The following is a 72089-nucleotide window of genomic DNA, read 5'->3' on the forward strand; positions in this document are numbered from 1 at the left end:
GGTCGATTTATGGAACAATGCAATGACTAGGGCAGTGGATTCTATCGCTCCCGAGCGTCCCCTTGTGTGTCTTCGGGCCAGATCAGCTCTGTGGTTTTCCAGTGAACTGATGACTATGAAGCACAGTTGTAGGGGTCTAGAGCAACGCTGGCGGAAAACTCGGAGCTTATCTAATAGACTTTGTGTTAAGGAATTCTCAAAGATCTATGCGGCAGCCAGACACGCCGCACAAAGAACTTTTTTTTCGGTCTCTATTTCTTCAGCTGACAATCAGCCAGCTGAACTCTACCGGGTGGTCAGAGGGCTGCTTAATCCTGACCACCACGAGTCTATTGAAGGCCATTCACTCATTCGCTGCCAAGAATTTGCCTTACACTTTGAGAACAAAGTCGCTCAGATTCGTTCCGACTTAGACGCCAATATTCATGCAGTCTCTGGGGATGTACCTCTGGATTCTGTTTGTCCTATTACTTTGGATTCTTTTCAGCTTGTTCACCCCGAGGATATAGATAAGCTTCTTGGTGAAATGAGATCTACCACCTGTCTACTCGATCCTTGTCCTTCTTGTATCATAAAGCAGGCCAGAGGGGGATTGGCTAATTGGGTTTGGGGTGTAATTAATGCCTCTCTCCAACAAGGCTACCTTCCTGGACGTCTAAAAGAGGCCATAGTAAGACCATTATTAAAGAAACTCTCTTTAGATCCCCTCTGTCTAGACAATTTCCGCCCAGTTTCTAATCTTCCATTCTTAGGTAAAATTGTTGAACGAGTAGTTGCCACCCAACTCCAACACTCTTTGGATGCAACTGATTATTATGATCCATTCCAATCTGGTTTCAGGCCGGGCCATGGGATGGAAACGGCTTTGGTTGCCTTAGTAGATGACCTTCGTAGGGAACTAGACAGGGGGAGTGTGTCCCTGTTGGTTCTCCTTGATCTCTCAGCGGCTTTCGATACCATTGACCATGGTATCCTCCTGGACCGTCTCTCCGGGATGGGGCTTTGAGGTACTGTTTTGCAGTGGCTCCACTCCTTCCTGGAGGGTAGGACTCAGAAGGTTTTACTCGGGGACTTCTGCTCAGACCCCTGGCCTCTAACATGTGGGGTCCCTCAGGGTTCGGTGTTGTCCCCGATGTTATTTAATATCTATATGAAGCCGTTGGGCGAGGTCATCCAGAGGTTTGGAGTGCGATACCATCAATATGCTGATGATACTCAGCTTTATTTCTCCTTTTCCCCAGACACTAGGGAAGCCGTCCACCCTTTGAACCAATGCCTGACTTCAGTGATGGACTGGATGAAGGTGAATAAGCTGAAACTAAATCCAGACAAAACAGAAGTGCTCCTCGTTAGTCGTAGGACTGATCTGGACATTGGGAATTTACCTATGTTGGACAGGGTTGCACTCCCCCTGAAGACCCAGGTTCGCAGTTTGGGTGTGCTTCTGGATTCGGCTCTGAACCTGAAGGCCCAGGTCTTGGCAGTATCCAGGAGCGCTTTTGCCCAGTTAAGACTGGTCCGCCAACTGCGCCCATTTCTGGAGATATCCGACTTGACAAAGGTAACACATGCCTTAGTTACATCCCGATTAGACGACTGCAACACACTCTACGTGGGGCTGCCTCTGAAAACAGCTCGGAAGCTGAAATTAATTCAGAGAGCGGCAGCTAGAATGTTAACAGGAGCCAGCCTACGGCCCCATACAACTCCCCTTTTACAACAACTACACTGGCTGCCGATCTGCTTCTGAGCTCAATTCAAAGTGCTGGTTTTAACCTTTAAAGCCCTACACGGCTTGGGCCCTCTCTATTTGTCTGGGCGTATATCTTCCTATGAACCCTCCCGGCCCTTGAGGTCCTCCGCTGACCCTTCTCTTGTGATTCCCCCAACCTCTCAAGTACATCTAATGGGAACCAGAACTAAGGCCTTTTCTGTTATTGCCCCCAAACTTTGGAATTCTTTACCGATAGAGGTGCGGTTATCTCCTTCTCTTGTTATATTCCGTCGCCAGGTCAAGACGTTCCTTTTTCGTCAAGCATTTAATTTGAGCGATGTATAGGATGTTTTTATTGCTTGACAGGCTCTTGCTGCTGATATGCTTAGTTAATATTGTTTTTGTTATGCTAATTTTAATCTTTATATGGGATTGTTCTTTGCTTGTTGTTCGCCGCTCTGAGTCCTCGGAGATAGAGCGGGTTATAAATGTTTTAAATAAATAAATAAATACATAAATTAAAGGTTTATGTACTTCTAGCATACAAAGCCATCTGTGAGTGGGAGCTCAGGATGGCACATCTTTACATATGGATGGAGAACAAAGGAGAAGGGTGGTCTAAGAAAAAGGAGAAAGAGGCCTTATTGAGGGGAAATCCAGCTTAATGGTGTGATGCTGGAGAACATTCTCCTATCTTTGCAGCCATCTCTCTGTAAAAGCTGACATCGATGCTGAATTTCAATATTGTCTGAGCTCTGCAAGTGCCGCATTCTCCGGAATGAAGCATAGAGTGTTAGAGGATTGGGATATTTACAGGGAGACCAAAATGCTTATTTACAAAGCCATTGTACTACCGACCTTACTGTACTCCTGTGAAACATGGACCATTTATAAAGGCCACTCCCAACTTCTTGAAAGATTCCACCAATGCTGCCTCTGGAAAACTCTGCAAATTACTTGGGAAGACAGACGGACTAAAGTTAGCATTTTGGAAGAAGCAAAGACTACCAATGCTGAAACAATGATCCTTCAACACCAACTTCGCTGGACTGGCCATGCTGTTCAAAAGCAGCTGCTTTACTCCCAACTTAAGGATGGAAAATGGAATATTGGTGGACAGCAAAAGAGGTTTGAAGACGTTCTTAAAACGAATCTAAAAAAATGTAACATGAGCATCGAGAACTGGGAAGTCTTGGCCCATGAACGTCCCAAATGGAGGTCGGCTATTATCAAAGGTGCTATGGACTTTGAAGAAGCAGGAATACAGCGCAAACGGGACAAACAAGCTAAGCAGAAGGCATGTCAAACAAATCCTCATCATGACTGTCTTCCATCTGGAAACCTATGTCCTCACTGTGGGAGGCTACGTGGATCGAGAATTGGCCTCCACAGTCACTTATGGACCCACTGTTAAAGACCTTATCTTGGAAGACAATCTTACTCGGCCACGAGTGATCGCCAATGAATGAAATGAATGAATGACTTTAGGATACAATACTTTGTTAAGTGCATACCCTGAGATAAAATAAATATTTGACTACACATATTTTGTGCAGCTTTTTTAAGATTAACATGGAAATGTGATGGAATGAATTTACAAATAAAACTAATAGGGCCCAGAAACAGACTGATACATTCATTCTTACTGTGGTAAGCAATCCAAATCCCAGTGGTAAATTTTTCAAAGTACTTCCTGCACAATATGTGGTGGAGGCTTCACATTGCTGCTCCATTTTCCTGGAAGTCACGCAGTGGGGTGGGGGCACAAAGACTCATAACATAAGAAGTCTCATAGTTTACACTTGATAATATGACCACTAAGACAAGGATCACTTGCTATGGAGAAGCTGCACTTTTGTTTAACTTTGAAAATTAAATCTCTCCATACTATCAGACCTTTCCACTTTTTGATGTAAAAGTACTTGTCTGTTGTGTTTTTGTTCCAGATCACTTCTGTTCAATTTGTACTTTTATTATTTTTTAATGAATAAAAACTTACATAGCTGCACTGCTGTCAATAAGTTGTAATTTCAGCTCGTAAGGAGCCAGTCTTTAGTAGTCACCATCTGCATTCACCAGCACTTTTCCAGACTTTGTAGAATGAAATGGTAAACTTTAGTATGCTTGTTGTTGGCCAGAAAGTGATGCCTTTCACAGTCATCATGTAAGAAGTCGGGATCTTGGCTTACAATTCCTATGGCAAAACTGCTACATTAACACTTATAAGTGTGACTTTTCCTCGCCTCGCCTCCCATAGAGACAAACAGCATTATTGACCCAACAGCATATACCGTGCAACTGTATTGATTTCCTAATACAGTACTTTATTCCTGGTTCCTGTACTGGTTTTCTGTGGACAACTGATATGTACCAAATTGCAATGCCGTGCAGCCTTCCTTATGGGACAGAATGGCATTTTGTAATACAGCTGACCTACTCAGCACAGTAAAATATAGTTCAGCTTCTTTGCAAATGAATTAGCACTTTGCAATAGGCCTCCATTTGTTTGCATGTGTGCAAAAGAATTAATCTGCAGAAGAACTTTGCTGTGTTACTTTGAAAGTTTGCAAAAAGGGCTGCAGTGTTTAATCAAGGACACCTTCATAATACAAATCTTTCATCTATTTTTTAAAAAAACCTTGAGAGTTCAAGGTGACAATTGTCAAATTCAGTTAAAATATAAGTAAAAGAAATTACAAAATCTAAAAAGTCAAATTAGCAAATAAAATCTCACCCAGAATTTAAGAATAAAATCTCATCCACAACCGGAGCACTGCAAAAACAATATCAAGAACCTCTTCTCAGTAGAAAATACATTAGCATTAAATAGGCCATTAACAGTACAAATTGAAACAGTGTTGTCACACTGTATTTATTAATTAATCCATGGTATTTTCAATTTTAATTAACAATTAATTCACTGTGTTCCCATGGTGTGATATGTCAGACACCACCAAAACTAGAACCAGGGGTCCTCAAAACTGTATGTAGCTGCCCCATATGGTAAGCCACAGTACTACAGATTGGATCACCTTACCTTGGTAGTGTATTCACCCTGCCCACTGAGGCTGACCATTGAGACACCCTAGAAAGGAAGGCCTGTCAAAGGTTTCCTGTTTGAGCTGGGCCTTTGCCAAAGGATCAGTACTCTTCCCATCTCTTGTGTGCTTCTCTGCGTCTTTGACTCTGAATCTCTAGCAAAACTGCTAGCTCCCATCTGGCAGCTGTGTATGACTCAACCCTGACAATCCCACACATCTGTGATATGTTTGTGAATATGGATGGGGTCAATTACATAGATTTCAACCACATGATTGCCAGCCTGGCAGGCTGCTGATCAGGTAGGGAAGACTCCTCATATGATTGGCCCTGCCTGTATGGGTCCCTACAGGTGTTCACAAGTTTCATTCAATTACTGTACAATCTGTGTACTGGTGTACACAAATAGTTAAACTGTTCAACGAGAATATAGTCAGCCTACCTATTAGGGTTGCCAGGTCGGAAGCATCCCAAAACCTGAGATGTCATGGGGCGGGCCCTAGTGATGTCATGGGGTGGGCCCTAGTGATGTCATGGGGTGGGCCCTAGTGACATCATAAAGCATGATACATTAAGTATCAACCACAGTTGCTTGGAGCATACCATTCAAACAAAAAAAATGCCTTTCCTGTCCACCTTCTCGACTTCTGTGCAAGAACCCAGTAAATTATTTGCAAACTTCAAGAGATGGACACCTAGGGATATTGGGAGGGGTGTGTGGAGAGAGAGAGAGAGAGAGAGAGAGAGAGAGAGAGAGGTTCTCTCAAGGACAGATCTGTCCTGTTTACTTGCCGCCCTGGGCTCCTGCTGTGAGGAAGGGCAGGATATAATAATAATAATAAATAATAATAATAATAATAATAAATGAATATTAACACTAGCTCTACCAAATAATATAAATTAATGAATTATTTAAATCACTCATTGCATCTTAGAGGAATACAGGAGCATGAAATATGGTCTATCCAGATAATAAATCCAATCTCTTGCACAAATACCTAGAAGTTCAGATTTGATGAAGATCAAAGTACTGCAGGAATTATTTTAGGTAACTGTGATAATCCTTAGGAGAAATAGTTTTCCACTATACACACCACGTTGTACATTCCTATTACGCTGTGCTTAAGTGAATAACATTTTTCTAAATCCTATGATGTTAAAATCTAAAGCTCTCCTATAAAATTTTACATTTTATAAATGATATATTATAGATTAATTACAGAATTTCTGAAATATGTTTTCCTTATGCTGGAAGCACTAGTTAGTCTCATTTAAAAATCCCTCCACTTTTTACATTTTCTAGGTTTATTCACTCTCCCACACATGCTTCTTATTTTAAAATGTGTTGTCCTGGAGTGCTCCAAGCACTAGAGGCCTAAACCCAAGAATGGAACACATCTCTTCTAGTCTAGCACCGGAAAGCACACCAGGGCAGTTGTTCCACAGAGTCTACAAACCTATAATAATTATAGATATGCCATGCATTAATTAGTGCATGGTGTGTGCACATCACCAGCGGCATCTTAAGAAGGAGGGGCCATGTACCTGAGCCTCAGTGTATGAGGTGCAGTCAATGAAGGTGGGGCATAGGGAGCTGCCTGCCACCAAGTCAAACCATTGGGTACATCTATCTCTGTACTGCCTACACTGACTGGCAGCAGCTCTCCTGTGTTTCAGGCAGGGAGTCTTCCCAAGCCCCACCTGGAGATGAACCTGGGACCTTCTACATGCGAAGCAAGTGCTCTGCCCACTCAGCCACAGTCCTTCCCCAGGGAGTGTGGGGAGTTCCAGAGGGGAGAGAGGATACCAGGGGTGACTCAAGGCAAGTTTGAGGGAGAAGGGAAACTGGGGAAGGGGGGCTCTTTTGGCAGGAGCCCAAACTGAAGTCAACCTGCAAGAAGGTGTGGCATGAGGGGGTGCCCACCTGCATTGACCCAAGTGTGCGAGGAGGGTTTGGTTCAGTTTTGTTTTTTGGGATGGGGGGCAGGAGACTATTAGAGGGTGGTTAATCCAGGCAGTGTCCTATCAGTCCTGGGGAGGGAGCAGCACCAGGGATCAAGGGTGGCTCTCTAGCCCTCATGGAGGATGGTGGGTTAAGAACCTAAGAAGAGCCCTGCAGTGCTGGATCAGGCCAACGTGGGCTCATCCAGTCCAGGCAGCACATCCTCTTCTCACAGTGGCTGACCAGCTGTGGGGGCCCTGCGCTTCCCTTCAACAATCCATGGCAGGATAGCAGGGCAGAAGCTTCAGAGCCGCCCACCATTCTCCCGCTTCACCTAACTTTCTCTCTGCTGTTTTTTGCAGCATGCACAGGTTTGCCATCAATCAAGATGGCGGCCGAGGTTTCCCTAAGGGGCTGAAGCCTCTGCCGCCATCTTGGTTGATGGCAGCAATACGAGTGTGTAGCACACATGCATGCCATCAACCAAGATGGTGGCAGAGGCTTCAGCCCCTTAGGGAAACCTCGGCCACCATCTTGATTGATGGCAAACCTGTGCGTGCTGCAAAAAACAGCAAAGAGAAAGGTAAGTAGAGTGGGGGAATGGTGGGGGGCTTGGGATCTCCTGCCCTGCGGCCAGCCCTGCTGGGTGGCCATGCCACACCATGCCAAAAACTGGAGATCCAGGGACAGGGTGTGTGGTCTGGCCGGGGAGCCAGAAAACACCCTCGAAGCTGGAGACTCTGGCCGAAAACCAGAGATCTGGTAACTCTACTACCTATATACATAATAGTACACTATTTCATGCATACAGCTATACATGTGTAGAGACAGCTTGTGTCTGTCCTCAGTGTAATATGTGAACAAGCCTAGAGAAAAGCCTGATCACAGTTCTGCTTTTTGAAAGCTTAGGTCAACATTATTTTTTAGTGGATTTGCATGTGTTGGACCACTCTTGTTAATAATTGTGTATGTGTCCAGAATGTGGTTGACATGAATTGTCCTGAGAAAGAGCTTCAAAAAGTAGGCTGAACTGGCCTTATTCTTATGGACCCTAACCTTGAAATGTTGGGAAATTTTCCTTGTTGAATATGGTATCAATGCAAAAAGACAATACCTCTAGTTAAAAAGAGAGAAAGACCTCAATGGATGACTGAAGAAACTCTTCAAATGGTTAAAGAGAGAAGGAAAGCAAAAGCAAAAAGAGATAGAAACACAGTCAGGACCCGAAATGCAACAATACAGCAACTAGTACATAAGGACAGAGAGAACTATTACAATAGTTATTGTATAGAAATAGAAGAGGACAACAACAAAAAGGGTAGAACAAGAGCCCTATTCCAAAAGATTGGAGAAATTAAAGGGCAATTTAAACCAAGAGTAGGGATGTTGAATAATCAACAAGGAAACACACTGACTGACTGAGATAAAATAAAAGGAAGAAGCAAGCAATACACTGAAGAACTCTATAAAAGAGATGCCAGGATGACAGATGCATTCACAGAGGAACTGTATGATGAAGAACCAGAAATTTTAGAATGTGAGGTGAAAGCTGCTCTTAAAATACTTGGAAGAAACAAATCACCAGGAACAGATGGCATGCCAATAGAATTGCTACAAGCTACTGAGACTGAAACTGTCCAAATTTTGACAAAAATCTGTCAAGAAATATGGAAAACTAAACAATGGCCCACAGACTGGAAGAGGGGATCCCAGGGAATGCAGTAATTATTGAACTATTGCTTTAATATCCCATGCAAGTCAAGTAATGCTCAAGATTCTACAACAAAGGCTCTTACCATATATGGAGCGAGAAGTGCCAGATGTCCAAGCTGGATTTAGAAAGGGAAGAGGCACCAGAGATCATATCGCAAACATATGTTGGATAATGGAATGGACCAAGGAATTTCAGAAGAAAACCACCCTGTGCTTTATAGATTACAGCAAAGCCTTTCGTTGTGTAGATCACGAAAAACTATGGAATGCTTGAAAAGCAATGGGGGTGCCACAGCATCTGATTGTCATGATGCACAACCTATACTCTGGACAAGAGGCTTCTGTAAGGACAGAATAAGGAGAAACCGATTGATTTCCCAAGTGGAAAGGGTGTGAGACAGAGGTGTATTTTATCACCCTATTTGTTTAACCTATACACAGAACATATCATACAGAAAGCGTAACTGGACCAAGATGAAGGAGGTGTGAAAATTGGAGGGAGAAATATGAATAATTTAAGATATGCAGATGATACCATACTACTAGCAGAAACCAGTAATGATTTGAAGCGAATGGTGATGAAAGTTAAAGAGGAAATCACAAAAGCAGGACTACAGCTGAATGTCAAGAAGTGTCCTGCCCAGAGCCCAGGACGGAGGCAAGGCTTGGTTCAATTAATGTTTTATTATGGTGATGGTTACATCTAAAGCAGTGTGCTTCATAAACCTGTCTACTCTAGCTCACTACTTTCCCTAGCTAAGCTACCTAAACAGTCTCTGCAGCGTGTGGGGAGAGTTGAATCAGCACTAGAGCCTGGGCGGGCACCTGCTTAAGTAGGGAAGGTCTTCGCCCATAAACGATGGCTCCTCCGAAGTTCCACCCTTTCAAGTTCCGTCTCGTGCGGGATGAGGGGGGGGACCAGCCTCCAACGGCACATCTGACAGTGGGGCTTTGCTAGGTGACAGCATGGCTTCAGGTAGCAGGAAGCTGGTTGGCGGGGAAGCATTTGAAGTGCCAGGTGGGGATTCCTGTGGGGGCGTGGTTGGTGTGCACGAGGGGTCACTTCCCAACGGCTCAGGTGGGGGGCTCACAGGCAAACCGGGAACTGCCTTGATGGGGGGCTGGCTGAGGGAGTCTGTGGGCCTGACTGAACTCCCCCTTCCTTCAGTGCTCCCAGGGACCTCGTCCTCATCTTACTCCTCTCCCTGAGCTAACTCTTCTTGCACCTGGGGTGCAACAAGAAGACTAAAGTAATGACAACAGAAGGTTTATGTAAGTTGACACTGAGGACATTGAATTTGTCAAGGATTATCAATACCTTGGCACAGTCATTAACCAAAATGGAGACAAGAAATCAGAAAAAGGCTAGGACTGGGGAGGGCAGCTATGAGAGAACTAGAAAACGTCCTCAAATGCAAAGATGTATCACTGAACACTGAAGTCAGGATCATTCAGACCATGGTATTCCCGATCTCTATGTATGGATGTGGAAGTTGGACAATTAAAAAAGCAGATAAGAGAAATATCAACTCATTTGAAATGTGGTGTTGGAGGAGAACTTTGCGCATACCATGGACTGTGAAAAAGACAAATAATTGGGTGTTAGAATAAATTAATCCAGAACTATCACTAGAAGCTAAAATGATGAAACTGAGGTTATCATACTTTGGACAGATAATGAGAAGACATGATTCACTAGAAAAGCCAATAATGCTGGGAAAAGCAGAAGGGAGTAGAAAAAGAGGAAGTCCAGACAAGAGATGGATTGATTCCATAAAGGAAGCCACAGACCTAAACTTACAAGATCTGAACAGGGTGGTTTATAACGATGCTCTTGGAGGTCACTGATTCATAGGGTCGCCATAAGTCATAATCGACTTGAAGGCACATAACAACAACAAACTTTACAGATGCAGATTGCTTTTGAGTACTTATGCCATTTATTATGTAAACACAACTAACTTTTTTCAAAATCAAATGATTAAAAACTGTGTGCTGCAAAGAGATTTAGTAAGTACCACTCTGGAAGACAGTACTGGAAAGCAAAATCTTATTTTTGGCAAGGCTTTCAGTTGAATTTAGTCTCTAAACGCTTCTAAGATGCTTGTTATGGCTTTAAATGGAATCTGTTGCTAATAGCAACTGTTTCAGTAATTGTAAAATCCATAAAACTGAGAAGGCTATTTAAGACGGTTAAAATTTATAGCTTAGTAGATTTAATTAATGTATTGAAATGTGAGAAAGCATTAATTATTTAAAATCTAAATCAACTGTTTCCCCTATATATTTATTTTTTAAAATTAAAAATAATTTATACAGTTCTCTGAGTAGTTCTAGAGTGGTGCTGTATTTATTTACCTGGGCAAATCAAGATTCTAGCTGGCTTCAAGTAGGTCACAAAGCGAATTAATGTGGACAGTTTCTCCAATTCCCAGTTGACAGGTGATGATTAAAGTATATTGGGCATAATTTTACTTTGAGGGATGCTTGCAATATTTGCAGTGGCTGGGTTCCAAAAAGCTACTCTTAGTCTGCTCAAGGGCTGCCCATACCCAGTGGAATCCTGGATTTGGATTTTTGAGCAGACGTTTATTCCATATCACAAATTGCTCCTGAGGCTTCTACCAGATTCAAAAGTGATTTGTCAATTGGGCAAACTTGGTCTGACATTATTGCATTTAACATGCATATTTTAAGAACAGAAATAGCCATGTCGGAGGTCCTCGAACAGGATCAGAAATGGAATCACAGCATACTGGTAGGGAGAGTTAAATTCTTTTCTCCTGATGACACACACATTGCCAGCTCTCGGGAGGTCCTCCCCAGGTCTCTGGGGGATTCACCCCAAACTCTGGGCATGTGAGGGGTTGCAAGGTCGCCATGTGAGATCATGAAAGAGATGGTGGCAGCAGCAATGGCAGCAGCGAGTGAGCCTAGACCACCCCAAAGGTTGAGCAGGAGGGAGGCATGTAAGCATCCAACACAGGGCGCCAATGAAAGAAGGTGGTGAGTGGGGGTGGGGGTAGGAAGGTGCCTGGGAGAGAGACATCACTAGGGCCCTCCCCTGAAATCTCAGAGTTTGGGATGCTTCTGACCTGGCAGTCCTAACATTCTCTCTCTCTCTCTCCCTCTCTCTCTCTCCCTCTCTCTCTTTCTGCCAGAAGATGATGATTGCATTGGGCAGAAAGCTTCTAATTGTTGGGGGTAAGGGAGGAGGAAAAGGGTTAAAAATCTGTTTTGGTTCTAGTCCTCTTCAAGTCCCTCCCATATGCACAGCCATACTGTTGATTTCTATTTTTTTAAGTGCACATCACCTACAATTACACATTTTACGTTATGTCTAGTTTAACTCTCAGCACGGCCAAGCTATATTAGGAAGAAAAGACAAAATAGCTGTCCCTGCAGAAGCAGACAGTCACCGGGGGTGACTTTATTTTCAGCTACCTGTTGAGGAATTAGATGCCACATGCTTTGTACACTGTGATCTTCCACCCGGCAGAATCTATGAAATAACATCTCATAAAATTATCAAAGAATTCGTACAATGGGCTTCATTAAGTCCAATGTGTATCAGCAGCACTTTAAGAAAGCAGAGGGATCCCCCTAAGGCATAACATAGCCCTGTTTCCACCACCACCCTTTCTCTTTAATGCATGAGCAGACATGCAGGCACTGCCCATAAATCCAGAAAGGATAGGTCTGTGCCTACTTCCATCACTCATCATGCCATCTCTCCAGATCTCTGGACTTACATTTTTTGATCTGACAGAGGAAGGATTGGATTCTGGGCTGGCACCAAACTTTGTGGGGCTGTTGACAACCCCCTGGCTGGGTCCCTTGGTCACAAAACAGCATCTTCCCTTCCCCCTGTCTTGGTAGTGGTAGGTGGGTACAGCAGCAGATGAAGCTGGTCTGTAGTATTGCTCCAGTTGTGTTGGGGGTCCAAAGGCATTGTGTAGAATTAAAATGAAAGGAGCACTGAGAAGAGCATGAGGCCCAGGTGGCTGCAGCCAGTTTTGGGGACTGTTGACTGGGTGACCAGTGGGAGCCCGAAGTCTCGGACTATCAGCAATTGCCTGACAGTGCTGATCCCCGATTCCAGACATAGGTGGGTGGGACATGGAAGCACATGCATGCCTCCCAATTCCTGTCATGGCCTGTTACACTGACTGCCAATATGTGCACTGTAGGGAATGAGAGGGAAAACAGTTGTGTAATGCTTGATGGGGATCTCTCTGCAATTACACTTGACTGGATCAACCCCAATCTAAATATCAATAGGTGCCCTTGTAGCTTATGAAGCCACACATTTTCATGTATCTACTATGTAGTACTCCTTAGGCAAAACCCACTGCAAGAGTAGATAGATTTAGATTTGAGAGTCCATGTTAGATAGATAGTCCTTGAAATGACACAAACCCCAGTAAATACTCACCTGCGTAGCACCTAAGGAACAGAATTGCCCTCTTAGGAGGGAAAAATGAAAATGCCACCCACAAAAAAAGCTGGTTCAATATAGAAAGGAAAAGATCTAATACAATGTGACCTTATCCCATTGAGTATATCCTAAAATCTTTCTGATGTACGAGTAAAAAGGAATAAATTCAAGATACATATATGGCCCATAAGATTCAGCAGGGGAAAGAAATACCTTTTCTTTCCACTGACATCTTTTTGAAGGTAGGCAAAGTGCTTCATAGGCTGCTAAGTAAAGAGAAGAGATGGCTGCCAGGAGGCCACCTCCCCACCAGCTACCTCTCCTCAGCTATGACACTAAACCATAAACCAGATTAATATGTACATAAGCTGTGTGGGAATGCACACAATTGGAGCTCTCCCACTTTGCTCCTTCCTTTTTTCCAGTGGGGTGGCTGGCTTAGTGTTATGTCTGATCAAACACTCATGGTTTGTTTTGCTCCAATCAAATCACAATCTGAAACGAAGGTTTGTTCTTGGCTTCTCAATCTTGGTTTGTTTGGGGAGTACAAACCACAGTACCGGGGCAGATGTGATGCTAAGCCAGCTGCACTGTTGTTTGTTTCTCCACTGGAGGAACGGAGGAGCAAAGGAGAAATGTGCAAGCTATGTGCACTAGCATGTACCGCTAAATTGCTTAACTATTGTTATGGCTTAGCATTACATCTGAACATGGCCAAAGACCACTTTTATCCTGAAAATCCCCATACAAGCTCCGAAACATGCAAAGTTTTCATCAAGATTAACATTCACAATCTTCTTGTGTATTAATGCAATTCTGGTGCGGAAGTCAAATGACCACATTATTTGTAAAATGAGAGATTTCTAAATAATTCATTCTTCCTTTTAGCTACATGAAATGTGCTTTGTTTAAATAATGATATGCTAAGTAGTAGAGAATGTTCCCAGTGCAAAATTTTCTAGTTATCTAATCTTTGATTGTTCTGATTGAGAGCAAACTTTTGTGCTTTTCTCATAGCCTGGAGTCTCTGCCTCTTTTTGAGCTTTATTTTTCATTGGAAACATCTAATAGGCAAATTAATAATGTCATTGATTTCAATGGAATGACTCTCATGCTTAAAATTAATCACATACTTCTGTGCACTGCTAGCTTAAGGGCCCAAATATCTGGTGTGGCTTGGCTTTAACTATAATGGAGTATAAGAAATACCTAATGAGAAAGCAGCATATTTATCTTACAAATATTTTCTTGCCATATACATGTGGGAGCCAGGAGCAGGATGCCATGGCCCAGGGTTGCTGCAAAGCCAGCAAGAAGATCAATATCAAAACATGACTATATCTGAGAATGTTAATCAGATGGTCCAGATAGAAAAATAAACGTGGAGCTTGACTGAAATACCAGCTCAGATGTAGCTCAGTGGGGTGGTATTCCACATTCGCAACAGCTAAATGAAACATTGTGAAAATTGCATATCCCACAGTCTTTCCTGGACTGTACCACTGCAGAGTCCTGTACCAGTGGAATCACATGCTTAAATGTTCCTTCATGAAGAAAATTCCTTACATGCAGACTATTCGCATGTCTTTATCACTGATACTAGTTTTCTATAAGCAGGGAGTTTTCATGTGGAGGAACATTAAGACATGCAAATCCTAACCTGTCATCTGAAGATCTACAGTCCCAGAAGGACTAGACCAAGTGCTACTGTTGATTTTTTTAAAAATGTGCCTTTAACTCCTCATTTGTAAAACTGTCATAATGGTAGTACTCATTTTGTTAATTGTAGAGATGACTAAAATAAGGATGAGGCATAAAGTATATGATGCCAGGTTGAGAAGAAAACAAAGTCAGAATGCAGAGATATGTGCAACATTGGGACAGGAATCAGCAATCCAATTAATATGGATTTCATTCTGAATGAGAGACTGCATTGCACAATATATGTCTCCAACTAGATAGAGTTGCAGATAGAGGTGTGCACCAACCACACAATTTGGTTCGCACTCTGATTTTGAGCCTCAGAAAAACTGCCTACTTTGATCTGAAGTGCTTCAGAGGCTCAGGGTCCAAAGTCAAATATGAGAGTTTATAATAATAATAATAATAATAATAAATTTAATTTCTTCGTCGCCTATCTGGCCAATGGCCACTCTAGGTGACTTACAAAATTATTAAAATACAATTAATAAAATACAGTAATACAATAAAAACAATAGATCTGCAACAACAATATTAAAACTGGGTAGGAGGCATTACAATTATATCAATTAACCCTCCCCGGATACCCCGAAGGCCTGCTGAAAAAGCCAGGTCTTTAAGGCTTTCCGAAATACATTTAGGGAAGAGGCATGCCGGAGATCTTGTGGAAGGGAGTTCCAAAGAGTGGGGGCTGCCACTGAGAATGCCCTCTCTCTTGTACCCGCCAATCTGGCTGTTTTTGTTGGCGGGATTGAGAGAAGGCCCTGTGTGGCCGATCTTGTCAGGCAGCATAATTGGTGGCGTTGAAGGCGCTCCGTGAGATAAACTGGGCCGAAACCATATAGGGATTTAAAGGTCAATACCAACACCTTGAATTGGGCTCGGAAAACAACTGGAAGCCAGTGTAGGTCGAACAACACTGGTGTGATGTGATCTCGGCGGCGACTATTCGTAAGTAGTCGAGCCACCGCATTTTGTATCAGTTGTAATTTCCGGACCATTTTCAAGGGTAACCCCACGTAGAGCGCATTACAGTAGTCCAAACGAGAGGTGATCAGGGCGTGTACCACCAGTGGGAGCTGATGAACAGGAAGGTAGGGTTGCAGCCTTCGTATGAGGTGTAGTTGGTACCAGGCTGCCCGGCTCACTGCCGAAATCTGAGCCTCCATGGACAGCCTGGAATCAAGCACAACCCCAAGGCTGCGGACCTGGTCCTTTAGGGGTAAACTCACCCCATTGAACTTCAGGTCAATGTCACCCAACCTTCTCTTGTCCCCCACAAGTAGTACCTCGGTTTTATCAGGGTTCAACTTCAGCTTGTTCCTTCCCATCCATCCACTCACAGATTCCAGGCAGTTGGACAAGGTCTCCACAGCCAACTCTGGTGAAGATTTAAACGAGAGATAGAGCTGAGTGTCATCCGCATATTGATGACACTGCAGCCCAAATCTCCTGATGATTGCTCCCAGCGGCTTCATATAGATGTTAAATAGCATCTAACATGTCTCCCCCATTCACTATTGTGAGGAAATACATTTTTAAAAGTCTATAACTGGTGGGGTTTTTTTAACAATATGATGAACTGCAGACATAATAGTCCAGATTGGATAAAGCCTGCCAAATAACATGTAAATAGATCCAGAGTTGTTGTTTTTTGCTAGGTACCTTTACATTGACAATTATGATTATGATTATACTTGCATAACATCCAGCATTATCTGGAGCCCCACCCCTTTTCCCCACTGCTCAGCTATTGTGGGTTTAATAAGATTAGGCAGTGGGCTAGAAGCCGAAGGGGTGTGTGTATGTGTGTGCAGATTGCACATTTTCAGCTAGAGATAAGAAAAATGGCATGTTTCTTGGAGAGGATCCATACTGATGAGAGAATGTGCACATTGGCTGGAAAATGTACAACATACATTCAAGATATGCACATTCTCCAAGGCCTGTTGAGGACTATGCACAACAGCTGGAGATTTACAAAATGCATCCAATATATGCACATTCCCCAAAGCCAGTTGGGGCTTATGCATATCAGTCAGAGAATATACAAAATGCAGTCAAGATATGCACATTCTCCAAGGATATTATGCATAATGACCAGAAAATCTACAAAATCCCATTGATATATGCACGTCCTCCAAGACCGTTTAGAGATTATGGGTATTATCCAGCAAAGTAGTTCTTTTAGTGTAGGATTTCCAAGTGTTTCCCCCACACCCTCCACAAATCTTATCCAGAGGGATGGGGGAAACCCAGAACAGATTTAGGGAGCATATGGGGAGAGGACAGGGAGAGGGACTTCCATTGTGCAGTCAGAAGTCTTTACACTCATAGAACAACTTCACTGAATACCATCCAATGTATATTGACCAGGAAATGTGCAGAGTTCCCTCTTCATGGATAAATTACATGCACATTCTCCATGGGGCCTGGTGAATGTACATGAGGGCTGGTTATGGTGCACATTAACCCTATAACTTACATTACTCTTAACATTATACACTATAGCACTAACGGAGAGTCGTGTGTGTGAAATAGTCCCCCCCCCATATATACACACTAGGGTTGCCAGGTCTCCAGTTTTCACTTGGAGATTACAGTTTGGGGGGGTACTTTCCAAGTGAGTCACCTCAGTCTCAGGACTCTTAGCTTTCTTTTTATTTTAAAAAATATTAAGTTTCTAGGTGGACTGGTTCAAGTGATATCCACTAAAATGTCAGCCATCTCCCCCCTGTTAAATGAGCTAGTAGCCGACTGCTCGAAACCTCACCTTTTCAGGTTTTTAGCCAATAAGTGAAGTCAGGGTTGTGATTGACAAGGGATTTGTTGACCTCCAGGCAATACCTAGAACCCATTGTAAGTCCTGAAAATAGCTGCCTTTTCCTGCTTGTCCAAGTTTATAGCTTTCAGAAGCAGAAGGTGTGCCTGCAGCAAATGTGCACTTTTTTCTCTGTGTGCAGAAGATCACAGCAGGATCTTGACAGGCATGCACAGTAAATAACTTCAGTTATGATTATAATAAAAGTATACATGCAGCCTTTTTTAATTACTTGCAAAAACAGCATATTATACATTTTATCTTTCAAATAATTTTTGAACAGATTTTTAAATAAGTGTACATGCAGCCAATGATGCTATTAAAATGTGTTATACTTTTCTAATTATAAGGAGTCAAACAAATTTAAATTTTCCTGGGCTGTTCAAGAGGGCAATTTGTCTAGTTTATAGCGTATTTTGAAAACCTTCTCAATATGAAGCTTTAATCTTATTGTCACTTTTCTGGGAGTAAAGCTGCAATGCTAATCCCATATACCTGGGCGTAAACCCCATTGAATTCAAAAAGACTTACTTCTGAGTAGGCATGCTTAGGATTGTGCTGTAAATCAATTAGACTTTTGAGTGAACATAGCAAAGGATTGTGTTGTAAATCTTTCCCCTTTTAATTCTATTTTTTTAAGCAATTAGGCAGGGCTTACTTAGTCCCACTGTATTTGGTAGGAAACTAATACTGATTTTTTTTAAAAAAATGGTCTGCAATAACAATAAACTATTATATGGAGTGTATGTGTTTTTACATCTCCTGTGTGTGTGTGTATGGAGTGTTTCCAACAACCCTGTGAAGTAGAGTTGCCAACTGGAAACCAAGGCAGCTCACAAGAAATAAATCAATTTAAAATACAATAGCCATAAAAACAAGTATAAAAATGTTGCAAAACCATTTAAAGTGGCATGATTCTGAATTTTGGATTGGGTGAGTGAAGTTCCTTATCACTTGAGGTTGCAGTCCTGTGCACATTTCCCTGTTTGAGTAAGCCCCACTGAATACATTGGGACTTGCCTCTGAGTAAACATGCATAGGATTGCACTGTAAATATCTTTATGGGTTGTATAAATGATAAACATCTTTGACTGCCATGCTTATATAAATATTTCTTCATACTATGTCCCAATAAGTATATGATTTCACTATGTTTGTACATTATTATTTCCTCTACATTTTAAGTGTGCCCTTCTTCCTTGGGGTAGTCATGATCCCCATCTGTTTTTTTCACCCTGAGGGACAGTTTAGACTAAGAGATACTGAGTGGCCCATGGTCACCCAGTAAACTTTGTAGGTGATTTCCATTTTTAAAAAATAATTAAAACAATTCGTATGCAGGCAAAGATTATGAAGTAATGTAGATCCACACAATACATTGGAAGTACATCCAACTTGCATTTAAAGTGCATGATTTCCTGCAAAGAATCCTGGGAAGTGTAGTTTCTCCCTCACAGTTATAATTCCTACCACCCTTAACAAACTACAGTTCCCATGGTTCTGTGGTGGGATTCATGTGCTTCAAATGTCTGTTGAATGTCCTTTAAATGTATGGTTTGGTCTTCCCTAGGTATGCCATGCATTCATTAGTGAATTGAAAAGAACAATTTTAAAAGATAATTTTTAAACAGGGGAAGGGCTGTTGCTCAGTGGTAGGGCACATACTTTGCATGCAAAGGTCAAAATTCAGTCTCTGGAAAAGGCTATTGCCTGGAATCCTGGAGAGCCAATGCTAGTCCATGTCATCAGTACTGAGCTAGATAGTGCCAAATGGCCTGAGTCGGTATAAGGCAGATTGCTTTCTTCCTAAAAGAGGAAAGAGACGCGGGGCCACTGTGACTCTGAAATTTATTTATGTATTTTACTTACAACATCTGTATATTGCTTTATTGTATAGATAATGTAGTCATTTCTCCATTGCTATGGTCTGATCATTATTTGATACAATTTAGGCTATCAGCAATGCCTTTCGCTTCTGAGAATCCGACCACCACTAAATTCTATCGTCCCAGAAGACTACTAGATCCAGATACATTTGTATCTCAACTTTATGACTACCCAGTTCCTCATATGGGAGAACCAATTCATATTTTGACGAATACTTGGAACAATATGATGACAAATATAGTGGATGTAATGGCCCCTCTCCGCCCACTGAAAAGGACTAGGTCTAAATCAGCACCCTGGTTTTCAAAAGAACTATTAAAAAGGAAGCGTTCTTATCGATGTCTTGAACGACGTTGGCAAAAGACAAAGAGTTTATCTGACCAAGTTCTCGCCAAGAAATCGGCTAAAACCTACGCCTCTGCTAGACTAGCAGCTCAAAAATCTTTTTATTCGACTGCAATTGCCTCAGCAGGAAATCAATCAAAAGAGCTTTACCGGGTAGTGAATGGTCTTCTGCATTTACCACAACCTATCTCCAGTACGGTCCATTCCCAAGCTCGCTGCCAAGAATTTGCTACATTCTTTGAGGCTAAGGTCGCCCAGATTCGCTCCACCTTAGATGCAGGTGAATTAGCACTCTCTACTGATCGTACGCCCGAATCTGGATGCTTGACTATATATTCCATCTTCCGCCCCATTCAACCAGCTGACATTCCTCAATTATTGAATGGAATGAATCCTACGACCTGCGCACTCGACCCATGTCCATCATGGCTCATAAAATCATCTAGAGCTGAATTAGCTAGTTGGCTTTGCATAATTATTAATTCCTCTCTTCAACAAGGCTGTCTACCAGAACGCCTGAAAGAAGCGATAGTCTCTCCACTATTAAAAAAACCCTCTCTGGATCCCTCTCTGCTAAACAACTTTTGTCCAGTGTCTAATTTGCCTTTCCTGAGCGAAGTCATTGAAAGAGTCGTAGCTATGCAGTTACAAACGTTTATTGATACCACCGACTACTACGACTCCTTCCAATCAGGCTTTAGGCCACACCACGGGACAGAAACAGCTCTAGTTGCATTAATTGACGACCTTCGACTTGAATTAGATAAGGGCAATTTGTCCTTACTAATTCTATTAGATCTATTGGCCACTTTTGACACGATCGACCATACCATTCTTTTGGACCGTCTTTTTGAAATGGGACTCAGAGGTTCGGTTCTACAGTGGCTTCGCTCCTTCTTGAAAGGCAGGTTTCAGAGTTTCGCCCTCAGGGATTATTATTCAGAGCCCTGGACACTATGATATGGCGTTCTGCAGGGTTCTGTTTTATCCCCAATGTTGTTTAATATCTATGTAAGACCTTTAGGCAAGATTATCAGAGAATTTGGTATTTATTATCATCAATATGCGGACGATACTCAAATCTACTGTTCCTTTCCACCGAACACTACAGAGGCTATCCACCTCCTTAATCAATGCCTCGCTGCAGTGCAACACTGGATGAACAGAAACAAATTGAAGTTCAATCCTGAAAAGACAGAAGTTATTTTGATTGGAAAAAACCCTACCCAAGAAGCCAGAAATTTACTTCACTAGATGGAATTCTTCTTCTGCTTAAGACCCAAGTTCGTAGCCTAGGCATAATTTTGGATTCAACTCTGACTTTAAAACCTCAGATTGCGGCTGTTTCTAAAGCGGCTTTTGCTAAACTAAGACTTTTTTGTCAGCTCCAACCGTTTCTTAATATGTCTGATTTAAAAAAAGTGACCCAGGCCTTAGTAACTTCGTGGCTGGACTATTGTAACTCCTTATATGTTGGCCTCCCTGTCAGATTGCTTCGGCCGCTTAAGTTGGTACAAAGAGCAGCAGCCAGAATGATTACGAGAACTGGCCCTCGAGTTCACACTATGCCTCTCCTTTTTCAATTGCACTGGCTTCCTATTGAACTTCGACACCAGTTTAAAATTCTGGTTTTAACTTTTAAAACCTTACATGGATTAGCGCCGTCATATTTGTTAAACCGAATTGCAGAATATAAACCTTATCGGCCTGTGAGATCGATAAATGAACATACTCTTATTGTTCCATCATTCTTTACTGTCCGTCAAATGGCTACCAGGAAGAAAGCTTTTTCAATTGTAGCCCCAACGTTGTGGAATAATTTACCACCTCAGATACGGCTCTCCTCCTCTCTCATTGATTTTCGACGCCAGACTAAAACATTTTTATTTCAGCAAGCTTTTAATACTTAAATAGCACTGATATAGCCGTCCTTAGTGATAATTTATCATCTGTTTTAATTGTTTCATTTTTTATGTTGTTTGGTAATTGGATTATGTGTTAATTGTACGCCGCTCTGAATTCCGAATTTCGGAACTAGGGCGGGATATACATCTGCTAAATAAATAAATAAATAAATATTGTAAGAAATCTCAAAACGGTTCACAGAAGGAATTCAAACCATAAAATGATTGGCAAAAACTATGAAAGGCAGGTATTTAAAAACATTTAAAATAATAAAACCAACAATGAGTTAAAAACAGATTAAAAACATAATAGCTTCTACATACCTGGGTAGGCTTGCCTAAACAAAAAAGTTTTTAGCAGGTGTCCAAAAAAAGTACAATAAAGGCACCTACCTAATGAAAATAGGCAGGGAGTTCCAAAGCATAGGTGCTGCCACACTAAAGGATTGATTCTTACAAGAGCAAAACAAGTACAATGTGGCACTGTAACATGGAAAGCACACCTTGAACTTGGCCTGGTAGCAAATCAGCAACCAGTGCAGATTTCGGAGCAGAGGTATTATGTGCTGATAGGGTCTCACTCATGTCAGCACTCATGCCACAGCTTCTGCACTAACTGCAGCCCCTTGATCAGGTTGTGTTAGATGGGGATTTTTGTAACCTTGGCTGACTGGCTGCCAGGATTCTTTTAGTTTTGGTTTTTGGTTAGGAACCCTGATTGGTTGTAGGATGCTGAGTTTTCTGCCTTACTCATAGGAATCTTGTTGTGGTTGGTATGGTATTGTTAGGATATCATCACTGTCTTTTGTTTTTGTTTTTCTATTTGTATTTTATTTACCTCTGACCTCACTCCCTTACATCCATGGAAGCAACAACAGTGGTTCCATGTGCTCAGCTCAACTCCCTTAAACCCACTGATGATGCACCTTGTTGATTGCATGATGGTTTGCTTCTTGCCCAATAGTGGTAAAAGAGAATGCACACACTGGGAAGTGTGGCTGCTATTGTTCCCAACCTATTGCCTGTGAAGGTAGATCAAACCATGTGTGTTTTATCTCTGACCATTATTACTTGGAATTGGGTTGGCTGTCAAAGTGAGTTTATAGCAGCCCACAGAGTAGGCAAAAAAGGGTAGAGAATCTTCTTACTCTTACTCATTTCTCAAACTGCTCTCTGCAGTAAAGGGTCAAGCCTGTAAAGACATTTGGAGCAGCCATGTTAAAAGGCAGGGACAGGGGATTCCATGTAGTGGGGTGCCAACTCTGCTTTGATATGGATATCTTTGCAGATGATCACTAGTCAAGCCTTACCAACAGCACAGTCTTAACCATATCTACTCAGAAGTAAGTCTTCTTGAGTTCCATGGGGCTTAGTTATTAAGTGTTTTTAGAATGGGCAGGGTGTTTCCAGCTGCCTCACCACCTCCTGCCTTTGGAAGCCTTATAAGAAGCTGCTGCAGGAGTGGGACTCTGAATACCATAATGTGTGGGGTGTTTCCAGCTACCCCACCACCCCCTGACTTTGGAGGGCTTGTAAGAAGCTGCTGCAGGAGTGGGACTGTAATATCATGGGTAGGGTGTTTCTAGAGGCAAAGTTGAAACTGTCTAATTTCCTTTTATTTCTGCTATATTGCCAAATAGTGTAATGTTGCCTGCTAATGGATGAAATACTGTTAAAAGGTATTGTGTTTGTTGTGATATTTGTTATGTTAATATTATTATGAAATTGTTTTTGTGATCATTGTTTATTTTGTTGTAAGCTGCTTTGAGAACAATTTTTTGTGGAAAGGTGGCATACAAACAAAAAGGATGATAATGAACAATGACAGAATTGCAGCTTTCAGGGACATCCATCTTTACTCCTGAGTGCTCTCATCTAACATCTCCACAACACTAGGCTCTCTTCTTCCTACAATATCCTTCTGATAACTGGCCTGGCCTGAGGGCACTTTAACCCTTTTTGCCAGAAGCAAGTAGGCTAGATTAAATGTTTCCTACCCAGGCTCCCTAAGTAGGTAAGAAGGAATTATCTTGTCACTTCAGCTGGACCAAGGAGCACCCTCTTTTAGCTAAGATTTCTATCTTAATTTCCAGTCAGAGAAATGTTTTTGTTTGACTACTATGCTCCAAGCAACTGTGGTTGATGCTTAATGTATTATGCTTAATGACATCAGTAGGGCCCATCCCTGTGACATCATTAGAGCCCACCCCTGAAATCTCAGGGTTTGAGATGCTTCTCACCTGGCAACCCTTAGTCACACGCGCGTGCACACACACAGACAGACAGAAAGAATAGAGACAGACTATGACTGATAAATAAAATTAATCAATTGAGACGGCTAAATGAAAAAGATTAGTGCACACAGTTTTTAAAGGAAGTCAGATCTATGATTCTACTCTAAAGGGAAGAGGTGGGGAATAATCCTTGTTTTAACTAATAAGAACAAATGATACTAACAGATGAAAGGCAAGCAATGGTAATAAATCAAAATAAAGAAAATAAATTGTAACAATAGGAAAGAGAAATAGATTAGGGAGAAAGGTGGGCAAACAGGAGACTGGATATATGGTCTGGAATGAGGTAAAAATGAGGAAGTACTGGTAAATAGGAACACACAAGCAAAACAAAAAAAGCCTCCAGCTAACTCCACTAGAACTCTTTTAATGTTACTGCTCCCAAGAGACAGAACTAGCAAAGAAAAAGGAGTAAAGAAGAATAAAGATATTTACTTCAGCATCCTTCCTCCAAAGCACCGGGATTGAAGATTTCTGGTAAAATCATCCCCTCTGATCGCAAGATTGTTGCCAGCTACAAATACCCCCCCATCATTTTTGTTATGTGGTAAGTTCAGAAACAAAGTTTTGCTTTTAGCACACACAGTGTCTTCCACATATATTGTTAATGTCCAAACCTCTGAAAGCGCTTTGGAGGGCCACACTTTCATTGGAGATGGTTTGGAGGGACTCACTTTGCCTCAGAAAAACCCAAAGTGGCCTGCTTCGGTTAGAGCTTGACCAAACCCACTGCACACCCCTACTTGCAGTCTAAGGTGGATTGCAGCTTGCTGGCAATGGCAGTAATGGCAGGTGGGCTTGGCTTTGAAATCTGAAATAACTCACAGGGTCCTTGTAGGCAGTATCTCCAGAAAATGGATGACCCACATTACTAGGCTGATTCGCATGACTCCTGTGTTTATGCTCATCCACTCTGCGTACTCATCATGAACTTTTTTTACTGAGTAGCATCTGGAAAATTATTACTTGTGATCACTTGCTTCTAGTAGATAGTACAACTAGAGGCTTCTGTGTTTTGCTGCTGTTTGTGATATGTGTTTGGGTGATCAGGCAAATAGGTATGAGCAGTGGAGGCTGGCCCATTGGGGTGACTGGGGCACAGCCGTCCCAAGGAAAATGTCAAGCAATATTTTAAATTCCCCCTCCCCCAATCTCAAAGCACTATTTCCTATCCCACACACATTTCATACTTCTGTTTAAATTCAGAGAAGCTCTGCCAATATTTCTGTCAATCTACTGTACTCGAGCCAATCAAGCCTCTGCGGCATTCAGACAATCCTAATCCAAAAGTATAGCTATGGCTGGGGATGGGCGAGAAATTTGATTTAGTTCACACTTCCAACCAAATCTATCAAATCTGCACTTACCGAAACACAGCCATCCTTTGAAATTCACACCTATTTGAATTTAGCAATGCAGTTCACCAACCAAACCAAAGGATGGTTAAGAGGAGAAATCAATGTGCAGAGTCTTTAAGTAGTACGAGATCATGGATTGCACCCTGCCCTCACATCTCACTCAGGCAAATTTGTCCTAGCATAAGAACATAAGAAAAGCTTGCTGGATCAGGACAGTGGCCCATCTAGTCCAGCATCCGCTTCTTACAGTGGCCAATATGATGCAGACCCAGCCACACACTGTATTTGCCAAAGACATACATATAAAGACCAATGTTTCTAAGCCTGAATAGCCTGGTTGTGGTCCAGATTCTCTTTTCTTTGATTTTTAGTTGAAGCTTTTTTCATGATTCCAAACCTGGGTCCCCTCCTCCAATTCAAAATCCCGAGCAGGCAGGCTGGATTAATTTTTATTTTGTTTATTCCTTATTTATCAATATTATGTTTATATCCATCCCACTGCTCCTACAAGTAGCTCAAGGTGGTATTCAGGGTCTCCTTTATTCCATGTTATCCTCACAGCAACCCTGTGAGGTAGGTAGGTTAGATTGAGAGACAGTGCCTGGCCAAAGGTCACACAATGAGTTTCATTACTGATTTTAACCCTGGTCTCCCTGGTCTTAATATCCCTCTACCTTATTCCACATTCTGGAAAAAAGATGTAGAAGTTAATAAGCTGGGGAAGGGGAATAATATTTTCCCATATGTGTGCATATTTATGGGGGTCTGCATATTTATGTTAGCAGTCTTGTGTGGCACCTTTAAGATTAACCAACTCAGGCTGCAATCCTGTACATACTTAGGGAGCAATCCCCATGGAATCCATTGGGGCTTACATCTGAGTAATGTACAGTTTCTTTGGCATGAACCCACATTAGAAATGACGACAGCAGGGACCCCTTCTGAACCAAGATAAGACACAGGTGCTAAGTATTAAAAAAACTGCAATATTTAAGTGCCCACTGTTCTTTACAAAGGAGGAGGATAGGGAGAGAACCAGAACAAGTGGGAGCCACACAATTTTTCTCCCAGCAGAGAAGCAACTGTGAGAGCAGAGAGCCCTTCTGAACCAAAGTAAGACAGTAAGCGATAACTATTTGTAAAATTGTAATACTTAAATGTGCACAATAGTTTGCGAGGAGGATGGGGAGAAAACCAGAACACCTTGGCCACACCCCTGTGACCATCATTGTCTATGCCCCATGACCTCCTAGAGGCCCTACCAGGTCTAGTGGGCATCAGCCACCACTGGGCATGGGTCAGTTGTGTTTGCGCACGCGCAGTCATGTGCATGTTGTGTGCAGTCAAAAGGAACTGAATGATGAACTGAGGACATTTATTATTGCTTGATGTAATGAATTCCATTGTTGTTGTTTTATTATCTATTTATTAAAACATTGCCCAAGAAATAATATAAAGTATAAATTTAAAGACCAGGAAGCACAATACACATATCAAACCCAAACCTGAACATTACCATTAGTTAACAGAAATCTTTATAGAACTAAAGCTCAAACTGCAGAATTATCACTTATACAATAATCCAGGAGTAGCTAATACGGTGCCCTCCATACGTTGCAACCTTGTCAATTGGCCATGCTGGCTGGGGCTGATGGAAGTTGGAGTCCAACAACATCGGGAGGTCACTAAGTTGACTACCCTTACAATAATCATAGCCCTATTCAGGCATTATCATGATAAGAGGGCGCATGGGTAAAGTGGGGCTGAGAACATTGGTAATGTAGCCCTGCCTCCAAGATCACACTAATTCTCCAGACCCCTGATATGATGAAAGTGAACATCTGCAGGGGGGAACCTGTTACATCTGTGGCTCTCCCAAGGTTCTCAGTCATGCAGAGAGCCTCCATGGATACAAATGGCTAGCCACTAAGAAGGTTCACTTTTATAGTAAAACATCATAACTGTGCCTACTGTGTGACGGTGAGGGCGGCGAAGAAGGGCCACTTCTCTCCCTCCATCACATCCTCAAGTAGCCGTCTGGTGGAGCTTTTCCGTATTATCAGGGTCTGCTGACATCAGCTCCAGGAAATGGAGTCTTAGACCCTTTGGAGGCCCATTGTGAATTGTTTGCCAGGCACTTTGAGGGTAAAGTTGCTCGCCTCCATAGCAGTCTTGATGCCCCATCCACATCTACTGTAATCCCCAATGAGGTGTCCAGTGCAACGGTTGCTGCAACTTCTTGGGAATGGTTTCAGTTGATGCGGCCTGATGATGTGGACAAGGTGCTTGTGATGATGTGGCCAGCAACATGTCATCTAGACTCTTGCCTTTCTTGGCTTATTAAAGCTTGTCAAGGGAGGTTGACTGAGTGGATCCAAGGTGTGGTCAATGCATCATTGCACGAGGGAGTGATTCCAGCCGCCCTGAAAGAAGAGGTGATCAAACCACTCCTGAAAAAGCCCTGGACCCATTGGTCTGCAACAATTACCAACCTGTTGCAAATACCCCCTTTTTTAGGGAAGATGATTGAGAGGGTTGTGGCGCAGCAATTACAAGTACTCTTGGATGAAACAGATTATCTTGACCCATTCCAATCTGGATTCAGGCCTGGTTATGGGACTGAATCGCCCTTGGTCGCCCTGATGGATGACCTTTATCAGGAGGACAGGGGGAGTGAGACCCCGTTACTCTTACTTGATCTCTCAGCGGCTTTTGATACCATTGACCATGGTAACCTTCTGGGCTGACTTGGTGAGATGGGTATCGGAGGAACTGTTTTACAGTGGTTCCGATCCTATCCCCATGGTTGTTTTCAGATAATTGCATTGGGTGATTGTCTTTCTGCCTCCTGGCAGTTGTGCTGTGGGGTGCTGCGGGGTACCACCTTGTTCTCCATGCTGCTTAACATCTATATGAAGCCCTTGGGAGTGGTCATCAGAAGATTTGGGGCAAGGTGTCAGCAGTACGCTGATGATACCCAGCCCTGTTTTTCAGTAACATCTGAATCAGGAGAGGCTGTGCAAGTCCTGGACCGCTGCCTGGACTCAGTGGTGGGCTGGATGAGGGGCTATAAACTGAGTCTGAATTCTAGCAAGGTGGAGGCACTGTGGGTTGGTGGTTCCCAAGTTCAGATAATTGGTCAGTTGCCTGCTTTGGATGGGGTTGTACTCCCTCTGAAAGAGCAGGTCCGTAGTCTGAGGGTGCTCCTAGATCCATCTTTGTCGCTAGAGGCCCAGGTGACCTCAGTGGCTAGGAGTGCCTTTTACCAGCTTTGGCTGGTAAGACAGCTGTGGCCATTTCTGGACCGGTATAGCCTGACCACTGCTGTCCATGCACTGATAACCTCCAGGCTGGATTATTGTAATATGCTCTATGTGGGGCTGCCCTTGAGGCTGGTCTGGAAGCTGTACTGGTAACCTCCAGGCTGGATTACTGTAATACGCTTTATGGGGGGCTACCCTTGAGGTTGGTCTAGAAGATGAAGCTGGAGCAAAATGCGGTGACGACACTGCTCACTGGGGCAGGGTATCACCAACATGTCACCCTGCTCCTGAAAGAATTGCACTGGCTGCCCATATGCTAAAGGGCCAAGTTCAAGGTTGTAGTTTTGATGTACATACAGCTCGGGACCAGGATACCTGAAAGACCATTTTACCCCTTATATATCCAGTTGATCACCACACTCTGCAGGGAGGGCCTCCTGCAGATACCATCTTATCAGGAGCTCCATTCTGCACAACATAGGAAACGGACCTTTAGTGTGGCGGAACGTACCCTGTGGTACTCTCTACCCTTAAATATTAGATAGGCACCATCTTTCAACAAGCCTTTGAAGTTGAGACCTCATTCCAGTCTGTTTCTGTGTTGGAATTGCTTTTTAATATGATTTTAACCTTTTAAAAAAAAAAAAAAATCTTCAAAGCTTTTAAAAATATGTTTTTAAAGTTTATTTTTGTTTTAATGTATTTTAAGGTCTGTCTTTGTGATGTTTTAAAGTGTTTTTAGTGCTTTTGTTTGCCTCCCTGGGCTCCTGCTGAGAGGAAAGGTGGGATATAAATCAAATAATAATAATAAAGCAAGGATCTGGAAGGAGACACAGGGCCTTGAGGATGAAGTTGAATGTGCAACTACGCAGCTCTACTGTACTTGTGTTCCCTCTTAGCTCAATAATGCCTGAAGAGGGCTATTAAGTCCTTCCAGAAAATATCTGTGTTGATTTGAGAAACACTATTATAGAATGATTGACAATATAAGAAATAAATATAAATATTTTATCAGTAAATGAATTTGACTGTGAGCTATGTGAATTTGACAGATGTATTGTAGTGTTTTTGCTTTGGTATATTATTTATTGAGATGTTTATTTTGCAGTGATCTATTGTTGGTGTTTTTATATATATATTTCTTGTTCTGAACCGCCTTGCACCCAATATCTCGGGAAAGGCAGTAAAGGAATAAAGTGACTGTGACTAAGTCCCTGTATTCCTATAAAAATATTACATGAGTTAGAATGAAATTGTCTCTTCTTGGACTGGCAAAGAAAGACCAGGGTCCTAAAATTAAACATTTTCTGGTGTGCTTGTACTGAGATTTCTCATCACACTTCTGTGTCAGTGATGAGCATCCTCATTTGAAATCTGATTCTCATTAACTTACATAATACCAGGTGGTTAAGTAAAACAGCTGGGGGAATAAAACATGTATTACATTTACATTCAGATTTCAGACTGTCATCGGGATGGCAGGAATCCACAGCTCTTCAGGGCTAATTTCTGCAGCAATGCTCACTAAATTCAGTACCAGCTCTGTGAAATTTCCATGACAATTCTAAAGGAGTAAAAGCTGCATTATTCATAACAGCAGGAAACATAATATAGGTACTTTTTTGCATTAAAAACAAAACCTTGTTCTGTTTTTATACTCTTGTGATAAATCAGACACCTTTCACATTTGGTTTTTTAACAGAGGATGCTTCTGATGGCTTTCATTCTGGATTTTCTTTTTATAACTATGTGATTTAGGGGCCATTTTGATCACATCTCCAATGAATGTTCAAGGTGGAAGGGAAAAAGAACTTAGTAGGCTGAACATGGGTTTGTGTAATCAGGGGCGTTTGATATGTTTATGCATATGCATTCTTAATTTACACCAACACATATCTGAAGATACCAGTTTTTAAAAGTGTGTTAGTGAAAGATAAAATGAATAAAGCCCAATGATTCATATTTTATATGATGTAAGAACTGTGTAATGGACTCTGTTATCTTGGTCAACAACTACTTTTTATTTGTTTGTTTGGAAGGTGGTGGATCTACCATAAAAACAAGTTGCTGAAGGGCACCATTGCTCCAGGTATCAGTCGTCCACGGTACTATCTTTGCCTCTGAGTGGACAATTGAATATTAGTGTGGTGTAGTGATTAGTGTTGGACTAGGACCTGGGAGACTATGGTTCAAATCTACACTCAGCCTTGAAGCTCAGGGCCGGTTTTAAAGGGCGGCCAGGTTGGGCACTGGCCCGAGGGCCCCGGACCTATAGGAGCCCCTGAGGGGCCCTCTGCTCCCCTTCCACAATCCATGCCCCCTGATCCCCTGCGCAGCCCCCCTACCTGTCTACAGTAGTCTTTACCATTGCCCTTAATTAAGATGGTGGCAGCAGTTTCCCTAAGGTACTGAAGCCGCTGCCACCATCTTAGTTGAAGGCAAAGATATGTGTGTGTAGCATGCACGTGTGCCATCAACAAAGATGGCGGCAGAGGCTTCATTCCCCTTAGGGAAACTGTGGCTGCCATCTTAATTAAGGGCAATGGTAAAGACTATTGTAGAGAGGTAGGGGGGTCATGCGGGGGTGCGCGTGCGCACATCGACCCACCCACCAGGGGCCCAGGGCAAGCTGATGCCCAAAGGCCCCCGCATGCCTGGAGCCGGCCCTGATGAAGCTGACTGGATGACCCTGGACCAGTCACTGTCGGTCAGCATTACCTATCTCACAGGGTTGCCATGAGGATGAAATGGTAGAAAAAATAGCTTGTTAATGGCTCAGAATGCCCCTTCAATAGGAACTGATGGTTAAGGCAGCTTTTCCCAACCTTCAGGTCCACAGATGTCGCTGGACTATAATCTCCATCATTCCTGACCATTGGCCAGGCTGGCTGGGGCTGATGGGAGTTGTAGTCCTACAACATCTGGAGACCAAAAGGTTGGGAAAAGCTGGATTTAGGCATAACGGGATCATCTCTGGTATGCAAGATCCATTTGGTGACAGTAACTCATTTTCTTGCCCCACACCACCTCATCCAGTTTTGAAGGTCTATGTGAGAGAAACTGCTGTTTGGCAAAAACAGAGAAAGACCAAGAAAAGAAAACCTGAGAGCTCGTTGTGAGTTCTGAAGACATCTTGAAATCTGGGGCTCTGATTTCAAGTAGATTTACTGCATGCTTGCCCCCACCTATTTATTTACTTGAATATTGTAAATAAATCAAATATTAAGTGTCCCCAAAGACCTATTCCCCCCTCCAAAACCCACCCCATTATAAGTCTTCAGTAATCTCTCCTCCAAGAGGAAGCTAAATCTGGAAACTGCCCCTGAAACTTCTCACTGCTTTGGGAGAGCATAATAATGGTCCTTTGTAGTTGCCGTAAAAAGATACATTGACACAAATATTTAGGATCAAGATTTGAGAAATCTCCTCCTCCTCCCAGCTACTAACAGATTAAAATGGTAGTGCTTCTGTCCTGATTTCTAAAATTCCTTTCACACTGCAGTACCTGTTGCATCAATTAACAGTAGCTTTTTCAGCCGATGTACCAGCATTTCATGCAAATGTCTTTCACACGGCTGCAATGAACAACATCTTGTATTCATCCCTCACCCATTATACACATGCACACTGTAGTTCCCCACTGTGTAGGAGGTCTAAGATCTCATCCTGTCGCCATGCAACCTCTCTCCATTTAGCATCTGACATATTTTTTTGTTTAGTTATGTGGGAAATGCTTCTGCTACCCATGCCTACACTGGAATACTAGTACAATTTTCATTAGGCAAAAAAAAATCCTGCATGCCTAAAGGGCGGGAATGCACTGCATGATGGGATGCCTGTCACGTCAGCAGCTGCAGCTAGTGAAAAACTCCCACAATTTTCTGGATTCCCAAGCTTGCAAATGGATTATTTCTGGTATTATTCATAAAAAAGTGCTAAACTTGTACTATATTCCACAAGATTTCCAGAACTACCTTGTACGTTGTGTGAAAGATCAGATATAATGTGCAAATTACCACGTAAGAAATTGTTAGAATAAAGGAATAAAGTGCAGGTGAAAGCAGCCTAGGTATTGGTATTGCCATTAAGAGGGTATTGTAAGTGTTTTTATATTGGATTTTGGGACTGGATTTTTACCAATATTTGTAAGCTGTTAAGAACATAAGAAGAGCCTGCTGGATCAGGCCAGTGGCCCATCTAATCCAGCATCCTGTTGTCATAGTGGCCAACAAGGTGCCTGGGGGAAGCCTGCAAGCAGGACCCGAGTGCAAGAACACTCTCCACTCCTGAGGCTTCCAGCAACTGGTTTTCAGGAGCATGCTGCCTCTGACTAGGGTGGCAAAGCACAGCCATCATGGCTAGTAGCCATTGATAGCCCTGTCCTCCTTGGATTTGTCTAATCTTCTTTTAAAGCCATCCAAGCTGGTGGCCATCACTGCGTCCTGTGGGAGCAAATTCCATAGTTTAACTATGCGCTGAGTAAAGAAGTACTTCCTTTTGTCTGTCCTGAATCTTCCAACATTCAGCTTCTTTGAATGTCCACAAGTTCTAGTATTATGAGAGAGGGAGAAGAACTTTTCTCTATCCACTTTCTCAATGCCATGCATAATTTTATACACTTCTATCATGTCTCCTCTGACCCACCTTTTCTCTAAACTAAAAAGCCCCAAATGCTGCAACCTTTCCTCATAAGGGAGTCACTCCATCCCCTTGATCATTTTGGTTGCCCTCTTCTGAACCTTTTCCAACTCTATAATATCCTTTTTGAGATGAGGCAACCAGAAATGTACACAGTATTCCAAATGTGGCAGCACCATAGATTTATACATTACATAATACATTTATGCATTATGATATCGGCTGTTTTATTTTCAATACCTTTCCTAATTATCCCTAGCATGGAATTTGACTTTTTCACTGCTGCCGCATTTTTGCAATGGTCTGTTGACTAAGCAATAAAGATTGTTGTACTCCCACTGCTGCCACACACTGGGTCGACATTTTCATCGTGCTGTCCACTACAACCCTGAGGTCTCTCTCCTGGTCGGTCACCGCCAGTTCAGACCCCATGAGTGTATATGTGAAATTAAGATTTTTTGCTCCAATATGCATAATTTTGCACCTGTTTATATTGAATTGCATTTGCCATTTTCCTGCCCATTCACTCAGTTTGGAGAGGTCTTTTTGGAGCTCTTCACAATCCCTTTTTGTTTTAACAACCCTGAACAATTTAGTATCGTTAGAAAACGTGGCCACTTCACTGCTCACTCCTAATTCTAGGTCATTAATGAACAAGTTGAAAAGTTCAGGTCCCAATACTGATCCTTGATGGACTCCACTTTCTACACCCCTCCATTGGGAGAACTGGTCCATTTATTCCTACTCTCTGCTTTCTGCTTCTTAACCAATTCCTTATCCACAAGAGGACCTCTCCTCTTATTCCATGACTGCTAAGCTTCCTCAGAAGACTTGTTCTTCTATGTGCTTAGTTAATCTAGCTTTAATAATACTTTCTACCAGTTTTCCAGGGACAGAAGTTAAGCTAACTGGCCTGTAATTTCCGGGATCCCCCCTGGATCTCTTTTTGAAAATTGGTGTTACATTTGCCACTTTCCAGTCCTCAGGCACGGAGGAGGACCCGAGGGACAACTTGCATATTTTAGTTAGCATATCAGCAATTTCACATTTGAGTTCTTTGAGAACTCTCAGGTGGATGCCATCCGGGTCCGGTGATTTGTCAGTTTTTATATTGTCCATTAAGCCTAGACCTTCCTCTCTCGTTACCACTATTTGTCTCAGTTCCTCAGAATCCCTTTCTGCAAATGTTAGTTCAGGTTCAGGGATCTGCCCTATATCTTCCACTGTGAAGACAGATGCAAAGAATTCATTTAGCTTCTCTGCAATCTCCTTATCGTTCGTTAGTACACCTTTGACTCCCTTATCATCCAAGGGTCCAATCGCCTCCCTAGATGGTCTCCTGCTTTGAATGTATTTATAGTAATTTTTTTTGTTGATTTTTATGTTCTTAGCAATGTGCTCCTCAAATTCTTTTTTAGCATCCCTTATTGTCTTCTTGCATTTCTTTTGCCAGAGTTTGTGTTCTTTTTTATTTTCTTCATTCGGACAAGACTTCCATTTTCTGAAGGAAGACTTTTTGCCTCTAAGAGCTTCCTTGACTTTGCTCGTTAACTATGCTGGCATCTTCTTGGTCCTGGTGGTACCTTTTCTGATCTGCGGTATGCACTCCAGTTGAGCTTCTAATATAGTCTTTTTAAACAACTTCCAAGCATTTTCGAGTGATGTGACCCTCTGGACTTTGTTTTTCAGCTTTCTTTTCACCAGTCCCCTCATTTTTGTGAAGTTTCCTCTTTTGAAGTCAAATGTGACAGTGTTGGATTTTCTTGGCAATTGGCCATTTACATGTATGTTTAATTTAATAGCACTATGGTCATTGCTCCCAACTGTTTCGACAACACTTACATCTGTTCTGTGGAGATTGCTTTTGAAAAGTGGACTATAAATTCATCAAGTAAATAAATAGCATTATCCAATCTCTCTCTAAACCCATTTTGGAATTCCAGCAAATCCGGTTGTCTGTCTGAAATGGATCCCCATAATCCTGTGCAAAACCAGGATCATCCCATAGCTCACAGGTATTTCTAGCAGTTGGTGGTGTAATGTGGAGAAGTTGCCACCTGAGGGTTGTTTCATCCAGCTTTCTGGTTAAAGATTGTAATGTGTGAAACCACCTATGGAAAAAAAAATCAAGCATAGAAAATGGCAAAAGATCTTTTGTGGACCCTCAAAAGGAACTGTGAGATGTAGTTTCAGAGCAGTAATTCCAAACATGGAAAGGCTGCATCATTCTGGGAAGGCATCTCATATAGGCAATGGACTAAGCTTAGCCAGGAAAGTTTATCTGTTCTGCCTTCTCCAACCAATTATGCATGGTTGCAGATAGTTTTTTTTCTTAGGAGCACTCATGCCTGCAAGCATTTGCTGGATTAAACAATTTTCTATGATAAAATGTTGTCCTGACAACAATTGTGACATCTTAGAAGAAAAGAGAAAGAAATAATTTTTTCCTACAGAAAAAGTATGTTCTTGTTACTATTTTTATTAACCTTTTATAATTTTACATTTTTCTTCTAACTATGTATTTAACACTGGTGTCAAATTTAATGCGGACTTTGCAATTCACCTGTAATGATATTTGATAAACAGAGCTGACATTTCTGATCTCTTACTTTGTCATCTTCATAGAGGGTGCTAATAAGAAAATGGATATTTCTGAGGTTACTCACTGAACTATTTCTGCTTAGCAGCTCATATTTTGAATAGTAAATTACTTTTTTAGATTATATTTTGCAAAAATGAAGAAAGGTTTTTTAAAAGTAGCATTGTTAAATTAGCATATCACCATTATTGATGATGAGCTAAACATTTCCAAGAATTGATGCCAGATTCCTATAAAAATTATCCACTTGTGAATGCAAATAAATTATCACAGCAGAGACACTGCATGTATACGCAGTAATTTGCTAAAAGGACTCCTGTTTATAAGCATTCTATAAATCAGATATACAGAAACTGGTATCTTAGCCCACTTACAGATTTAATTGTATATTATGACAGTAAAATGAAATAGCCCAAAACATTTCACATCTACAATATTTTTCTGACAGCCATTTGAAGAAACATTTATGAATTTGTAAGAAAACCAAGTGAGCTAAATTAACAAATTGTTTGCTATCATTTTGTTGTATAGAAATTGTTTTGACAATCTGTATCTCTGTAATTGTTTGCTTTTCTATATGAGTACATATATTGTTTCCAAATGGCTTCATGTGTGTTCATCAGTCATTTGCAAAGTGCAGCCAAATGGATGATAAGAACATACAAGCCCTGTTGAATCAGACTAAACGTCCATCTACTTTAGCATCCTGCTTTCCCAGTGGGCAACCAAACGCCTATGGAAAGCCTGGAAGCAGTACCCGAGAGCAGCAGTGCACTCTCCAATTGTAATTCAAGGCAAGTGGTATTCAGAGGCACACTGCCTCTAACAGTGGAGGTAGAACATAGCCACTGTGGCTCACAGCCATTGATAGTCTTATCCTCCATGAATTTGTCTAATCTGCTTTTAAAGCCATCCACGTTGGCGTTACACTGCCACCTTTTAAAAAAAGCCATTACAGTACTTTTGAAATAACAGACTTTACCAGCATATGATATAAAGAATGATATATATTTACTCTGATGGCTTGAAGCAGTTGAGGTAAGCACACACTTTTAAAAAATGAAAATGACACTATCATTAACTCACACACCATCATTCATAAAAGATTGTCATACACAGGACCCTGGGATCTTATCATCCCATTTGGGGTCATCAGTACCACCCATATCACAGCACACTCAATTTACCATTACCACAGCCAGGAAGACTTAAAGGAGAGGCTAGCAAGCACACTTATTCATGAGTAGATCCATTGTTGACATAGTCACTACCTTATAAATCACATCATAAGCTTGAGTTAACCTTGCAGCAAGTCCACATTACATTGAGAAGCAGACATGAAGGAGTGAATAATCTTTCAAAGTGTTTTTTTCTCTCCCTTGTCATTACAATATCTCTCCACCTGGATATGTTCCAAAAAGTGAAACAAAGTTGGGTGGGGCACATCCAGGAAGAGGATACTGGAGAATTAATGCTTATCAGATTCAATCATTGGCATCTCCAGGCAAAGGGAAAGGGTCTGTCTGAAATCCTGGAGAATTGCTGCAAGTCGGTATACTGAGCTAGGTGGATGAGTGGTCTATTTCAGTTTAAGGTATCATCATATAGAATAAAATTAAAATGGAATTTTCATAGTACCAGTACCCACACCTGCCGGATGGAGAATATGACCTTTACATCAATTTTGATTTTACATAGCTCCTTTATAAAATATTTCTGGCATCTGTGTAACAGTGACACAGCAATCTCATTATGCATCTAAAAGTGTTAACGTTTATTTCCATTCAACCAGTGTCTAGTGTGTGAGAAGCCACAGCTCCAGAAAGAGAGCCTGAATGTTGTATATTTATACACAAAACAAAACAAAATGCAACCAGAAACAGTAATTTGATTTTTTTGGTACCTCTACAAACATTGAGGTTTCCCTAAGCCTGCTGATGTCTCTCACTTGTGCACCATTTTGTCTACATAAGCACCCACTCTCGCCGCTTTGGCTGGTAAGACAGCTTCAACCATTTCTTGACTGGGATAGCCTGACCACTGATGTCCATGCACTGGTAACCTCCAGGCTGGAAACTGTAATGCACTCTGGGTGGGGCTACCCTTGAGGTTGGTCTGGAAGTTGCAGCTGGTGCAAAATGCTGCGGCAAGACTGCTCACTGGGGCAGGGTATCGCCAACATGACACCCCGCTGTTAAAATAATTGCACTGGCTGCCCATTTGCTACTGGGCTAAGTTCAAGGTTCTAGTTTTGGTGTACAAAGCCCTATACAGCTTGGGACCAGGCTCCCTGAAAGACCATCTTGTCCCTTATATACCCAGTTGATCACTGTGCTATGCAGGTGAGAGCCTCCTGCAGATACCATCTTATCAGGAGGTCTGTTCCGCACAACATCGGACACAGACCTTAAGTGTGGCGGCACCTACCCTGTGGAATTCCCTCCCTTTGAATATTAGGCAGGCATCATCTCTGTTATCTTTCTGGTGCCTATTGAAGACTTTCCTCTTTCAACAAGTCTTTAAAGTAGAGACCTTATCCCAGTCTGCATCTGTGTTGGAATTGCTTTTTAATATCTTGTTAAACGTTCTTTTTAAAAATATTTTTAATCTTAGAAGGTGTTTTCATAGCTTTTTTAAGTAGCATTTTTGAAAATGTTTTGTTTTAATGTGTTTTAAAGTTTGTTTTTATGATGGTTTAATGTTTTTAGTGCTTTTGTTTGCCGCCCTGGGTTCGTGCTGGGAGGAAGGGCGGGATATAATAATAATAATAATAACAACAACAACAACAATAACAATAATAATAATAATAATAATAATAATAATAATAATAATAATAATAATAATAATAATAATAATAATAATAATAATAATTGGATATGGTGACCTGGCTGGCTCAGATAGACATCAGCAGGAGAAGCCCAGCCCTGCATGAAGGCAGCTATAAATCTTAAGGAAAATTTCTACAAAGTCATGCTTAGATGGTATCTGACCCCTAAAAGACTTACAGAGCAATCCACCTTGTTGGAGGTCAGTGGGATTGAAGCTGGTAGAGGTGGAGCTGGTGGAAGGGGTTACCACATCCAGCTGCCACTTGGAGGCCTTTTGGAGGGGAAGATGCTGGCTGTGCCGGTAGGGGATGGTGGAAAGAAACAAATACATGCACCTCTTTTCATGGTGTACTGGCTGCCAGGACATGTAAGTCCCCCCCTTAGCCCCTCCTCCAACACGCCCCCCAGAATGCCCCTTTTGCAGGCTTTCCACCAGCTCTGCTTAAGCCAGGCAGGGCTTCTCCTGCGGACCTCCGGCTGAGCCAGCCAGGATGAGGCACTTACGCGTAGCCCACTTGAACCCAGTTGAACCTGGTGTAGCATGGCTGAACCGGGACCTAGTCAACTCAGGAGGTCCACCATATCCAACTCCCTCAGCCCGGTGTAAACAGCAGTTGTATTGCACCCCTATCTATCTATCTATTTAAGTCTAGGGGACTTCTAATATATTGCCTGTTGGATGGATTTTCCCATCTCTTCTACTGTTAAAAAAATCATCAGAATACTTTGGGGGATAGTTCACTTTTTAAGTTTCTTCTCTCCAACTTTTATTTCTGTTTTTTTAATGTTACATTAGAAGTTCCACTCTTCCTTACCTAATTAGGACTATTATAGGTGCAGAAGTTTAAATTAGATGGCATTTCATATTCAAAAATTAAAAGCATCTCATAAGAACTATGAATAGAGATAATACCTTTCTACGCTAAAGATGAATCTCTAGTAGTGGTTTTTGTAATCATTGGCAATATAAATCCATGTCCTATTTTTCTGGAGTCAAATTCTGAAGCAAATTCTATGTTTTTCTCACCCTCTTATTTTGGCAACATTATTTTCAGCTCAGACTTACTGTAGTGGTAAGAGACAAGAGGACATATAAAGTATTTTTGTCTGAAATAATGAGACATAAGGGAATACTTTTGAAGGCAAGGCAAAATGTACATGATTTAGCTACGTTTTAGACATCATCATAAGGCATCTTGTTTATGAATTAAATTTTCCATCAATCTTTAGCTGCTGGAGTGATCATGCATCACAGTGTCAACATACTATAGCACATGAATCACAACCCCATTTCTTTTTGGGATGACAGTAGTTTACAGATAGCAGCCGCTATTGCTTACAGGCTGCTGGACCTTGAAGTCACACCAACTGACTGGATGAAAGACAGATTTCACAATAGCAAATCAGAGAGCACTCTCCTTGGTGTGGAAATCACCAGGTCCACCCCAAGACATTTTTCTGCCTGCGGTGAAGGATGAGATGGTATCTCCTTTCCTGTTCTATGTGCAAAACCCCACTAGATTGACGGTTGAATCTTACTTCAACACCAGTGACAAGACACTATATTTCATGCTATCTGAGAGGAACAAGCTAGCTTAGCAGGTGGAGGTAGGGATGGAGGAATCCACCTTGGGTGGATTCCAAAGTGGACTCACCTAGTCTGATCCAGGCAGATCATGATTGGATCAATGGTCCACTTCAGAATCCACAGTGTGGTAGATTCCATTACGAGGTGGTTCAAAGGTTGTGTACTGACTCTGTTGCCTGTCATCCCAACTTTTTATATGTGAAAACCTCTGAAATAGTGTATCGAGCCACCCAGAGCCTGAGTGGCTAGTGTGTGGGGCTAGCCACCAGGAACGACATGCCTCTGGGAGTGAAGTCCCCCTAGGCGCGATGGGACTAGCTGATGTTCCAGGTTAAGGGTAACAATTCCAGGTGGAATTGCATGGGGAAATGCATGGCTGCTCCTAGGCTATGAGTAGCTGGGTACACTGTTTTACAAGTTTTAAAAGGGAAAAATTCAGGGTGGTGATGGCAGGGAATGAAGGCAGCATGCAACCTTTGGGCCACCTCATATGTGCTTTTAATTGTGTATTTCCAGACAGATTTTTTAAGGATTTTGTATTAAATCTTTGCCTGGAAATTGGACAGGATGGACTTTAGTCCATTAATGGATTCATCCATCCCTAGGTGCAGGGCAGTCCATGTGGCATACACAGCTCTGTCTGTTACCTGCCACTGCTACCTGCCCCTCAGCATCTGCAACCTCACTATGCCTAATGATAGGTCCAGCCCTGGTGGTCACCTATACTCTTTCTTAATGACCAAGAATGCCTGATCTGGTCTGCAATAGGTAGACACTAGGCATGGAAAACTTGGGTCCAGAATACCTTAAGGTCCACCTGAGACCATATATCCTAAGCTAAGATCATCTGGAGGAGCGCTGTTAGCTGTCCCCCATGTTACAGAAGCCCAACTGGCCTCAGCTAGAAGTTTGGCATTTAGTGCTGCCAGTCTGATACTGTGGGACACTCTGTCAACAGAGGTTTGGCAGGCATCCTCATTTTTTACTTTCAGGCATCTCTTGAAGGCTTTTTAATGCCCACAGGTCTATGCAGTTGTTTAAATTTTTTTGAGTAGCCATTCATTTTAATGTACTGTACTGCTATTAATGGGGTTTTTTTTAAAAAAAAAATACTGTACACCACCCTGATATTTTATGAGTGGGTGGTATAAAATACTTGTATATATAAATAAAAGATTCACAGGTAAATGACAGATGACTGGTGTGCAGTTGTATTCCCCTAGTGATTATTTTGTTATCACTAGTGGATGAGAAGAGAACCTAAGAAAATGGAACCACTCCTAGCTCTCTCTGGATATGCTTTTGGAAAACAGGCTGCATACCCACCATATCTTTAAGGCACATTCAAAGTACCACCACACCCCTTCCCCCAAATCCTGGAAACTGTAGTTTATCCCTCACAGAGCTACAGTTCCCAGTACCCTTAACAAACTAGTCCTCAGGATTATATGGGTGGTGGTGAATGTGCTTTTTAAACGTATGGTGTGTGTACAGCCAGTTGTTGAAAAAGAGGGGTTGAATGCATATCTGTGACTCTTTTCTTTCTTATCAACTTCACTGCCTAAACTTTCAGTCTTATACCAGCTTCCTTTGGAATAGACATGGATAGGACTGTACTGAACTTTGTTAGATTTTGTTGGCAACACCTATGGAAGATTAATCTCCAGCACTGCAGTGGCTCATTGGTTTTGGAGTCCACACCCACTTTTGGATTTCCATTTATTTGCTCCTGTTTTTGTCACTGGCTGGGTGGATGTTTCTCTTCTCCCTAAAGGGTTCTTTTTTAGGACCCACCCTGTTCTTCTGATTTTAAAATGGTTTAAATGATATTAATAAGGTATGTTTATTGTTGTAATCTACCCTGGGACCTTATGGTGAAAGATGGGTAAGATATCCAGTAAATGATGATGATGATGATGACACCAACTATAAGGAGCAACTATAATCCTATGCTTCTTGGCTGCTTTGCAATGGAGGGAATAGGACTGGTATACATCTGAACAGCTCCTCTTGAAGCTCACTCCAAATATGTTTAGCTAATCTATTTTGAACGTCACTATACATTTAGTCATGTTTTCAGAATGTTGAGTAAAATCTTCCATAGTGCATTTACATAACTTCAGAATTTATTGCTGAATGACCCTTAGGGTTTTCTCTCGTTACCTATTTCAAATAACTGTAACATGATCTTCATTAACTTATACATATGTAAATGGTGGCAAAATCAGAAGTAATGAAAGTTTATGCCAATCATTACAGAAACTGAATAGCTGGTGTTCCCTTTCAGATAAACCATAAATATTTTATTTAGCTTTAGTCACTCTTCCTGGAATATAACCTAGAAGCATGTCTTTAGATATGCTAACAAAATGCAGAAATATTACTGGAAACGAATAAAGTATATAGTCATGGTTAGTACAGAATGAATTAACCTATGTATGGTCATGACAGCTTCAATAGATTTATTTTTAAAAATAGTAACTCTAATTGGAGATTTCTGATAATGTTTGGTTCCTGTTACAGAAATAAGTGGAAGCTAGAAACATTTGATATGCCAGTCATTTTTATTATTTTTTTTGCTACACTGTGTGTAGCATCATAAAAGAAAAGAGTGAATAAAAGGTGCAGATGAAATGTTCAGTTTGATGAAAAGGGAAAAATGATGGAATGGACAACTGGTTTCTAAACTCAGTTACAAACCAGCGCCTGTACGTGGGTTCCCTGCATTCTTAGGGGCCCAGTCTGGATATGATTAACAGCTAAAACTTATGCATGTCTACTCAGATGTAATCTCCTTTGATTTCAATAGGGCTTATACTCCCAGGTAAGTGTATTTAGAATTGCAACCTAAGTCTATAATGTTATATTCATATATGTGGGATATAAGCCCATTGAATTCAGTGAAGCTTATTTCAGAGTAGACATTTGTAGGATTGCACTGTGAAGCTGCAATCCTATACACATTTATCTGGGAGTGTGGTCCAGCAAGCTTAGTCAGTGAAAGCCCAAAATAGAGCATTTCAAAAAGTGCCAGAAATGATGGATCTACATGGACTTTTGCTTGTGAGCCCATAAAACCACCCACAAGCCTGCATCCATCTAGGAAGCATCATGGAAAGGGTATGTATGTAAACTCTGGGTGGAACCAGGCATCTGCTGTCTGGATATGTAGCTATCTAGGCTGCATTCAGATGGCACTTTATTCCATCTTCCCGACCTTTCCTTACCTGTTCATGTTCATGTTTTATGTGATCTTTCATGCAATGTTAAATCCACTTCTGGAAATCTAGTGGAATCTAACAGAAGTTTAGTGCTCATTTCTGTGTTGTTTCCAGAAAAAAATCCATTTGCAGCCATGGACACCCAGAAAATCGCAAGAGTTTTGTTTTGTACATTTCCCACTGTTTTCATGGATCTCACCCTCACCACTTACATAACGAAATTGTGGGTGGTATTTTGGCATACTGTGTGGTGAATCATGAGGGAACAGATGCATACATGTGTGGAAAGGGTGGTGGAGTGGTACATGTCTGATGACGCTTGTTGTGTTACACCACACCCACTGGTGTGAATGAAATTTAGCACAACCAGGCAGTATATCGATCAAAAAGCCACAGTTCCATAATGTAACAGGTACTGCAGTATAAAAGGAATGTTAGAAATTGGGACAGAAGCACTAGCATTATAACCAGTAAAATGAAAGCAATAAACCTTTTGGTAAAAGCACCGTGGGTGTCAGCACAAGATGTTTGACATGGGTAGGGGGAATACCAGTACCAATGAGTACCATGACAAAAACAAACAAACACTGGGAGTATGTATCTCCACCACCCAGCTTCTCTCAAAATTTCAAAGAGCTATTTATGTTGACAAAATTTATTTTAGATAAAACCTAGCGACAGAGTGTGAATGTGATGGAGAAATTTCACTATAGCCACTTTGTAGCCTTTAACCGCATGGCGTGCCCAAGATTATATCCTCCTGTCACTAGGGAGTGTGGTAATATTGGGCTTACCATGTAGCCTGAAGTTATAGAAAGTCGAGTAAAGTCTGTTGAGAACACTGAAGAAGCAGTTGCTTGTTGAAGGCAGAGCTAGCTACTGAGACAGAGCTACAGCTCCTATATAAGGTTCAGTCTGAGAGTAACTGCTGTTGAAGCAAGATGTTGAAGTTCTGCTTTCATGTGGTACTGAGCCTGAGCCTGAGTCCTGCACAGAACTGTCTAGGGTCCCTGAAAAACTGGTAGAAAGTATTATTAAAGCTAGATTAACTAAGCACATAGAAGAACAAGCCTTGCTGAAGCAGAGCCAGCATGGCTTCTGCAAGGGAAAGTCCTGTCTCAGTAACCTATTAGAATTCTTTGAGAGTGTCAACAAGCATATAGATAGAGGTGATCCAGTGGACATAGTGTACTTAGACTTTCAAAAAGCGTTTGACAAGGTACCTCACCAAAGACTTCTGAGGAAGCTTAGCAGTCATGGAATAAGAGGAGAGGTCCTCTTGTGGATAAGGAATTGGTTAAGAAGCAGAAAGCAGAGAGTAGGAATAAACGGACAGTTCTCCCAATGGAGGGCTGTAGAAAGTGGAGTCCCTCAAGCATCGGTATTGGGACCTGTACTTTTCAACTTGTTCATTAATGACCTAGAATTAGGAGTGAGCAGTGAAGTGGCCAAGTTTGCTGACGACACTAAATTGTTCAGGGTTGTTAAAACAAAAAGGGATTGTGAAGAGCTCCAAAAAGATCTCTCCAAACTGAGTGAATGGGCGGAAAAATGGCAAATGCAATTCAATATAAACAAGTGTAAAATTATGCATATTGGAGCAAAAAATCTGAATTTCACATATACGCTCATGGGGTCTGAACTGGCGGTGACCGACCAGGAGAGAGACCTCGGGGTTGTAGTGGACAGCACGATGAAAATGTCGAGCCAGTGTGCGGCAGCTGTGAAAAAGGCAAATTCCATGCTAGCGATAATTAGGAAAGGTATTGAAAATAAAACAGCCGATATCATAATGCCGTTGTATAAATCTATGGTGCGGCCGCATTTGGAATACTGTGTACAGTTCTGGTCGCCTCATCTCAAAAAGGATATTATAGAGTTGGAAAAGGTTCAGAAGAGGGCAACCAGACTGATCAAGGGGATGGAGCGACTACCTTATGAGGAAAGGTTGCAGCATTTGGGGCTTTTTAGTTTAGAGAAAAGGCAGGTCAGAGGAGACATGATAGAAGTGTATAAAATTATGCATGGCATTGAGAAAGTGGAAGTGAAAGTTCTTCTCCCTCTCTCATAATACTAGAACTCATGGACATTCAAAGAAGCTGAATGTTGGAAGATTCAGGACAGACAAAAGGAAGTACTTCTTTACTCAGCGCATAGTTAAACTATGGAATTTGCTCCCACAAGATGCAGTAATGGCCACCAGCTTGGATGGCTTTAAAAGAAGATTAGACAAATTCATGGAGGACAGGGCTATCAATGGCTACTAGCCGTGATGGCTGTGCTGTGCCACCCTAGTCAGAGGCAGCATGCTTCTGAAAACCAGTTGCCGGAAGCCTCAGGAGGGGAGAGTGTTCTTGCACTCGGGTCCTGCTTGCGGGCTTCCCCCAGGGGTTGGCCACTGTGAGAACAGGATGCTGGACTAGATGGGCCACTGGCCTGATCCAGCAGGCTCTTCTTATGTTCTTATTTTGCCTTGGTTGCTTGCATCAGTACACTCCAAAAACAAGAGCAAACACTCTCCCATGTAGAAAGCCAGATGATGTCAGTGACAAGATGTCCAGCCTAAAACTTGCCTGATGTCTAGCTTTCTTTGTGCAGGGATTTATTTGTTTTATTATTTTGGGGTATATTAGAGCATTCAAGAAAATGAACTCCTAATAACTGGTCTAAAATCGTATGGCCCAGATTAGATACGAGTTTACCATATTATTGAGAACAAGAGTGTTGGGGCTGCTCCAAAAGAAGAAGTAGCACAAATGAGCCTTTAACAGAGGAAAGAAGGGAGAGGTTACAATCCCTGGGAAATGAGCCAGATCTGAACTGTATGAACAGTGCGGTGTATTCAGTTTGTAGGAAAGGGAGTGTGTGCTCCAATAAACTCTGCTCTGTAATGATGGTTATTTATGAATCAGAAACGGTCTGTTTGATTCTTCCTCCAGTATTTATTTGTTTGTAATATTTCTATCCTGCCCTTCTACCCTACAATAGGGCACTCAGGGCGGCTTGCAATAAAATCACATGCATACATAATAAAATTGTACACAACAAAGTATTAATACTCCGAACAGATGCACTTTCAACAGTTGCTGAAGCATTTTCTTCTTCAGGGTAACCAGAAGGTCCTGCTGGCTAGGAACGATACCCCAATATTTTCCTCTTGAATATCTTCCTTAGTAAACCCAGTTTCCTGAATTGAATGCTGGAATGAAGATCTGCTCCTTAATATTTTATATTAATAAACTGGGCTGTTTTAGCATATGTAGGTCACATCTGCATCCATGCTTTCCAAAGAACTTAAAATCTTTGTGCTTGCACACATTTCATTGAGCTCCTAAATCCATTAACATTCAGTAAGACCCACTTAATATTGCTTCCCATTGCGATTATTCAAAGGATTGAGCAAAGGGAGGAGATAATAAATGCTGCAGGAAATAAGCATTAAGCAAAGCACATTTAATCTAAAAGCCAAGAAGAAATAGTGCAGACTTATCACGGATGGAAAACAGGACAGCAAAACACCTGCCCAATATAAGCTGAGATGGGGGGATAAACAGATCTCCCTGGTTTTTATTCTTTTACAGCTTGGTTCTGCCTCCCATTGTCTCTGTCTTCTGGTTTCATATAAAAAATGTCTACTCAGGTTTGGGACTGGTGCATGCACCCCTTGCCTCCATTTGTTTAAGCAATCATGTGTGTTGAAAATGCAATTTTTCAATTTTTTTGACTGTGCACTCATAAGAAGTGTGCATTTGCATCAATAAAAAAGCCACGGTGGGGAGGGGAATCATATTTATTCAGTAGGGGCTCTGCCCCTGTTCACTTCACTTGCCAACCCTGCCTACTGTTGCCAAAGCTCCCCTTCCCCCCATGGGTCACCGAAACTCCTCTCTCCCCCATGGGTCACTAAAGCTCCCCCTTCCTCCTGGGTTGCTGAAGCTCCCCCTCTCCCCCACAGGTTGCCGAAGCTCCCCCCAACCCCCATGGGCCACTGAAGCTCCCCCAGCGCCCATGGGCCACTGAAGCTCCCCCCAACCCTCATGGGCCACCAAAGCTTCCCCTCCCCCCATAGGCTGCCAAACCTTCCACCCAGCCTCTGTGCTGCTGCTGCTGCTGCTGCTGCTGCTACCAGCTTTCCACTCAGCCTCCTGCCCAGACTGCAGCCACCACTGGCCTCCTGCCCTGCCTCTCACCCAGACTCCTGTGTAGGTCACAGCCACCGACATCCAGGCCAAGAAAGTCCAGGCTGCGAAGCTCGCAAGCTCGCCCCACCCCCACTATTACACAGTGACATCATAATGGCATGTCAGCTTATATTTTAATATATATAGAAAGTCTTTATGAGCTAATTTTCAGGACCACACCCTCACACAGTAATATACACAAAAGGAGGGATACAAAGTTATGTTAGACACACCAGAAAGGTGTCCATTATGATGAGAAAGCTGCTCTAAAGACATTTTCATTCTTTGGGCAAGGGATTCTTGAAGATACTCATTTTCAAGGCCCTGTAAAAATGCTGTGCTGTAGGAGCCAAGCAACACCATCTGGAGTCCCATAACTGTGTAGCCAAATATGGGAAAGTCCTGCCTTTCCCAAGTTCTAAAATAAATGGGGAGCCTCCAGGGATACAAAAGGGTTCCCTGCTGCAGAATTTTTTCTTCTTTGAATTGGAAATTAACGAGAATAGTAACTGAGGTATCAGAACTATTGCATTCATCTCCACTGCCTCCCTCACACGTTTACATTAGCCTAATTATAATGCTTGAAGAGGACTAGTATCTTTCTAGTATCCAGAAAGCTACTTGTTTGCAGTAGGGCTGTGCACTGGATTTGTCCAAGACCTGAGTCAAAGGGCTCATCCAAATTGAGCAGGATAATCCATATTTTCCATATCTGGTTTGTCATCTGACAGTCCTCACTTTGCCTGTTTGTTCGCTCTTTCTCGATTAAAAAAAACACTTTTTTTGCGCCTGCACATGCAGCGGGAGGACTTCTTCTCGCTTTTTCCCAGCTCCGCCCATAACACTCTCTCCTATCAGCCAATTGGTCCACAAAATATGACATATGCTTCTCTCCCCCTTTGCAATGAAGCACAATAAGAGCGCGAAAGTTTGAATTTCCTGTGGCTGTAATGGAGTTCCTTGCCGCTCGCCACTCTGGAGCAGGGCCAGTGGGAGGGGTGTGTCTCCAGGTGCTTATATGCCAATAATTGCTGTATATATATTTTTTGCTTGTATTTGCAATATTACACAAAAACAAATGTATGTGTTTTTGCCTTTATGCATAGTAAACATTCTGGAGATACACACGGCTGGCAATTCTACCTATTTCTCCAGAACTGCGTGTCATGTCTAGGAAGGTAGACCACCAGTCTCTATGGTTGTTGGTGCCCGAGACGCTGTAGCAAAAAAGTTTGAACGTAAGAGTGCAAAAGTTTGAAGTTCCTGTTGATTTGGTAATAGTAGCTGTAATGGAGTTCACCAAGTTTTTGGCTCTTTTACAGCTCCACTTACAGCTATTACATTTCTGCCTTGTGCAGTTGAGGGCAGCCGAAGCCCAACAGGTGCCTGGACAGAGTCCTGTGCCACCCTGGAGCCCAGGAACAGCAGGAGCCCGAGCAGCACCCGAGCCATGCCGAGCTTCCTCAGCTCCTGCAGGGTGGTGGTGGAGGAGGCTACTTCAGAGCAGCTGCACTGGGGAAGGTTTGGGATAGGAAGCGCAGTGATGTAGCAAGCTTAGCGCGGCAGGAGGTGGCGGTGGCTACATTTCCCCCCTTCTGGCAACACTGTTAACAAGCCAGGGCTTGGGGGAGGGGGATCTCCACCTCCCCCCTCCCACCCCCTCCCACCCAGCCCCCAAAAGCCTTTCCTAGCTAAGGAACCCCGCGAGGCTGCTGGATCCCTCAATTCTTGGGGGCTGCTGGTGGTGGTGCCTAGTCCAGGGCCTCGCCTCCCTCCTTTTGCACACACACACATGTGTTGGACACATCCGTTCCCCTTTCTCCGCTTTGAAATGTTCCCTCTGATAAAAGAGACCTGCAAACCACTGACAATAATTGCTGTATTATTGCTTTCATTTGCGATATTGTGCTAAACTGAATGTATGTATTTTACTGGGGGTAAACACGCCTGGCAATTCCACTTATTTCTCATGGAACTGCAAGCAAGGATGTGTCATGTTAATGGGGAGCATCTCCCTTCTAACAGCACCAATTTTTAATGGGGACCCTCCAAAACTCTGGAAAGGGAGGGGACATGGAGGAGGAGGGGAAAGAGGCAATCGCTGCAGCCACTCCCGCCTCTGCCCTTGCCTTGCGCCCGCTCACTGGCTCGTAAATTCAAATTCCATGCTCTTGCATCCAAGCGCAAAGGTCCAAGCGCGAGCAATAGGTTCCGGAGGGAAGGATCAGCCCCAGGCCCGGCAGAAATGGCAGTAGCGGGAGGAGAGGGAAATGTGTGTGTGTGTATGTGTGTGTGTGCAAAAGGGGGGAGGGGAGGCCCTGGACTCGCAACACCACCAGCAGCCCCCAAGAATCAAGGGATCCAGCAGCCTCGTGGGGTTCCTTAGCTAGGAAAGGCTGCTGGGGGCTGGGTGGGAGGGGGTGCAAGGAGGGGAGGCAGAGATCCCCCTCCCCCAAGTCCTGGCTTGTTAACAATGTTGCCAGAAGGGGGGAAATGTAGCCACCGCCACCTCCCGCTGCACTGAGCTTGCTACATCGCAGCACTTCCTATCCCAAACCTTTCCCAGTGCACTGCAGTACCTGCTTGTGCGCAAATACAGAAATGCGCATTTCCACATCTGGGAAGTACATGGCTCTGATTGGTTCAGTTTCCCGGGCTTTTCCAAGCACATTCGTGCACATGCGCACAAGTGAAAATCCATTATTGGATGGTAATGACAGAAGGGGTACTGGGACACACCCAAGGTCCGCCCATGGACTGCCTACATCTCTATAAACCACGGTATTGCATCCAAGCCCCTAATGTTGCAGCGGATGATTACTGGTTTAAAAAAGCAAATCGCATTTTTCGCGGTAATGCCAAAGTGGATTTAACTGCACGAAAATGCGCAAAAGCGTGAGGCGTCATATGGACGACCAAAAAATAATGAATACACAAAGCGATCATGTCACACATTATACAGTCATCTGGATGAGCCCAAAGTGGGCCTATTTGGAGGGATCCAGACTTCAGTCGAGTTGGATTGAGACAGCTCCAGATTGCTACAGGTTAGATTGGGTGTCCCAGAGCACTCTGGGGCTGTCAGGTGGCAGGGCATCAAGCAGGAAACAGAATCTAGAAAAGGAGGGACCTACCCTGCTGCATCTTTGTAGGAGAAGTTAGGGGTGGAGATTGGTGGGTGCTTTTTCCACCTGACCTCTCCTATCCACCAGGCCTCCCCTTCTTCCTGTCCACTGAAGCAGCACGCTGCAGAATCAAATGCTCCCACTTACCACATGGTAAGTGGGAGAATTCAATCCTGCATGGCTCTGGTTGCTGCTGCTTTACAAATGGTTGCCCTTTGTACAGGGAAGCCACTTGTGAATGAGCATCACCTCACAGGATGGAGTCCTCCCGCTTACCATCCTGCATAGTCTGTGTTGCACCTGCCAACTCCTTCCCCCTCCCAACCAGATATTTAAAGTAGAATTTTAAAAGCCCCCCAATTGCTTTAGGAATGAATCCAAGGTGGGGCGGGTAGTCCCTTGCTCAAGACATGGTAGATTGGCCCAATCAGGGTCCCACAGATGATAGCCATGGGGCAGACTGGGGGGGTCTGTTCACAACCCTGGTCTGCAATTCTGTTTCCTAATGGAAGCTAAACCTGGTAGTCTCCTCTAATGGAAGCTAAACCCTGGAACTCCTTGGTACTTGGGAAACCAGAGAGCAGGTAAGAACATGATCCTGCTAGATCAGGCCAAAGGCCCATCTACTGCAACATCCCGTTTTCGTAGTGACCAGCCTGACACCTATGGGAACCTGGCCACAAGCAGGACCAGTGTGCAGCAGTGCTATCCCCACTTTTCTTACTTGCGATTCTCAGCAACAGACATCCAGAGGCATACTGCATCCAATAGTGAAGGTAGAACACAGCCATCATGTCTAGTACCAGTTGATAGCCTTATCACCCATGAGTTTGTCTAGCCCTCTTTAAAGTCTTCCAAGTTGGTGGCTATCACTATGTCTTCTGGGAGTGAATTCCACCGTTTAACTTTGTGCTGTGTGAAGAAGTACTTTCTTTTGTAACAATATATACATTACTGCAAGGACATTATAGGAAAATATAATTTCTCCGAATGCACAAACAAGTTGCTTTCAGGTGTTTCTTGAATGCCAAATTGGGCAATACCATCTGCAAGGAAATTAGTGTGTTGGATTTATTTGAAAACATAATTATCAGGATGGTGACACCTTTTTAGTACTGTTTGAAGATTTAAATGAAAGCAACAGACCTGAGAGAATATTAAACAGTAAAGAGCATTAGTTCCCATCCCCAGGAAAATATATCGTCATCTGCTGAAATGTATAATCATTTAATCATCCTTGTCAATGCTGTTCTAAACAAAAATCCATCAAGTATGTCAAAACTGCAGCACAGAAGATAAAATTGCTTGCATGCCTTCCAAATCCTTTTTGGGATGGGATGCACTGCTGCCATGAACCTTCCAGCATCTCTTTACAGGTAATAGAAACACTGGTAACATTGGTGGCTGCCTTATATTAGGCTGGTTCAGAATCAGATGTAATGTTGGATTAGTGATATGAGAATGATCCTGCCTCTCCCTGGGCTAATCCACTTCTTGCCTCTTTCTCCAGTGTAGTCAAAAGGTGACAATTGGAGGTTTTCACTTTCATTCTTGATTAATTCCATTTTGTGTTATCCAAACCTGAACAAACTGTGGCTAATCTTAACAATGAAACGTGAAAACAAACTATCATCCATGAAGCAGGCTTGTTTTCACTAACTATAATTAAGTTTAGGGTCTGGTGCTAAACTTTGGTAAATAAAAAGCAGAAGCTTCTGAACTCCTCTTCGGAGCCATGCCAGAGGAGGAGAGGAGGCATACTCATGCCTGGAGTAAGCTAAGCTTGTTCTTATCTGAATGCAGCCTATTGGTCCATCTAGCTCAGTATCATTTACACTGATTGGCTGGGGCTCTCCATGGCTTCAGACAGTGTTTTCTAGCCCAACCCAGTGATGACAAGGATTGAACTTCAGACCTCTTGCATGCAAATTCTAAAGAAACGTGGTCCACCTCAATTTTACACTATACAGCTCGGGACAAGGATACCTGAAAGACCGTCTTACCCCTTATATACCCAGTCGATCACTGTGCTCTGCAGGTGAGGGCCTCCTGCAGATGCCATCTTATCAGGAGGTTTGTTCTGCACAATATAGGAAATGGAACTTTAGTGTGGCAGCACCTACCCTATGGAATTCCCTTCCCTTAAATATTAGGCAGGCGCCATCTCTGCTATCTTTTTGGTGCCTTTTGAAGACTTTCCTCTTTCAACAAGCCTTTTAAGTTGAGACCTATCCCAGTCTGCGTCTGTGTTACAATTGTTTTTAATATGTTTTCTTTAATAATGTTTTAACCTTTTTTTGTTTGTTTTTAAAGATGTTTTTAAAGCTTTTTAAAAATGTTTTTAACATTGTCTTTTTATGGTGTTTTAAAGTGTTTTTAGCGTTTCTGTTTGCCACCCTGGGCTCCTGCTGGGAGGAAGGGCGGGATATAAATCAAATAATAAATAAATAAATAATAAATAATAAATAAATAAATTTTGTTGGGGCCTTATAGACACATTTTGCTTCCCTCACATCTACTTATAAGATTTTTTTCTGGTATTTAAAGCCAACACTTGTGCAAGCCATGTAAATATGCAGTAGCCTTTACTTTATTATCCATTCTTCCCAAAACACATGCATTACTTTATTTATTGTTAATATTTGTAATTAATCTCAGATACCAATATCTAATAATGAAAAAGAAGGATCCATGATATATGTGCCTGGAATCTGGTATGACAGAGAGGTCTGTCTATGGTTCTAGTTCAATCCCTGGCATTTTCAGTAGGAAAAAACTGGAAATCTTGGAAAATTGCTGCCAGTCAGTGTAGGCTTGATGGATTAATGTCTGAGTCAGCATGTGGTAGCTCCTCATGTAACTATTGGTTCCATTTATGCTGTAAGTTATTATTTTTATTAGGTTGTGTGGGATTTGATACAATCTGTCATAGTCAATCTTTCTAGGGAGGGGGTAAGATGCACCAACTTGGTTAGCATAAACCTGTATAAACATCACTTGGACTAGGTGTATTTCTTACATATAATAAAAATGAGGATTTTACTACTAGAGGATTTGTAGTGCCGCTTCACAATCATGGATCTGCATGAAGCCAGAGCACAGGCCCCACTGGAGGATCTGTGGTGCCCCATCACAAAGTGAAATGATGTGGGTACAGAATAGGAGATGTAGAATAGGAGGGGAGAGAGAAGGCATAGAAATGCGGGTGGTCTGTGTGCAAGGGGCAGTTGAGAAAAGGAGGGGAGAGGGGAGAGGAAAGGAAAACGTGGATGAAGGTGAAATGGGGTGCAAACAGGGTTGCAAAAAAGGAGGGAGGAGGGATGGGCATGGGGTGAAGATGAAAGTGGGCATATAAAAGGAGCTGCAGAATTGGATAGTATGGTGACTTCATAATTGGGTGGAAGGTGAAAAGAGTGTTTAGTAGGTGCAATGTGTGGGAGAAGGAAGTTGCAGGAGGTTACTATGGGGGTGGTCTGTGTGCAAGGGGGAGTTCCACAAAAGGAGGGGGAGGAGGGAGTATGAAGATGGGGTGAACATGAAAACAGGTGTGCGAAGTGAAGCTGAAGAAGAGAAGTGGCTTCAGAAATGAACTTGTAAAAGTGAAAAGAGAGCTTATTAGTTACATGGGATGGAAAGGGGAAACTCTAAGGTGTTAATGCGGGGGAGTGGAGGAGGGTTGGTGAGCTGATCAAGTAGGGGTGCAGCCCCTACTTAAACTGAAAAATCCAAATCATGGAAATCAAATAATTTTTCACTATTTACTTTCCTTCCAAAATCAACATTTTTTAAGGACTTGGATGACACAGAATGACATGGTGAAGAAATATTGGCACAAATGAAGAAAAAGCATGGAGGTTTGTGAGGCAGGGCTTAGCTGACTGACCAATATGAAGAAACCGGTAAAATTGCATATTAAGTTGTGTACAGCATTGCAGTTTTATCCACTGCATACAGCAGAGGTCCAGTCTAACCTGCTGTGCACTGAGATCCTTTTCTAGACATTATCTACCCATTTTGAAACTTTTATCTCAAACCTCAGGGCTACTGGGATAGTTCAGTGTCAAATGTAGGAAAGTAATAGATAAGAATCCTAATGCAGTAATCACATGTAGCTACAGAACTTTTGGTGCACATAGGTACTCCTTCCCAATTCATTTCAGTGGAGGGCAGGCTGCATACACACATGCATCAAGCTCTGACCATTTTTTAAAGAACTGATATTTTCTTGTAAGTGAAGAAGCTCCATGGGCTACACAGGTGTCTGGATTAGGGTAAACAGTAGATAACACTATGTGGCAGATACTCACTTCTCTGATGGATACATTAGATATTTCAACACAGGGCAGTGAGAATTCATCATGGAGCAGATGTACATAAAAATCGATTGGCTAAAAGCATTCTAAATGGGCTTACCTTGGCTGCTTGAATAAAGTAGACTGTAGACTTAATAAAGGATTTATTCTAGGCAATTTAACATTTTGGAAACAAATTTCATACCTCTCTTCTTTGCACCAATTATTACAATGCTTGCTGGTCCCCATTGTTGTAGTAATGATTAAAGAGCTCCTTAAGACAGACTGTTTATTTAGCATTCATGCTGATTTGCTTGCACAAAATTTATGCAGTGGTTGGACTATGGGCTCATCCAGACGACTGCAAAATGTGTGACATGCCCGCTATGTGTGTTCATTATTTTTCGGTCATCCAAATAACGTCTCGTGCTGTTACGCATTTTCGCGGGTTAAATCCGCTCCTTGCAATACTGGCAAAAATGCGATTTGCTGTTTAAAATCGGGAATCATCCACTGTGCCTTCAGGAGTTAGGATTCAATACTGCGGACTTTACAGCTGATGGGTGGTTCTTGGGCATTTCCCCTTGCCCCTTCTCCTCATTCCAGCCAATCACATATCTGCACTTTTGCGCATGTGTGAGAATAAGCCCGGGAAAATTGAACCAATCGTCGCAATGGTGGGGTGTTGGCGGGGGGGGGTCTGCAACTACTGCGCAGATGCATTTTATTTTTTGCCAGCCTGCAAACTGGGTGGCCGCTCTGGGTGAGATCTGCAATGCACAGCAAGCAAGAAAGGGGGGGTGGTTGGTTTCAGCCTGCCTCCGGAAAGCTTTGTCAATTTCATTGTACTTGCTGGAGTTTTTGCTTCAAATCAGAAAAGCATACATTGTTTAAGTGTAATATCGCAAATGCAAACAAGAAAAGGGCTTCTGGTTGGTTTCAAGCCTGCTCCAGAAAGCTTTGTCAATTTCATTCTCGGTGGGAAGGAAAGGGAGAAGGGGGGGTGACACGTTTCTTGCTTTTTTGGAGAAATAAGTGCATTGCCAGTGTGTGTATCTCCTTAAATATCAATAAAGGCAGAAAAGCATACATTCGTTTAAGTGTAATATTGCAAATGCAAACAAGAAAAGGGCTTCTGGTCAGTTTCAAGCCTGCTCCGGAAAGCTTTGTCAATTTCATTCTCAGTGGAAAGGCAGGCGTGAAACCGACCAGCAGCCTTTCCTTCCCAGGCGAGAACTCCTTTACAGCCATATTGTGCTTCATTGCAAAGGGGGAGAGGAGCATACGTAATTTTTTTGCTGACCAATTGGTTGATAGGGGGAGGTTTTAGAGGCGGAGCTTGGAAAAAGCAAAAAGAATGTAGGGGTCTTACCACTGCATGTGCGGGTGCAAAAAAATGGTTTTTTTTAATTGGGAAAGAGCAAACTAAAAGGCAAAGTGAGGACTATCAGATGACAAACCGAATATGGAAACTGGATTATCCCGCCCTGTTTGGATAAGCCCTATGTCTGTTCTTCATTGAGCATTAGTTCTGATTTGTTTACAGGGTGGTTATATGACAATGCACATTCACCTTAAATTTGCTTGCAGGGTGTTTACACATCTTCCCATTACTCCTTTGTTCATCCCAGACTTTTCAGTGCATTTACCCATCACTTTCTTAATTGCAAAAAGCCATATTTTTAAAAGTAGATTTGTTGCACTAATGTGAAGTCACATCCACAGCAGACATTTATTCCACTTTCAACAGTCATGGTTTCCTCCAAAGAATCCTAGGAAGTGTAGTTTGTAAAGGGTGCCAAGTGTTATTAGGAGACTCCTATTCCCCTAATAGAGCTCCAATGGCCAGAGTGGTTTAACAGTCAGTCCCTCTTCCCAGAGAATTCTGGGAATTGGAGCTCTGTGTTATTATTTATTTATTTATTTATATAGCGCCATCAGATGCAGATGACACTGTACATAAAATAAAACAATAAAAACAAGTCCCTGCCCAAAAAGGCAAACAATCTAAACAAAATAAAATGAGGACAACAACGGAAGGGAGGGAAAACAAAGAGGACAAAGTGAAGGGAATAATGGTCTCCCAACAACTCAGAACGCTTCACAAACTACACTTCCCAGGATTCTTTGGGAAGCCATGACTGTTTAAAGTGGAATAAACAGTCTGGTGTGGCTGTGACCTATGTGCTTTAATCTACTTTAAATTTAATTGTGCAAACCTAAATTTCCAGAATGCCCTTGAATCCCCCCTCCACAAAATAGTGGCAGTCTGGGGAAACCCTAATACAGTATTTACAGCACTTTCCTAATAGTTCAAAGTTTTTTGAATACAATACTGCATCAATCCCTACAGTGCTGATAATAATTGGTCAGAATTAAAAACAGTTCCTATATAAGAAATGCGGGGACACTAAGGCTGAAACAAAATGGCTTGCTGAGGGCCATCTAATGAGTCTATGGCTGAGATGAAATTTGAACATGAGAATGCATCCAATGTAAAGAACATGTTTACAAGGCACAACATCAAAGGTTATCTGAAGGAAGCTACTCTTCTCAGTGCATCATAGTAAATAAACTGTCACAATGTCAGCCTTTTAAAAGGGCTGTCATTTTTGCTGTAGTTATATTTGTCTCTGTGGAGAACTCTTATGTGATTAGGTGTTTAAATTTTAATTTTAAAAATTGCCTGTTGCTAATGTCACATATACAGAATGTGAAGTGTTTGCTGAGGTGAATCTCAATAGGCAGAAGATCTGCTTTTGTGTAAGTCAAATACATTCATATTAATTAAGAGGCTGGGATGTACATACTAAAAAGGAAATTCAGAGCTGTTAGCCTGTATGGAAAGGATTAATGACAGGTTTTTCAAACCACCGAATGTACAATTTATCATAAAAATAACTTGAACTCCCTTCCCATGAAGAGAGATTGAGAAAGAACTCCATCCCTTAGGCTTTTATGGAATGTTCAAACAGTTCTACAATGCAATTTTCAATATCACATTTTACTAAGAAATGCAGTTTCATCCATTGTGAGGGAGAAAAATTAAAAATACATAATGCAGGAATAATTAAGTGAAAGATTTATAAAGAAACTTTCTGGGAACCATGTGCCATTTGACATATGTCTTACCTTCTTTTTGATCATCATCTGCCTACAGTTCAGTAGCCAAATGAGAATCTTTCTGTAGTTACAAATGAAGTCCTTTTCAAGATAAATTACACTGAGGACCTCAGAAAATTCAAATTAAGCAAGTGGTAACTCAAAACATAAACCTAGACAAGTTTCTCAGGGACTGAGTAACTAATATTCTCATGGCTAATATAAATCACTTATTGGCAGTAGCAGCCAGTGAGGCATGGAGGGTGGGGCACCGTTGCTCTCCCAGCTTCTAAACACAGCAGGTCGCTGCTGCTGACTGAAAGAGGAAGGGACAAGGTATGGAGAGCGGCACAGTGTGCAGCCGCAGGAGTGTCAGATGGCCCTGCTGCTGTGTACCAAGTTCCGCACATCTCACCCCTCTTCCTCTCAGTCATCGGCAGTGACCCACCATATAAAGAAACTGGGAGAAATACTGTGCTCAGCCCACGATGCCTCACCGGCTGCTACTGCTTATTGTTGGGTCAGCCCTTGCAAAGACCCATGTGGGCAAAAAAGGTCACCTGATGTCATTGTGATGTTAGGTGGTTGACAGATGGGCAAATCTAGTTCCACACTCCTAGTATAAAAAGAGCACTGTAAAAAAAATTAAGATCCAGAGAGAAGTTGATTGTACAGCCAGAATTCCAATATAATATACTTAATGAAGAAACAAAATCCCAGGCTGGTTAACACAGAAAGCTTTTGTTTAAAAATATTAATATTAAAACAAAAAGGGAAATGATATCAGACACATTTCTTTAAAAAACTGTATTGTACATTGCTGACATCCTTCTGACATTTTTCAAATTTTGCTTCAGTTTATGTATTGATTACTTTTAAAAAATTTGTTATTTCATTTTATGTTGTTAAACCTGTGGTTTTATTTATTAATATTAATGCTATTTTATAAAATTCTTCCACATTCAGGAAATATACCACTAGAAGATCTACAGATGCCTATATCAATTGGCCAATGTGGTAAATATTTCCAGTATTCAGGGATGAATTCTGGTGCTTATGTAACCAAAATAGTTTAGCTATACTGTGATTCACACATTGGTAGCCTCACTACTGGACTACTCTAATGTGATCTGTGTGGGATTGGCTATAGCTGGTGCAGAATTCAGTGGCTAGGGTAATGAGTGGAGGACTGGGACACACACATTTTACACCTGTATTGAAATACTGCATTGGCTGCCTATTAACTACTGAGCCATCTACAAACCCTGAACAACTTGGGACCGCGTTACCTAAAGGACTGTCTTCCCTTGTACAGAGATAGTAGGTCATTAAGATTGTCAAATAACATCTTGCAACAGTTTTCACCCTGCAAAGTGTCATCAGCTAATAAAATGGGAGTGAGCCTTCTCTGTGGTGCTCCCTACCCTATGGAATGCCACCCCCCTGTTATTTAGGGGGGCACTGATTGTCGGTTCAATTTTATATCTGTGGGAGTGGTTTTATTTGTTTGAAGTGGCTTTATTGTGTATTTTATCCCTGTAAACTGCCCCGAGTTTTCTTTTTTTATGGTAAATGGTGTAAACATATGATTAAATGAATAAACAGAAAGGAAACACTCATGGAAAACAAGGGAGTAGCAGCAGACTCAGAGGAACCTCAATGTTTGCAGAAGAAGAAACAGAAAAAAGGGGTCCACCCCCCCTAAAAAATGTAAGGGAATACAGACTTGCACACAATCCTGGGGAGGGGAAACGTGTGTGCTCAGCCATTTAAGCATCTGCCAAGTGAGCCCACCCTCCTCTCTCTCTCCTGTCTGTGCACCAGTACTCCCCTGTAGTGGCACATGTGGTGGGGAATATGATGGGGTCTCACTCCAGCCTTGTCCAAGCAGGTAGCTGCAATGGCAGTGTTGGGAGGTGTCTCTGCAGCTTTGCTCTACTTGCGATGGGGAGAAATGCAATTCAATTCACATTTATCTATCAGGTTTGCACTTTCCGAACCAAAATGAGAACTGAAATGCAGCCATCCTTCAAAGTTGCACTTATTTGTATTTTGTGACGTGGTTCTCCAACCAAACAGTGTTTTCAAAAATATACATATATATACGGAGAAAATGTGCATAAAAATGAACACTTATTAAATGCTCCATTGAAGCAATTCCCTTTTACTGGCAACAAGGCAAGGCATGCTGGGTTTGTTATACTTCCTGAAACTGTTTCCTGTCAAGGGGTGCATTCAATAGAAAGAGTTTTGGCAGAAACAGGAATGTAGTTTTACTTTTTTCATTTTTCCTGCAGATTCGTAAGTTTTTAAAATCAAAACACCAACTTTTAAAAAGAAAATACTAACCTGTAACTATCATAATTATAGTTATTAAAATTGCATTTTTCATTGCCTGTAGAGTATGTATGGTTTTTGATGTAGGCTTTCATGGAACAATCCTATACATGTCTATACAGTCCTATAGAGATCAATAGGACTTACTCATAGATAAATCTGTGAAAGTGCAGACCTAAATATATTGAATATTTATATATGAAAATATTTTGAGGAGGAGGGGGCTGCAACAAAAACAAGCTCCTTAAAAGATCATGAAAACTATTCTTCCAACATGGTACACCTGATTCTTACTTGAGGATATCATGCATTTTAATACACAAAACTACACTCAAAATATAAATGTGGGAAAAATTATTTATTAATTGGGCTTTCCAGCCTACTGCTCCCACTGTAACATACTCTGTCCCCCGGAGAGCCTTTCCTGGTAATCGGGAAACGTGAAAGCTCTGGGCTGTGGTTTTTATGGTTTTTCAGTAGAAATGTTTGTAGCTCAGTATCAAAAAGTGATCATCAGTATCTCTTTTTATGATCTATGTCAGTGGTTCCCAACCTTTATGGGTATGGGACCCCTTTTATAAGCTCAAAGTTTTTTGTGACCTCCTCCTTCCAGGAAGGCAGCTTGGCTGCCAGAAAGGAAGGGGGGAAAGCAGCCTTTCCTTGCAGCCTTGCTTCTTTTTGTTTCACTAAAAGCCCTCTCGTTCTGAGTAAGGGCGTCATCAGCAGTGGTAGTGTGAGGAGTCAGTGGTAGTAATTCCCTCTTCTTTCTGGTAGCTCCACCCTCAGCCTCCTTTGGTGTCTGCCATGTATTTTATAGGCAGATGCCTGCCTTTGGTGCTCCTGAAAGATGCTCTAGCACTTCAGCAAAAGTCCTCCCCTCTCATTTGGAGCAAGAAGGTGTCATCTGCAGAGGCAGTGGGGAGCAGACAGTGTGCAGGGAGTGAAGACTTTTTTTAAAAAAATTAATAATTAATTTCTTTACTATTCATGGCCCCCTCTGGATTACTTCGCGGCCCCCAGGTTGGGAACCACTGATCTATGTCATAATATTTAGCTTTTGGGTAGCACTTTAAATGCAGGGTGGGCAGAAAGTAGATCAAAATTTATTGGTGTATCTCAGGATGACTCACAGAAGATCAGTGAGGATTTCAGACTCCTGTTTCACAATGAAAACAAGAAAATGACCACCCCACCATTATACTGCTGAAATGAAGAAAGTGGGGAGTAATCAGAGTGGATTTTTGTGTGGAAATACTGTGAGCTCAGTTCAATTTTGGAACTCAAAACAAATTCCTGGGCTAAGAATTATTGAACTCTAAGTGCATATATTTTGTGGCTTGCTCTGGTTGCTGGATGTGGGTTTTTGTAATAATAATAATAATAATAAAATACAAAAAACCTGAAGTCTAACCATCCTGATCTAGAGTATTAGATCCTGATCTAGTCTAACCATGAAGTCCAACCATCCTGAACTAGAGTATTTGCCACCCTGGGCTCCTGCTGGGAGGAAGGGCAGGATACAAATCAAATAATAAATACATACATAAAATATTACAACCCTACAAGGCAGGTTTGAGTTACCATAAAACCATGTGATGCAGCTACTTCTGACAGCAGTTTCTAATGGAGGCAGCCATTATCATGTGTTTGACCATCAGGTGTGTCTAATTTTGAGGCATGACACTTGACATAGAAGGTAAGAGATGCACAGAGATGAGCAAATCCACAATTTTTCTCTTCTCAATTTCTGGATACACAGTAGAAAGGTGACATTGCTTTTTTGAGAATGCCCTCTTTGGCAATGTTGTGAAGAGTCTTACCTCTGCTATTGTAGTTTTATTCTTGCAAGCACTCCTTTGAACCATGCTACAACAACCCTGCAAGGTAGGTCTGTGCCCATACAAATGATTTAGTGCAGGGATAGCCAGAAGATAGACTGTAATCTGTTGGTAGATCCCTGGGAGATTTGTAGTCAATTGGCAAGCGCTTCTGGCTTCCAGTTGTTTAACAATAGCAACAAAAGGACACACATCCGTTTGGAAATTTGACAACCGAAATTAAGAATACTTGTGGAAAGTAGGAATATATCTATGTGTGGAAAGACTGAGCTCATCTCAGTTCCGATAACCCTGTGCTCAGCAGCTTCGCAGAGACACCATGTTCTTTCATACTAGACGTATGTCTTTTGCAGCTGGCTGCAGTTGGTGGTTCTTGAGGTACTAGTAAAACACAGGGTGGATCCCAGACTCTGCAATAGCAGTGCTCTCTCGGTAATGGCAGCATTGCCACTCACTGAATGGGGCAAGGTGCCTGCAAGTTCAGGGCTGGTGGCACCACCATCCTGCAGCAGGTGGGCACACACCTGCAAGCTTGTGCTGCATTCCACCAAAGTACCCCCAACCTTGCCATCTCTGTGCCACTGCCATTCTCCTCCCCCAGTGTATCACTGCTGACCTATGTCATCAAATTATTGGAAGAGTCTTGGCTATATTTCTCTTTCTTGACCTTTAGGAGGAAATAGAAAGCACACAACAGAATTTACATTACCATTGATTTCAATAGGTTTTAAAAGACCAAGGAAGAGAAGTATAGTGGGTAATTTATATTGGATTTATAGAGGTACTGTAGTGTACAACTTCTGCAAAAGCCAGTGTGGTGTAGTGATAAGAGTACTAGGCTAGGGCCTGGGAGACCTGGATTCAAACCCTCATTCAGCCATGAAACTCACAGGGTGACTTTGGGGCTAGTCACCTTCTCAGCCTAAACTACCTCATAGGGCTATTCTGAGGATATATTTGGGAGGTGCAGGACTACATATGCTACACTGAGCTCTTTGCAAGAAAGTTGAGACGTAAAGGAAATAAGGCATTTGTGAAGCGTCCTTCCCTGGCTCTCCCTGTCAGGTTCCTACCTGCTCGTGGTTACTGCCTGTCTCTAGGCACCACCAGGGACTCCACCAGTCCGGACCGCTCTCTCTTATGATTTCTCTCCCCGCTCTAGCACAGATCTCAACAGATCCCCCTGCTAGGCAACCACCAGTAACGTCCCAATACTAGTATTCCCAGAGACTCTGAATACTGGTATTGTTACTCTCTTCACCGCTGCCACCATTTGTTACAGTTCCCCTTCAGCCTTGGTCATTACCTTACCCTCCCTTCTGGTCTGTGAAACCCCAGCCAAGGATCAGGCCTTTGGTAAACCAAATTAAGTATTTATTACAGATAACAAAGCTAACAAGATTAACAAGATTTCTTCTTAAGGCACATAAGCATATGGTTTTACTCAATACTAATCCGAACTCCACCTCCCTCCTGGTAAACAACTCTCTAAACCCCATCAAGCAATCCACTCTTTCTCTTCTCCCCCCAGATTCCACAATTCACCACCTCACATTCCCCCAGATTTACCTGTCATCCTTTCATTTATACTGTCAGCCATTTTAAACATTCAGCCAATCATGAAGCATTCTATTGCCCATTCACTCCCCCTCCTCTTTCACTACTTACCATGTATACTCTAAACAATCAGCACTTACCATATATACACTAATATATAGGAACATCACATTTCCCCCCCCCTTAAACAACTGCAGAGTATTATTCCTGTTCCAGGATTTATACGTCACGTTAACAAATAAAAGTCTCTATGGGGAAAATGTCTTTCTTTGTTCCTCTGTCTGGTCACGTCACTGCAGTCCCAGCCACTTGCCTGGAAAGTCCATCGGCCAGTACATTGTCCTTGCCTTTGATGAACTGGAAGTCCACTTGATAGTCCTGTAGGGCCCAGGACCACCTCTGCAGCATAGTGTTATGGTTTTTCATAGTCTGCAACCATAACAAAGCCCGATGATCCGTAGTCACTGTGAATCTTCGTCCCCATACGTATGGGCGCAACTTGTTCAGTCCCCACACGACCGCTAGGCACTCCTTCTGGACCGACGAATAGTTTTTCTCCCTCGGCGTCAGCTTGCGACTCAGATACGCCACTGGATGTCTGGTGCCTTCTCTCTCCTGCAGCAAGACGACTCCCAGCGCGAGGTCTGACGCATCTGTAGCCACGATGAATGGTTGCTCATAGTCTGGTGCTATTAATATGGGTCCTTGGCACAAGGCTTGCTTCAGCAGATCAAAAGCCTTCTGACATTCATCCGTCCATACCACACGCTCAGAACACTTCTTCTTGGTCAATTCATGCAAGGGGGTTACTATTTCCCCAAAATTTCTCACAAACTTCCTATAAAAACCAGCCACACCCAGAAATGCCCTTACTTGTTTTTTGGTTAAGGGGATCGGCCATGCTTGTATTGCCTCCACCTTGCTCCATAAGGGGGTGATTTTCCCACTCCCCACCTTATGTCCTAAATAGATTACTTCCTTTAGTCCAAACTGGCATTTCTTAGCTTTTATTGTGAGGCCTGCTTTTCTTAAGGCCTCCAATACTGTTGTCAGGTGTTGGACATGCTCAGGCACCGACTCGCTAAAAATGGCCACGTCATCGATATAGGCCACTGCAAAATCTGACATGCCTCGCAACACAGTATTGATTAGCCTCTGAAACGAACTTGGTGAGTTCCTTAGTCCCATGGGTAAGGTCACAAACTCATATAACCCATCTGGTGTACTGAAGGCAGTTTTGGCTCTGGATTGCTCGTCTAGTTCCATTTGCCAAAATCCTTTACAGAGATCTAGTGTAGAGATAATGGTTGCTGCCCCCAATAACTCTAACATAGCGTCTACCCTAGGCATAGGATACGCATCTGGAACAGTAATTTTATTGATTAGCCGATAATCAATGCAAAACCTTGTCGTTCCATCTTTTTTCGGAACCAGGACAATACTTGAGGCCCAGGGACTGATGGATTCCCTGATCACTCCTAATTCCAGCATATCTTCCACCTCCTTTTTGATCTCATTCAAAACTTTCCCATTCGCACGGTACGGAACAGATCTGATTGGGGCATGATCTCCAGTATCAATGGAATGTATAACTATACTGGTTCGGCCAGGTTTGTTGCTAAAGAGATTCCTATAGGTTTTCAAAACTCTCAGAATCTCTTCTTTTACTTCCTCCTCTACCTCCTCTGACCATTCCACTTGATCTACCCCTCCTTTGTCTTTGCTTTCCTGTACCAAATCTGGAAGTTCAGGCCCACTTCCCTCAGGGAATAGGGTAACTTGCAACACCTGTGCATCCCTGGTATGGTAAGGCTTCAACATATTTACATGAACCACTTTGCTTTTGTTTAATTGGTCTGTGGTGATTACATATGTCACTGTGTCAAGCCTTTCTCTGATGGTATATGGTCCTTCCCAGTTAGCCTGTAATTTGTCATGTTTCCTGGGTATGAACGCCATAACCATATCTCCCACATCATACACACGTTCTCTGGCTGTTCTGTCATACCAGTAACTTTGCTTCTCCTGTGCATGACTCAAATTCTCTTTCACTACTTCCATCATTGATGTTAATTTATTGCGGAATTCCAATACAAAATCTACTACAGAAGTTTTGTACTCTCCCAGAGTTCCTTCCCATGAATTTTTTAGCAGTTCCAAAGGTCCCCTCACTTTTCTAGTAAACATTAGTTCAAAGGGTAAGAAGCCTGTTGACTCCTGAGGGACTTCTCTGTATGCAAATAAGAAGCATCCCAAACGTTCATCCCAGTCTTGTGGGTGATCTTGAACATAGCTTCTTATCATGCCCTTCAAAACTCCATTGAATCTCTCAGTTAGCCCATTAGTGGCGGGATGGTAAGTAGTGGTCTTTAGATGTTTTAGACCACAACATTTCCACATACATTGCATCACTTCTCCCATGAATACACTGCCTTGATCTGTCAGCACTTCATGAGGGAAACCCAGCCTCATAAAGATTTTTAATAAAGCCTCTGCCACTACAGGGGCTTCTACAGATCTCAGTGCTTCTGCGTCTGGGTACCTGGTGGCAAAATCCACCACCACCACTAGATATTTCTTGCCATGCCTTGTGGGTTTGGAAAAAGGGCCTACCAAATCTATTCCCACTCTATAAAAGGGTTGTCCCATTATAGGAAGGGGCTTTAAGGGTGCCTTGGTCTTTACTCCACTCTTTCCCACCTTTTGGCATATTCCACAAGATAGACAATGTTGTTTTACATCCTTGGAGATATTTGGCCAATAATAATGTGCAGCCAATCTCCTCTTGGTCTTTTTTATTCCCAGATGTCCTGCACATGGGACATCGTGGGCTACCTCTAGCAATCTGGTTCTGTATTTGCTAGGTACTATCAAGTGCTTCACTGGTTCACATTCATCCTTTCTTTCAGCAGGCATCCACAGTCTATATAAAATCCCATTCTCACACACAACTTGATTCCTCAGTTTGTCAGTGAAAGGAATCTGTTGGGTCAGCGCTTGTTCCTTTACCTGCTTCAAACTGATATCTTTATGCAGCTCTTCCCTGAATTGCTCTGCTTCTTCCCCAGAGACCACTTGATACAGTTTGTCTTCTTCAGCAGGCCTGCTAGTGGTTGCTATGGTGACCTGAGGCTGGTTAACAGATTCCACCCTGTTTGTTTCAGCCCCCCTTAATATGGCTTCTTTTTCTCTGCCAATTTGCTGTCTGGTCACTACATAGATCTTTCCTTGGGCGCCCATTACATCCCTTCCCAGTATTACTGGTTCTTGTTGCTGGGCATTAATGCCTACTTTATATCGGCCCTCTCGGCCTCTCCAAGTCATATCCACCAGGGCCACAGGCAAACTTTCTAGTTGACCCCTCACTCCTTGGATAGTCACAGTTTCCTGAGGTAATATTACCTCAGATTTTATTAAATCTGGCCTCAGTAATGTCTGAGCGGCACCAGTATCAAGCAATGCCCAATAAGTTGCCCCTTGTACTCTCACTTCCTCTCTCAGACTTGAATCAAGGTCTGTTACTTCTGTCCAGTTTATCTGGCAAAACTGAACCTTTTTTGCTGTTTCTAAAGCCTTGGGCTCTGTTTTCACTGCCCTTGTCTGAGCAGGATTACTAATGGGGTTGGCAACCTCACATTGAAAACGTAGGTGCCCTGGTCTACCACATTTGTAGCATAATTTCTCCTCACTTTTAGGGTACACAGATCCACTCTGGGGTGTCCTGTGCCCTTCAGATTTTAATGGAGGACTCACTCGCTGTGGTACCACATCCCTTCTGCCAGCACTATATGGTCTGGGTTTAAACTCTCTTGATGTTTTCCCCACCCAGCCAGTTCTATTGGAGGCGAAGTGATCCGCCATCTGTGCGGCCTCCTGCACAGATGTAGGGGAATGGTCTTTGACCAGGAGCCTTATTTCTGGTGGTAACTGATGGTATAATTGATCCAGTATCATGAGGCTTTTCACCTCTTCCACTGACTGAGCTTTGGCACTACTCATCCACTTTCCAAATATATCCATCAACTTTGCTCCCAGTTCCACAAAAGACCTCCCTGTCTGTATCTGGCAATTTCTGAAAAGCTTTCTAAAATAATCAGGCCCCAGTCTGAATCTTTTAAACACTGCTTCTTTGAATTCAGCATAGGTGACGGGCCTGTCTGAGGGGAAATATTGGTATACCTCAGCCAATTCCCCTTTAATCAGGTTTGATAAATACTGCATGTATTTATCTTCAGGTAGCCCCCACAACTGAGCTGCTTTTTCAAAGGTGCTGAGGTAAATTTGAGGATCTTGACCAGGCTCATAGACAGCAAAGTCCTTTGGAGTAATTTTTATTTTTGCTCCATCTCTCTCTTTCCTTGTCTCCTCAGAGTGAAATTTCTCTCTATCAAATTTTAACTTTTCTACTTGTAATTCAGCATCCAATGCTCGTTGCTTCTCCCTCTCCTCAAACCCCAATCTCATTCTCTCAATTTCCAACTCCCTCTGTTTTTCCTTCTCTGCACCTTCCATCCTCAATCTCTCAGTTTCCAACTCCCGCTGTTTATCTTTTTCCTCAGCCTCCATCCTCAATCTCTCAGCTTCCAACTCTCTCTGCTTGTCTTTTTCCTCAGCCTCCATCCTCAATCTCTCAGCGTCCAACTCTCTCTGTTTTTCCTTCTCTGCACCTTCCATCCTCAACTTCTCTCTCAAGTACTCTATATAAGCGGGATTGCTTAAATATCCTTCTGGGGTCTCTTCTCTGACAGGTTGTTTTTGCTGGGCAGTTGCAAATCCTATAAGTGCTACCCTCAATTCATCTACCCCTTTACCCTCATGAGGTAAATTGAATGTTATGCACTTCTCCACCAGCTCCTCTCTTTTCATTTTTATGTATTCAGCCATGGTGTTTGAGTTCACTCACTCTTTGCCACACACTCTTTGCCAGTCACTCTCACAAGTAATCTTGTTTTGTTATTTCTGTTTGCCACACCACTGTATCTGGATTCTCTGTTGTTCGTATCCCACCGCTACTGACACCACATGTGAGGCGTCCTTCCCTGGCTCTCCCTGTCAGGTTCCTACCTGCTCGTGGTTACTGCCTGTCTCTAGGCACCACCAGGGACTCCACCAGTCTGGACCGCTCTCTCTTATGATTTCTCTCCCCGCTCTAGCACAGATCTCAACAGATCCCCCTGCTAGGCAACCACCAGTAACGTCCCAATACTAGTATTCCCAGAGACTCTGAATACTGGTATTGTTACTCTCTTCACCGCTGCCACCATTTGTTACAGTTCCCCTTCAGCCTTGGTCATTACCTTACCCTCCCTTCTGGTCTGTGAAACCCCAGCCAAGGATCAGGCCTTTGGTAAACCAAATTAAGTATTTATTACAGATAACAAAGCTAACAAGATTAACAAGATTTCTTCTTAAGGCACATAAGCATATGGTTTTACTCAATACTAATCCGAACTCCACCTCCCTCCTGGTAAACAACTCTCTAAACCCCATCAAGCAATCCACTCTTTCTCTTCTCCCCCCAGATTCCACAATTCACCACCTCACATTCCCCCAGATTTACCTGTCATCCTTTCATTTATACTGTCAGCCATTTTAAACATTCAGCCAATCATGAAGCATTCTATTGCCCATTCACTCCCCCTCCTCTTTCACTACTTACCATGTATACTCTAAACAACCAGCACTTACCATATATACACTAATATATAGGAACATCACAGCATTAAATAAGATTAAGGCTACAATCCTTTGCACAATTACTTGAGAGTAAGCTCCATTGAACTGTGAAAGTTACTTTCAATAAACCTGCTTGGGATTATGTTGTTAACATACAAGGGATAACTATTACCCAAAATTTCTGAGCAATGTGTTACCTAGCCATTAAGTTATTTTATCATTGCAGTTGTGATAGCAGCTATTATTCATTACCTGCACAGGGAGGTTGGAGCAAGTTTTGGAATCTATTTGTGGCACTATCCTGAAAAGTAGGTGTACTACTCGTAACAAGCAACAATAAGAGTCACATGATGGCACATTTAACATTTAACAGACATTATAAATTTTATAATATTTATTGATAAATCACCTAGTATTTAAGAAAAGGACTGAATTTAGAAGTTAAAGGCTGTAATTCTATATTCACATTCACTTCAGGAGTAAGCCCCATTAAACTCAGTGGAACTTACTTCTGAGTAAACATGGCTAGGATTGGACTGGACTGTGAGCAGACACATAGGCAAACTCCCCTCCCTTTCTCTGCCCCCCAACTGTTTCTTTTAAGGGGCTGGAATCCTAATCCTTCTTACCTGGGAGTAAGTCCCACCAAACTGAATGGAATTTACTTTAGAGTAGGCATGGGGTTAGGATTGTACTAGGAATGTAATCAAACTTAATTTTGTAAAAATTAACAATGTAAACAGTCCTTGCCTAGCTCTAGTTTCTCTGACAGAACACTTGCTTTTTTTAGGCAATCCTAACTCCACTTACCTGTGAGTAAGTCCCATTGAACTAAGTGAGACTTACTTCTGAGTAGATGTTTTTAGAATTATATTGTGAGCCCTCAGAATCTCTGCCCCTTCTCTCTTCACTAGCTTTCTGATTACTGCTTCCTTCTGCCCTTCTCTCAAGATAGCAGTTTTCACTTGTCTGAGCCCACAAGAGGCTTAAACTCCATTTAACTTTGGATGGATAATTGGATAATTTATTTTGGTCAAAGACCAGCAAATACAAAACAAATAGATCACAATCATAAAATACATATTTACAAAGGCATCTTCCAGTCTACAAGTCTATGTCATTGAGACTGAAACAGGAATGAATTCAATCTGGAAAAAACATTTAAAATATTTACACCTTCATTAAAATAATTAGCCCAACTTTTTCCTACGGGCCATGGCGGCTACACAACATTTTGCCACCATATCCATGACCAATGGGTCCCGATCGGCGAGTAAGAAATGCACAAGTTTTTCTTCAGTAAATCTGGGCCTTTTATGCAGACACGGGTAGATGAAGATAATGTGGACATCACAATAGAGAGGACAATATAGTAAGACATGATCCACCACTTCTACCACCCCAGAATCACAGATTCAAACCCATTCCGCATAGGGCACTCTCTTGTATCTCCCCTCGAGTAGCGCTGAGGGAAGTACATTAAATCTTGCAAGAGTAAATGCCTTTCTATACTTGGGGATGCTCAGATTGGTTAAATAATCTGCAGGTGTGGGAGCTTTCACACTAACCCAAATATTGGGGTATGCTGCCACAAGACTCAAATTATTTTGGAGCTCAATATCCCTAATTCATTGGGAATAAGTTCTTTAGCCTTGTAGCAACCAAAGTCTAACACGGCTTTCAACGAAAAGCCAAGAGATTGCAATTTGGTATTCACCGCATGTTTCCATTGGGATTGGTAAGTGTCGGTAAGCGTTAATGGAGCAAGACCCAGAGGGGAGAAAATCAACTTTAGCCAAAGATTTAACCTGTAGATGTAGGCACGTGTCTCTACCAATAAAGTACCAACTTCCAGGCGTAGAGCGACATTTGGTACACAACTGGGTAAACCAAGAATGCTCCTAATGAATTTAGATTGTATAAATTCCAGGGAAGCATAGTTACCCTGAGAGCAAAGCTGTGAGCCATATAAGAGTTGAGGCACGACCCTGGCATTAAACACCTGCATGGCCGAAGGGATATACTGGCCCCCATTGGAAAAGAAAAAAGCAAGTAATGCCCTTACGCTTCTCTGGACATTTTCAGCCGCATTACTTAATTGGGTTTTCCAAGAGCCAGAGGAGTGGAAAGTAATTCTCAAGTACTTAAAGATGGGAACTTGTTCAATCAGGTGATTATTTAATATCCATCAATGTTTAAGCCTTCTTTGAGTAAACACTAAGATCTTAGATTTGTTGTAATTAATTTCCAGCTTTTCTATCATGCAATAGGAACTAAGCACTCTCAGAAGACGACGCAAACCCACACTTGTTAAGGACAAGAGGGCAGCATCATCAGCATAAAGCAGGGAAGACAAAGGTCTACCCGCCAACTTAGGAGGGTGGGCATTCACCTCCGCTAGATATTTAATTAGGGAGTTGATGTAGAAGTTAAAAAGAGATGGAGCAAGTATACATCGCTGCTTAACTCTGTTGTAAGTTGGAATAGGGGCGGTTAGCTGGCCCGCTCGGTTACATCTAACCTTCATGCATGTGTTCCCATAAAGACTCTGAATTAAAATCAATAACAGCCTATCAATATTAGACTCCTCCATTTTTTTCCAGAGTCTATGCTGGGGGATCAAATCAAATGCGGACTTAAAATCTATAAATGCCGCATATAAAGTTCCCCCAGGGGGAGACATATATT

This window comes from Rhineura floridana, chromosome 8, assembly GCF_030035675.1.
Source record: "Rhineura floridana isolate rRhiFlo1 chromosome 8, rRhiFlo1.hap2, whole genome shotgun sequence".
Taxonomy (NCBI): Eukaryota; Metazoa; Chordata; class Lepidosauria; order Squamata; family Rhineuridae; genus Rhineura; species Rhineura floridana.